This window comes from Eumetopias jubatus, unplaced genomic scaffold, assembly GCF_037043125.1.
Source record: "Eumetopias jubatus isolate StellerSeaLion01/CBP00866 unplaced genomic scaffold, mEumJub1_p1.0 scaffold_17, whole genome shotgun sequence".
Taxonomy (NCBI): domain Eukaryota; kingdom Metazoa; phylum Chordata; class Mammalia; order Carnivora; family Otariidae; genus Eumetopias; species Eumetopias jubatus.
Genome location: NW_028274823.1, coordinates 75657759 through 75728797, shown reverse-complemented (window position 1 = coordinate 75728797; position 71039 = coordinate 75657759). Strand labels below are relative to the sequence as shown.

General features: G+C 45.0%; 2 protein-coding genes and 1 non-coding gene across 4 annotated transcripts in view; all 3 read left to right on the top strand.

Moving 5' to 3' along the window:
- Positions 1–12028, top strand: part of RBM34 (RNA binding motif protein 34) — a 22516-nt gene extending 10488 nt beyond the window's left edge. Inside the window, exons 6-10 of one of the 2 annotated variants that reach the window (XM_088019832.1) lie at positions 5447–5478; positions 5636–5699; positions 7107–7146; positions 7392–7510; positions 11692–12028. In XM_088019832.1, coding sequence (XP_087875958.1) covers positions 5447–5478; positions 5636–5699; positions 7107–7146; positions 7392–7510; positions 11692–11970 — 534 coding nt within the window. In that variant the 3' untranslated portion in view covers positions 11971–12028. Of the gene's footprint in view, positions 1–5394; positions 5479–5635; positions 5700–7106; positions 7147–7391; positions 7511–11691 lie in introns of both variants that reach the window. The other variant, XM_028104623.1, reaches the window with a different exon arrangement.
- Positions 12029–17419: 5391 nt separating this feature from the next.
- TOMM20 (translocase of outer mitochondrial membrane 20) lies at positions 17420–34023 on the top strand. Its single transcript, XM_028104593.2, has 5 exons — positions 17420–17676; positions 23541–23587; positions 25316–25397; positions 29418–29560; positions 32766–34023. Exons 1-5 carry the CDS (start codon positions 17556–17558, stop codon positions 32808–32810), a joined length of 438 nt encoding a protein of 145 aa, XP_027960394.1. The 5' UTR covers positions 17420–17555; the 3' UTR covers positions 32811–34023.
- LOC114210383 (small nucleolar RNA SNORA14) lies at positions 18063–18197 on the top strand. Its single transcript, XR_003609523.1, has one exon. It is a non-coding gene; the product is annotated as a small nucleolar RNA SNORA14 (small nucleolar RNA).
- Positions 34024–71039: the final 37016 nt, after the last annotated feature.

Below are 71039 nucleotides of genomic sequence, written 5' to 3'. Positions count from 1 at the left end.
GTACAACCTTTATTTCTCATTTACTTTCAGTTCTATGCAGGATTTCCTATTAATCTCTAATCTTGGGTTTTTTTTCTAACTAGGACATGAAATAATAGATTTTACAAGCAGAGGTGTATCTATTAGATAGTTATATTAATAGGTACCCAGATTACATTTATATATAGATATAGTTATATTCGATAAAAGATAATAATATACTTTGGGGGCGCCTGGGTGGCTCAGTCAGTTAAGCGTCCAACTCTTGATCTCAGCTCAGGTCTTCATCTCAGGGTTGTGAGTTCAAGCCCTGTGTTGGGCTCTACACTGGGCATGGAGCCTACTTAAAAAAAAAAAAAAAAAAAAAAGTGTATGGAATGGAAAGTTTCTCTCCTAGACCTTTTTCCCTAGTCATCCAATTTCCGGCCCCAGGCAGCTGCTATTTTTACTTTTTTGTATAACCTCCTAGAGACATTTTATGCATTTACAAGTTGATACACAAATACGTACGTTCCCCCCACACATAACTTTCGATGCGGTGGTATTCAATATGTGTACTCCACATTTCCTTTTTTTCCGCTTACTATAAACTGGAGATCTGTTTATCAGTGTAAAAATTGCTTCCCTATTCTTTTGCATCTCAGTATTCTGTAAGGTATACGATAGCTTGTGTCAACAAACTCTCCACTCATGGATATTGAGCTGTTTTTCCAGTCTTGTGGCCATTACAAATAATGCTTGAGTGAATAACCTTGTTCATGTGTAATTTTGTACATGTGAGAATTATCTGTAGGATAAACTTCTAGTAGTGGAATTGTTTGGTCAAAAGGGTATTTGCATTTGTAATTTTGACTGCTATCCCAGAGATGGTAGTCTATATGTATTCCTACACCTTTATAAATGTATGTTTTTGAGCTTTTCAGTGATAGGTGAAAAATGGTATTTGTAATTTCCATTTCTCTTACGAGCGAGCATCTTTTCATATATTCAGGAGTCTTTTGTGCTTCCTTTTATCTGAATTATTACTATCATTTGCCCAGGTTTTTGTTGTTGAATTGTTTCTCATTGATCTGTGGGATGTTAAGGAAATTAGCTCTAGTGATTTGAGTTAGCAAATATTTTTCCTTATCTTCAGTTGCTTTTTTGCTTGGAGGATTTTGCCATGTAAAACTTATTTTGCTTTTTCATATAGTCAATTCTTTTAGCCTTGTTTCTACTTTATTAAGGTATAACTTACCTTCAATAAACTGCATATATTTGAAATGTAAAACTTTATGATTTTAGCATATGTACGTGCTCGTGAACATACTGAATACTGGGGACCTGGGTGGCTCAGTCAGTTGAGTGGCTGCCTTTGGCTTGGGTCATGATCCCAGGGTCCTGGGATTGAGCCCCGCATCAGTTTCCTTGCTTAGTGGGGAGTCTGCTTCTTCCTCTGCCCCTCCCCTCCACTCGTGCTCTCTCTCTCTCTCTCTCTCAAGTAAATAAATAAAATCTTTAAAAAAAAAGATACTGAATACTTCATCGCTCTGAGTATCATCACCCCCACCTGTCCTCAGGCAACCCCTGACCTGCTCCCTTTCTCTGTTGTTAGTGTGCATTTTCTAGAATTTTATGTAAATGGACTCATCATGCAGGAGTTACTCTATTAGCTACTTTTTTTGCTCAGTGTGATGATTTTGAGATTTGCTCATAGTGTTGGCTGTTCAGTGGCTTGTTCTTTTTTTTTTTATTGCCCAGTAGTATTCCATGGTGTGGCTGTACCAAAATGTGTTCATCCATTGACCAGTTTGATGAATATTCAGGTTATTTCTGGGTTGGGGTTATCACAAATAAAGGTTCTAAAAATATTGGTGTACAAATTATTTTTCTTGCTAAAGTATTTGGAGATGTGGGATTGCTGGGTCTTGTGGTGGGTAGATGTCAATTTTCTAAGAAGCTGCCAAATTAATTTCCAAAGTGGTTGCATCATTTTATATTCCACCAGCTGTGTGAGAACTCCAGTTGCTTCACATCCTCATCAACACTTGATATTGTCAGTCACTTAATTTTAGCCATTCAAAAGGTTTGTCATGTGGTTTCAGTTTCTGTTTTGCCGATGAGTGAAGATACCGAGTGTCTTTTCACTTGCTTATTGGCTATTTGTATCTGTTCTTTGGAGAAGTGTCAGGTCAGAAATTTTGCCTATTTTCTGGTGGCTTGTCTTTTTTTTTTTTTTTAGAGAGAGTGGGAAGGGTCAGAGGGAAAGGGACACGGAGAATCTTAAGCGGGCTCCACATATGGAGCCCAATACAGGGCTCAATTTCACAACCCTGAGATCATGACCTGAGCGGAAATCAAGAGTCGATGCTTCTTAACCAACTGAGCCACCCAGGAGCCCTGGCTTATTATTGAGTTGTGTAGAGTTCTTTATTGTGGATGTAAGACCATTTTTCTGATATATATGTTTTGGATTTTTGCCCCAGTCTGTGGCTAACTTATTTAAAGGTGTCTTTTAAAGAGCCAAAAGTTTTAAATTTTACTGAAGATCCAATGTGGAGAGTGCGGTTTTTTTTTTTTTTTTTTTTTTTTTTGGTGGTCTGGCCGAGGGCAGTGGGGTTCTCTGCTGTCCTGGTTCAGCCTCAGATGCGGACAGGCCCTGTCTATCTGTGTATCCATGCACCCAACTGGCCCTCCCTCCCATGGCAGCCACACTCTGCCTTGTGCCTTTGGTGGGTCTTGTGCTGGAGAACATTTCCTACTCCTTGCCCTGTGATAGGAGGCCTCCCTTCCTCTGGCCACAAGGGTATTCCCTGTGCCCTGGGGGTAACAGACTTTGCTGCCTCTGCCCCAGCAGCTTAGCCCTCTCTATAGGGAGAAGAATCCAGGTGGGGTTTTGTGCCCTTCCCACACTAGCCTTGGCCCTTCTCTTCTCCAGCCCATACCCCCATGGATGCTTTTGGGCTTACGCCTGCCCTCGGTCATTCCCGGGGACACCGGCAGAGGTCAGTGGAGCAGAGCCTGCTAGTGGGCATGCACCCCTGTGTTTGCGGCCTCTATAGAGATTCCCTTTCAGGCCTAGCCCACACTAGGCTTTAGCAATTTTTTAAGTCCTAGCTGAAATCGGTCCAGCTGGCTTGTCTGGCACCTGTCCTGTGAGCCAAAGCTGCCTGCTGTCTCCTCCGATGGGGCTGTCTTTGCTTAGCTTTCAGGCTGCTTGGTTTCCCTTCATCTTCAGCTCTGGTGGCTTCGGCGAAAGTTACCGTGTTGTAGGCTGTCCGGCTTAAAACTGTTTAGGGTGGGAATGATGCTATTCCTGGCTTTCTACCTTCTAGGTAGAAGTAGAACTCTAGATGCCATTAGTGTTTTTAAATCATCCATCAAGCTTGATACAAAACATGTTCTTGCCACAAGAAAGGAGCAGCACTGCATTCTTGACCTCTTCATTCCCTGTGCTCAGCGCGGGGCTTTGATCGTCAAGTAACAGTACAATTAAGAGTTTTTTAAAGTCACTTTCCATTCAGTTTGTCTTGGGGTTTGTCATAGTCCATGGCGGGCTGCTATAACAAAGTGCCACAGCCTGGATGGCTTTTACAAACAATAGAAATTTCTCAGTTTCAGAGGCTGGGGAGGCAGAGAATAGGATCCAGCCTGGCTGCCCTCCTGTGAGGGTCAGCTTCCTGACTCCTAGCCAGGGCCTTGTCACGGTGCCCTCGCGTTTTGTAGGTTAAACAGTAAGATCAACAGGGGCTAGGAGCTCTGTGGGGTCTCTCTTTTTGTTTAAGAGCCCTGTTCCTGTTCATGAGGACTCCACCCTCATGACCTCAGCGACGCCCAAAGGCCTCACCTTCTATTACCATCACGTTGGACATTAAATGGATTTCAACATATGAGTTTGGGGGGGATGCAAACATTACAACACTAGGCTTGCCCTAGGACGTGCTGATGAGGATGTTGTCAGCAGCTCTGTGTTGCAGGACCCGAGGAGGGGCTCTCTCGAGTCAGCTAGGCTTGGTTTAAGTCGTAGGCTGGCCACTCCTTGCCTTGTGATCATGGCACTTCTCTGAGTCTCAGCTTCCTTATCCATAAAATCAGAAAAGTAACACCCATGTCAGAGATGTGAGATTAAATAAAATACATAAAATGTCTAACATGGTGCCAGTATTATATTAGGCATTCAATAAACCATAGCTGGTTTTATCAATATAAAACTATCAGATAGTGTAGCATATAATTATAGAACCGCCATGAGAAATGCTCTGACGTTTCCTAGTATGTTTTTGGATGGTACTCATTTGTTTATTAGCATTTTTGCTACTTCAAAGACAATAGGTTCATGTCTTCAGAGAAGAATCTGTGGTCATTACTAGGCCCTTTTTGCTGATTGTTCACATCTAAATTACATGACCATTTTGCAAACCTAGTGAATTAGTGGGTGTAGGCATTGAGCAGCAATAGCTGCAGTCATTAAAAAAGAGTGAAAACCAGTCATAGCATGCTTCCTATTGAAAACACAGCCCTACCTCCAGTCCTGACAAAGGGGTCCAGTCTGAGTCCGATCACACCTCTGGATCTGGCTGCCAATTTGCCAAGAAATAGGGAGGACAGAGGTACATGTTGAACCATACTGTGGGCTTTCACTCCACAAAGTCCAGGCTTTGGAATATTTGATAGGTTGAACAGTAAGGTAGAGAGAGAAAAGGAGAATCCTGCAGGGGTGCCTAGGTGGCTCAGTCGGTTGAGTGTCTGACTCTTGGTTTTGGCTCAGGTCATGATCTCTGAGCCCTGGGATCGAGCCCCATGTCAGGCTCCCCACTCAGTAGGGAGTCTGCTTCTCACCCTCTGCCCCTCCTCCTGCTCCTCTCTCTCTCAAATAAATAAAAATAAAGTAAAAAGGAATACACATTTGAATGATAAAACTGTATAGACACTCAAGGAAATTTCTGTACAAGTGGGGGTGGTAGTTACCTTTGGAGGAGGGGAGGCACAGACAGAGGCTTTGGGATGGGCAGTGGCCGCAAGGGTACTGGTCTTTAATACTTCTCTAAGCTGTACAGGTTTGTGTAGCTTTTATTTTACAGTAAAAAGGACAAATCAAGTTGGCTGTCACGTCTATCTATCTATCTATCTATCTATCTATCTATCTATCTATCTATACACACACACAGAGCTACAGCTAAGATTCTCGTTTCTAGCCTTGTAGCATGGCACGGAGGTCCTGCTTGCTCTCTCGTAGTGATGACTAATAAGGCACAGGTGACATGTAAAAAGTTGTTATTTTTTGAGTTGTTACCGAAGGTTTATTAAGAGAGATAAAGCTTCCCCCAGGAATTCTTGTCATATGTGTTGATTGAGAGTGAGTAGGGAACAAGCTGTATTGTTTCAGTGACTTTGAGATTAACAGATTTTATATTGTCTTTTTTTGTTGTTGTATAGACGTAAAATTCATCCTGATCAGAAAAATATTAATGCTTATGTTGTGTTTAAGGATGAGAGCGCTGCTACAAAAGCATTGAAAAGGTAATTTTACTTATTTGAGATTTGAACAGAATGATTGCATTTAAGTATGTATGAGTACATGCTTTATTCTTTGGTTTGACTTTAGAGTGAGTATTTACAGTTAATATTTGGTGCTCATTTTTAACAGCCATCTTCCCCCTTCATATTTATAATACAGAAATGGTGCCCAAATTGCAGATGGATTTCGTATTAGAGTTGATCTTGCATCTGAGACTTCATCTGTAAGTAGTACTTGAGTTGTTTAAAGAACTTGACTACAGTCTGAGAGAGAGAAGCGTTTTCTTCTGAGCTTTTGCTAGGAGAGGAGTGGAATCAGCAGTGAATGTGAGGGAAGCGGAGAAGGAGACACTTTTGCCCTGTGTGGTCACAGTGTTGGTGCCCAGCGCGGTACAAGGACCTTAGTCAACAGCTTCTGAGAACACGGTTCTCCCACCCCCACCCCTAGATCAAGTAATCAGAGAGAGGTAGCCTGCAAGGGATGTTGGAGATCATCAGGGCCAATACCTTATTTCATATACTGAGATTGAGAAAGTTCAGTTGCTCTTTAAACAGTTTTTGAGTCCCTACCCTGTGTCAGGCATGCAGTGCGGAGATGTGTGTGTGTGTGTGTGTGTGTGTGTGTGTGTGTATCTATGGTGTCTCAGTTCTCTAGAGGTTCACGGTACAAAGGTGAAGACAGATGGGCTGGTTGTGACACTATTTTATGACAAATACACGGGATGCTTTGTCAGCTTAGGAATGGGACACTTGGGGACGTGCCAGCAAGCAGGGACTTCTTGGGAGGGCTTTCAGGAGAACAGGTGCTCTGTCAGACTTGAAAGATGAGTCAGTGTTACCTAGGCCCAAGAAATTTTAAACAGTATATGTGGTGGGGGCCAAAAACTTAATTTGCTTAGGGAACAGCAAGAGCTTGATACAGTTATGAGCAGGTGGAGTGTGAGGAGGAGCGGCAGTTAAGAGTTGCTGTTGGAGAACTAAGAGAGGCCAAATCATGAAGACTGGGCTGCCATGTTGAGGAGGGTGGATTTTGTCCAGGAGCAATCCCACAGGTTTAAATGCAGATTTGCAGTTTACAAAGGTCTCTCACAGTGCATAAAGGCTGCGTTGTAAGAGTTCACCACAGAATCAGAGAGTTGGGTCTCAGAGTGACCTAGTTGAGAAATGACCAAGGCCTGGTAAACCTCTCTGGCTTTGATCGTTGACCCATCCTGAGGGCCAGATCCATCTGCTGCCTGTGTTATTTAAATAAAGTCTTATTAGCACACAGCCATACCCATTAGGTTAGGTATTAATGTGCCATGACGGGCACAGGGGGGTAGTTAGAACATGGCCGGCAAAGGCTAACATACTTGCTGTCTGGCCCAGTACAGAGAGAGTTTGCCCATCTAGCATGCCCTTCTTGAGCACGGCCATGTGTTAAGAGCTAGCTGTGAACAAAAAACTACTTCCTCTGGTGCTCACTCACTTTCAGGGAGGAAGACGGAAGAAACAATCAGACAGGGGACTGGTGTGTAGTCAGATCAGGAGATGGAGACCCGTCAGATATGTGGGGTAAGGGAAAGAGTGGATTTTAGGATGACTTCCATTTTCTGCTCCAGTGATTTTTATTAACCCTCTTTGTGTTTCAGAGGGACAAGAGATCAGTATTTGTGGGGAATCTCCCGTACAGTAAGTTTGTTTAAACGAATAAAGTACCCATTTATCATTAAAATAACAGGAAAATAACAACTGAGTAATAACTTAATGTTTTGCTTTAAGATTAACATGAAAAAGCATAGAATATTAACTTGACTAATTTTCATGGGGCTTGCTCTATTAACTATATTATATTAACTTGCTATATTACTTAACATCTCCAGCTTTTTCTAAGGCGATCTTGTCCTTACTTGCACTTTGGTTGAATTTGTTTTTAGAAGTTGAAGAATCTGTGGTTGAGGAGCACTTTTTGGACTGTGGGAGTATTGTAGCAGTAAGGATTGTGAGAGACCGAGCTACTGGAATCGGCAGAGGGTTTGGCTATGTGCTCTTTGAGGTATGGGAGACTGGTGCGTTGTCACTGTCCTCTGAATGCGCTGGACAGGCTGTCACTGCTCTTTCATCACTCACACAGAACTGTCACCGTCACCTTCAAATTCCATCTTCAGAAACCTAAACTCCTACCCTGCCATAATAGAGTATTGCTCCTGTAATTGCACCTCACCAAAAGCCATGCTAGTTCCCTTTTTCTCCATATTAATGTCATTAAATAATGTTTTAGATATTGGACATTTAAGGTATTAAATCTCTGAATTTCCACCTTCCATGAAATGGAGAAAAGAATTGACTGTTCATGCAGGTAGAAGTAAAATTTTAGTGTTTGTACAAAATTGGTTACATTTGTCTATTACCCAATGTTTCATGCCTATTCCTTTAGAACATACATACTATTAGAATATACATAGTACCTGATGGCACTTAAGTTTTTCTTCCCTCTACAAGCACCCATTAAAACATTTCCTTTCAGTTTTTTCTGTGTCTTTTATATAGCTGAACTTTTATCTGTGAACATATAAACATACTTTGCAACCTGCTTTGTGTTGTTTTCTATCGTGTAAGTATGTTCCATCAAGCGATGTAAAATAATTTATACTGTCTTTTCCCTAATGTTTCCCAACTGTTGGAAATTTGCAGTGTTCTCTTTTTTTCCCTGAATAATGAAACTGAAGTAGTTGTTGTTTTTTTCTTCAAATAGTTGCCTGCAGTTTTTGATTACTTCTTTAGGATAGATTCCCAACAGGCTATTACTAACTAGGTTGAGATGATGAGGGAGCAGAAGGCAAGCTGAGGACAAAGCACAAACACCCTGCAAACCCAGCCCCCCACCTCGGCTGACTCTCAGGTGGTGGCCCACCAGGATATGTCAGAGTTTCTGGGTGTCAAAGCGACCAGAGGCGTCCCTCAAATGAAAATCGCTATTGATCACCATCCTGCCTTGTCATGAAGGCAGGCCGGCCGTAAAAGGCCCCATAGGAGATACTGGCGTTCCCCTTGCCTCCCCACGGCATCCTAGGCTATAGGTGGACGCCTAGTGTATGGACTGAGTTTGCCTCGCTGTGAAGGCCATGAGGAACTCACCATTTTTAATCCATGGAAAACACTAGAAAACCAATTTTACAAGGGGAAATTGCCCAATTTTGTGATTTAAGTAGTTAGTAGAGGACATTGACAGAAAACAGTAAAGATTGAAATCCATCATGATCTAAGTGACATTCCAACACATGTAGTCTTTACAGCCAACTTCTCTAGGAAACCCGTCCCCAGTTGGGTTTTAATTCAGTCGGGTACTGGTTTCGGCCGGCTCCCAGTGGAGGTCTTCTTGCCTGAAGTTAGCTAGACCAGAGATGTGGAGGGGTTCACATTAGACCAATGAGGAGGAAACCTCACACTGGGAGTCTTAAGATTGGCAGCTGTGCTAGTCACTTAGGTGGCTGTCCCGTGCCCAAAACAGAGGACTTTGTATGAGGACAGGAATGAAGAGAAGGCATCAGGTTTCTGGGTCTTCTTAACATTCCAGCCAGGGTACTAACTTCTGGTCAAAAGGCAGGCTTTCTCCTCCAGGTAGAGTAGCCCTGGACTAGAGGATTGCAGCCTGAGCAATCAGCATGAGAGTATTCCAGTAAGACCGTACTCCTTTAAAACCCCTGAAACGAGAGTAAAGGAAGAGAAGAGAAAGTACTCACCAAGTTTGCTCTGAAGCTCGGGAGTCCAGATGAAAAAACTGAGCCCCACGTTGGCAGCCAAATGACATAGTTTTTGGAGTGTTGGTGTTGGGGTCCGGAGCCGATGACCAAGAAAGAATTCTTGAGATGTCTTTGGTGCAGAAAGGTGATTGTATGAAAGCATGGGACAGGAAGGTTGAAAGGGCTGCATTGTTAAGTGTGAGGGGTGGCTGATTATATACTTGAGAGTTTAAGGGAGGTAAGGACAAAGGGAGGTGTCCAAAAGGACACTAAAGACTCCCAGGATCCTGGAGGCCTGGCTATTGTCAAGCTAAGGGAGTTTGTTTTTCCCTCCAGTGAGACATTAACATAAAGATAGTTGAGAGTTCCCTGGAGGAATGTTTTACTTTGCCTATCTCAAGTATTTGTCAATAGGCTGCAGGTTATAAAGAAATTTAATTTTATTTACTTACATTCCCTTTTGCCTCTGTTTCCCACATCACTGTGGAGGGGAGGGTGATGTTAGGGCTCTGGGAAATTGAGCCCATAGGTCTTCTGGAAGTTAGGCTATTGATAAGAATGCTTTTAATCTTGTAAATAACGAAGACATTTGTAAACTGATGGACACTCATGTCCTGCAGGACTGTGATCTCAGTCAGTTAACCATTTGTTTTTCCCTTCCCTTAGTTTTTTTTTTTTAATTTTTTAAAATTGTAATTTTTTTATTATGTTCAGTTAGCCAGTATATAGTAGTACATCATTAGTTTTTGATGTAGTGTTCAACGATTCATTAGTTGCGTATAACACCCAGTGCTCATCACAACATGTGCCCTCCTTAATACCCATCACCCAGTTACCCCATTCCCCCACCCCCCCCCACCCTCTGTAACCCTCACTTTATTTCCTGGAGTCCAGAGTCTCTCATGGTTTGTCTCCCTCTTTGATTTCTTCCCGTTCAGTTTTCCCTCCCTTCCCCTGTGGTCCTCTGTGCTAGAGTGAAACCATATGATAATTATCCTTCTCAGCCTGACTTATTTCACTTAGCATAATTCCCTCCAGTTCCATCCATGTTGATGCAAATGGTGGGTATTCATCCTTTCTGATGGCTGAGTAACATTCCATTGTATATATGAACCACATCTTCTTTATCCATTCGTCTGTTGAAGGGCTTCTCGGCTCCTTCCACAGTTTGGCTACTGTGGACATTGCTGCTATGAACATTGGGGTGCATGTGCCCAGTCTTTTCACTGCATCTGTATCTTTGGGGTAAATACCTAGTAGTGCAATTGCTGGGTCGTAGGGTAGCTCTATTTTTAACATCTTGAGGAACCTCCATACTGTTTTCCAGAGTGGCTGCACCAGCTTCCATTCCCACCAACAATGTAAGAGGGTTCCCCTTTCTCCACATCCTCTCCAACATCTGTCGTTTCCTGTCTTGTTAATTTTAGCCATTCTGACTAATGGCTAAAATTGACTGGTGTGAGGTGGTATCTCATCGTGGTTTGGGTTGTATTTCCGTAATGCCAAGAGATGTTGAGCAACTTTTCATGTGTCTGTTAGCCATTTGTATGTCTTCTTTGGAGAAGTGTCTGTTCATGTCTTCTGCCCATTTTGTGACTGGATTATTTGTTTTTTGGGTGTTGAGTTTGATAAGTTCTTTGTAGATCTTGGATACCAGCCCTTTATCTGAAATGTCATTTGCAAATATCTTCTCTCATTCCGTAGATTGCCCTCCCTTAGTTTAAGGGTAACCAGGAATACCTGAGGAATGTCACACTTATCCCACCTGGGAGTTGGGTTGCAGAGTGTCAGCTTGTGCTTTGTCCTCAGCTTGCCTTCTGTTCCCTCATCAAAGAAATGTGACTATGTTTAATACTCTTGCCATGTTTTATTACCAGATAGCTTTTGTTTCCATCGTGACTGCATTGGAGTTACCTTACTATCTCTCTGCTGTCTACTATTACTTGATAAGTTTGTGAAGCCCCTTAACAAATATCTCATGAATGTTCAGGATTGTTAGCATTTAGTGGTTTTATATTGCAATAAAAGAGTAATAGAATTTGGGATCTAAACGGAGGCCCGCAAGGCATCTAGTTCAACGTCTCAGAGACTGTTCCCTTCTCTCAAGTCAGCTAACACAGTGGGGCTTCTGCAGAAAGAGCCTGGGAGAGGCAAGGTTGATTGGTTTAAAAGATTGCATGTGACTGATGTCATTGGCCAAAACTCTCCTTTTACAGTGAGAAAAATGAAGCTTGTTGGGTTGTGACAGGCAGCTGAATGCTTCCGGCGGGGGCGGGGGCAGGGGGGGACGGATTTCTTGAGGAGCATGATGAGAACAATACTTCAAGCACGGTTGCTGAAACCCGGGGGATCAAATCTCGTGGAGGTGGAAATGGGAGGGGTTTCTGTCTATGGGCAAGCTTGAAAATTGCTCTAACCCATTTAGGTCACAATTTTACTAGTTTCCTTGTAGAGGACTTTCTGGTGGAAATTAATATATTGATTTTTATTGCAGAATACAGATGCTGTTCATCTTGCTCTGAAATTAAATAATTCTGAACTGATGGGAAGAAAACTCAGAGTCATGCGTTCTGTTAATAAAGAAAAATTAAAACCAAACTCAAATCCCAGTTTGAAGAATGTCAGTAAACCTAAGCAGGGACTTAATTGTGCTTCAAAAAATGTAGGACCTTCTAAAAGTTTGTTTATTGGAGAAAAAGCTGTTATCATTAAGAAGAAAAAGAAAGGACAAAAGAAAATTGGACAAGCTAAGAAACAGAAAAAACAGAAGTAACCACCCGAAGATTATTTCGTTCCCACTGAGTACTGGGAATAAAAATATGGTAAACCCACGAATTGAGTTTCAGAGTTTTTTATGGATGGTGCGTGTGAAATGTGGAAACCTGTTCAGTTTATTCACATTGTCATAGCACCTTTGAAGCCTTTGTTTTGAGATGTAGGCAGATGAGTCACCAGTGATTTTGCGTTTCTGCTGATGGACTAGAGCAGTGTTCTCATACTTTTGATTACGATCTGTTGTAGTAGCTTTTTTTTTTTAAATATTTTATTTATTTATTTGACATAGAGACAGAGTGAGCACAAGCAGGGGGAGTGGCAGGCAGAGGCAGAGGGAGAGGGAGAAGCAGGCTCCCCACAGAGAAGGGGGAGCCCGATGCAGGACTCGATCCCAGGACTCCGGGATCATGACCTGAGCCGAAGGCAGTCGCTTAACCAACTGAGCCACCCAGGCACCCTGTTGTAGTAGCTTTAACTTTTAACTTTACTTTGTGACCAGTACAAACATGATATATTTAACTGACGTGTACTGGTCCTTACTACACGTGTTGCTTTCTGATATATGTATAGTTTTATAGATTTTAGACTTAGGGTAAACACTTAGAATTTTAGTGGTTATGTATTAGTGTAAGTTAGTGGTTATATATTAGTGTAAGTTAGAAATATGTAATTAACACTTCACATGGTTATTTCGAGAATTACTTGGGATGAGACTAAAGTGAGTAACTTAAAAATCTATATACACGCACACCTTAATACTGACTGGACCTAGACAGAGTCAAAATACTAATCTAATATGAATCCCAATCCCTAAGAAGAAAGGGTTTTAAGCACTGTTATATAATGGCCTCTAATTTTTTTTCCCTTTCTCTTGAACTTGTGAAAAGTGGAGTTCTGGGTTTTTATTTTCTTTCATCAGCATAGTAATAACCCAAGAATATTATATGAAATGTTGCTTTGATTTCTTAACCAGTAATTAAACTTGTTACTGAAGTCCTTGGCAAACTGTGTCCAAGCAGATTTCTACTTTTATTTCTGTTTTTTAATTTGAAAAAATATTCTCCCAGGAAAACTTGTGATTCTTAAATTAGTGTCATGCAATAGAATGAAACAGTCCTTCAAAAAATCCCATTTAAAGGATATTTTCTGATAAAATATGGTAATTAAGTCACAAAGTATAAAGTTCAACAAGGGGAGAGAATATCAGTGCATTCCCCTGGGGTTCAAGTTCATACTATGGCTGTTGCCCATCTCACAAATCTTACCAAGCTGCATCTGTGCCTAGGAGGGAGGGGGTGGGAGAAATCCATGGGTGCTGATCTGAGGCAGGCAGAATCTATGATACCATGTGTATCAGGTGAATAAGGGGATTGAGTGAGTTATTACTGATTATTTAAAAAAATCTTTCTTTTGGGCATAGCACCAGGAAAACCTAATGGTTCTTTAAAATGTAAATTGTTGAAATCAGAGCTCTATTTTCCTATATCCAGAGACTGGATATTTCATGTTTAGCATCTCCTATGGTGCTTAGAATCTAGTTTTTCATAAGTATAGTTTAGTAAATACTTATTCCTTGATAATCTTGAGCATTTTTGCATGTATTCCCAGTTAAACTTAACATAAAGATGCTTTGCCTATATAGACTGTCACTGTAGATGGAGACTATATATGGTGTAGAATTTTCTTGTGTATATTAGTGTCCATTATATTGTGTATAATTTACAGTATATATATAAATTTGTATAACTTTAGTCTTTAACATAGAGTGCTCCTTTTGGTCTCCAGGTTTTTGTGTAAAGAGCCCTGGACTAGAGTGTAGGGGCATCTTGTTCTTGACCCAGCTCTGGCTGTGTGTGTGCATGACGTTGGACAAGCCTCTCAACCTCTTTATCTAAGTATCTTGATTGGTGAAGTAAGGGACATGGACTAGAGCAGTGTTCTCATACTTTTTTATTACGATCTGTTGTAGTAGCTTTAACTTTACTTTGGAACCAGTACAAACATGGATATATTTAACTGACGTGTACTGGTCCTTACTACACATGTTGCTTTCTGGTATATTTTTAAAGATTTATTTATTTGAGAGAGAGCACGTGTGAGTGCGTGAGCAGGGGGAGGGACAGAGGGAGAGGGAGAGAGAATCTCAAGCACTCTCCCTGTTGAGTGGGGAGCCTGATGCGGGGCTTGATCCCAGGACCCTGAGATTGTGACCTGAGCTGAAACCAAGAGCCAGATGCCCTGCTTTCTGATATTTTAAATTCTATTTTATTAAAAACACTGGTTATGATCCACTAAGGGTATTCCACAGCTCACTAATGATTTGACTCACAAACAAGTGTGGGGATTCCAGGCTGTTTCTATTTCAGGATTCTATGCTTATGTTTTACAACAGGTGTTTTAAAATGTAGAGTGGTTAAGGGATAAAAAGACACAAATGTTGCTGTAACTGGGCTTTCTATAAACGTGTTGCCTGGTATATTGTACCTCATAGGAGTGACCTGAACATTTACCTCATGTTTACTGTGCACAACACAGGGATAGTTCTTTGTTCATTCAGAGGTTGAAATCTATTTTTTTTTCTTAAGATTTTATTTATCTGGGGGTGAGAGAGAGAGGGAGAGAAAGAATGAGCAGGGGGAGGCACAGAGGGAGAAGCAGGCTCCTTGAACAGGGAGCCTGATGCTGGGCTTGATCCCAGGATCCCGAGATCATGACCCATGCCGAAGGCAGATGCTTAACCAACTGAGCCACCCAGGTGCCCCTAGGAGTCTTAATCTAATGGCCATGTAGTCTGTTCAAGTTTTCAAGAGAGTGGAGTGCTAGGCCTCATGTCATCTGTGTGGCCTTGGACAAGTCTCTTTTGTTCCAACACACCTGCGGCTCAGGATATACTTCTAACAGCTGAGGTTCACTGGCAACGTTTTAGAACTAGAAGAATGAGAATTTGCAGTGCATAAGGAGAAGCTTTCTGTGTTATTCTGTGTAAATCTCAATTATTTGCTTTGGTACATAATGCATCTCCACACTCCTCTCCCTCCTCCACCCCCAGTCCAGGCAAAAGCATACATACCTTTGGTCCAATTTCCAGTCTTCCAAAGGGTCTCAAGTTCATCATCACTTAAGCAGAAGGGCTTTCCCGGACTCCTGGACTAGTTAGAGCCTCCAGCTAAAGGTTTCCGCAAGTACCCTTGTAATAACCTCTGACACCAGCTACCCAGAGTTAGGCCAGACTTCACAGGTTAAGAGCACAGAGAGAGCACAGCTTCCTACAAGACTGCCTTCAGACCCCAGATAAAAATTTGGGGGGGGGGTGTCTCCAGGTCACTCATAACCAGCTGGCCACTAGTTTGGGGGTTCCCACTACAGGTTCAATAATTTATAAAAGACAATTCAAGAGCATGTTACACTTTTTTTTTTTAAAGTGCTTTTATTTATTTGAGAGAGCACAGGCAGTGGTGTGGGGGGGGGGGGCGGGAAGGGCAGAGGGAGAGGGAGAAGCAGACTCCCCCACTGAGCAGGGAGCCTGACACGGGGCTTGATCCCAGGACCCTGAGATGGTGACCGGAACTGAAGGCAGACGCTTAACTGAGCCACATAGACGCCCCTACACTTACTTGTCTTTTTAAGTTTTATTTAAGTAATCTCTATATCCAACATGGGACTGGAACTCACCACTGGGAGATCAAGTCGCATGTTCCTCTGATTGAGCCAGTCAGGTGCCCCAGGAACATGTTACACTTAGGATTACAATTTTATTACAGCAAAAAATAAAAACCAAACCAGCCATAGGGAAAGACACATAGGGAGAGGTCTGGGAGAGTCCCACACTTGAAGCTTCTGTTGTCCTCTCCCAGTGGAATCAGAACACCTCCCCCTCCTAGCACATGGCACATTGGTATAGACACTACACAGAGTATTGCCAACCTGGGAGGCTCACCCACTTCTGCGTCCTGAGTTTTTATTTGGGTTTCATTATGTAGGCCATGAATCTCCAGCTCTCCTCCCCTCTAATTCCTTTCCTCCCCAGGGATATCACCTAGATCAAAGTCCCAACCCTCTAACCACAATGTTGGTCTTTCTGGCCTGGCCAGCCCCCGTCACCAGGGGACTGCTTAGCATAATCTGTCAGGACTCACCATGAGTAAGAGCCATGGCTGTCATGACAAGGGTTAGCGTCGAGGGTTAAAGAGGATCCCTCCCTGGGGCGCCTGGGGTGGCTCAGTCGTTAAGCGTCTGCCTTCATCTCAGGTCCTGATCCCAGAGTCCTGAGATCGAGTCCCGCACCGGGCTCCCTGCTCAGCAGGGAGCCTGCTTCTCCCTCTCCCACTCCCCCTGCTTGTGTTCCCAATCTCGCTCTCTCTCTCTCTGTCAAATAAATAAAATCTTTAAAAATATATATTAAAAAAAAAAAGGATCCCTCCCTAAGACTGGGGACAGAGGCAGCCACTTTTATTACACATCCTTGTAGGTGCCTTCCCTTACCCCTCTCAGTTTGTAGTTATTTTATGTCTCCTTTCTGACCAATTTATTTTTTTTATTTCAGCGAGAGCGAGTGCAAGCATGAGCAGGGGGGAGAAGCAAAGGGAGAAGCAGACTCCCCACTGAGCAGGGAGCCCCATTCTGGTCTCCATCCCCAGGACCCTGGGATCATGACCCCAGCGAAGGCTGACTTGCTTAACCGACTGAGCCACCCACGTGGCTGTCTTTTTTTTTTTTTTTTAAGATTTTTTATTTTTATTTATTTATTCATGAGAGACAGAGAGAGAGAGAGGCAGAGGGAGAAGCAGTCTCCCAAGGAGCAGGGAGCCTGATGCGGGACTCGATCCTAGGACCCTGGGATCATGACCTGAGCTGAAGGCAGACGCTTAGCCATCTGAGCCATCCAGGCGCCCTGTGGCTGTCTTTTAAATTCCAAACTACCATACATTTCCAGTGACCGTGAGACAACTCATGTTTTCCAATCTCTTTTAACCATTTTTTTTTCCAGGATTCGCTCAGCTTAATTTTCTTCCACCCCTCATGAAACTATATTGTAATACTCTCTGATACTGAATCACTAGATTATGGTGCTTGCTGCACAGCAGATTGTGAGCAATCTCAGTTCGATTCAAGCGAGGCACAAGTTGCCTTTATTATACAAGAGTAGGAAGAAGCATTTGTCGTCACCCCCCTCCATATTTGTTTGACACAAAAAAGAATGTCAGCTACCAAGTCTTTAGAGTATGTGCACGACGGCCACACACCACCTTCGCTACGTCACGCTCAGCGGCTTCTGAGGAAGGGCGAGATCCCCCGCAAGTCCTGACACCAACGCACACCCCACCCGGAGGCGCCTGGGCGGCCGCACCTACACCCCTGCGCAGGCGCAGAAGCGGCGCGGGCTCCGCTGCTCAGGCACTGCCGCGGACGTGCCGGAGGACCTCGCGCTGCTGGGGCCGGAAGTGCGTGCGCTCGGCCTTTCCGCCTCCCTCGCGGCGAGCGTCAGGGCGCAGCGGCGTGGTCCGCGCAGAGGGTTCCCGGCCAACTGCTTGTTCGCGGGCCCTGACGCCGCCGCGCTCAGTCCTGCTCCTCGGTCGAGGGAAGATGGTGGGCCGGAACAGCGCCATCGCCGCCGGTGTCTGCGGGGCTCTTTTCATCGGGTACTGCATTTACTTTGACCGCAAGAGACGGAGTGACCCCAACTTCAAGAACAGGCTTCGAGAACGTGAGTGGGTCCCCTCGGCCCCGGGCCCGCAGAGTCCGTCCGCCTGTCCTTCGCCGCCGCGGCCGCCTCCGCCTCCGCGTGCCTGCTCCCCGCTGCCCACTCGCGGGGCCGCGGGGCCGGCCGGAGAAAGCTGGCGGCGCCGGCGCCGGCTGCGCGCTCCCGGCTCTGGTGCCCTGCAGGATTCCCTCCATTTTGGAGGAACGATTTTTCCCATTTTGTCTTCCCCAACCGATTGTCGTCTGAACGCACTCTCGTTTGTATTATAATTTCGGTGGTGGGGGGGGTGCTCTTTTTGCTGTTCACCTTTTTAAACCTTTATTCTTAAACCTTTGTTTTTTACGAGTTGGGGCTTGAAACCAGATCCGTAAATCAACCGTGTATCGTTGCTGCATTCTTAAACCCTCTTGGTAGCTTCCCTGAAAATGCTTCCAAGATATGAGTGAATGCTATAGAAATTGCAGGGGAGTCCAAAGGGCTGCGTTTCTCCTGTGGCTCAGTCTTATTTCATACCTGCGACATCTTTTAAGAGAGGTTCACATGAGGGAAATCATGTCACCAAAACCATTGTGGTTTTTGAATTTCGGAGGCCTTATTCGCAGCAGTGGAAGAGTAAATTTGTTGAGATAAGTGATTTTGTACCTATCTAGGTTGCTCAGTCAAAATAATGTCTGAAATTAAAATTGCGGGGCACCTGGGTGGGTCGTTTGGTTGAGCATCCGACTTGATTTCAGCTCAGGTCATGATGTCAGGGTCGTGAGTTTGAGCCCCGCATGGGGCTCCCTGCTCAGCGGGGAGTCTGCTTCCCCCACCCCGTTTGCCCCTCTCCCCACTAGTGCAATTTCTTTAGAATAAAGGAATCTTTTAAAAATAGCATTAAAATTGATACGTACATTAAAATTGATACGTAAGTTATTAAAGCCGGGACGTCAGGAAGCCGTGATTATTCTAATGCTTACTGTTTAATGAAGCAGTGGTAAATAAGTTTAAGTGTTCAGGAGCCCCATGTGGCTAGTGACCTAGCCTCTTGGGGGTATAGGTATAAGATGACCTTACACGATCTAGAATATCATATCTAATTCTAGTTATCTAATGTTTTAGGAAGGAAGGTATACAGAGAATTTATTTTATTTACAGTTAGATAGACTAATGGAAAGAATGCTATTTTGGATTCAGACACTCAGTTTTCCAGGCCCAGGTGAGTCACAGATTAGCTCCATAATTTTAGACTTTCTGAATCTTAATTTTCATAGCTCGTAAAATCAGGTAGTGTCACCTGCCTCTGGTTGTTTTTGTGAAGACTGAGCTGTTTGAAGTGCCCACCGCCATTCCTGAGAGAGAGCTAGCCCGTCCATAAATGCTGGCTGTAAGCATAGCTAGAAATTGGAGATCATTTTTTGGTAGGTTCAGTAATAGCTGGAGGGCTGGCGGTGGTGGTAATAGCTACAGAGCGCAGCAAAGAATGGAGTGATCCTTTCTTCCTTTGGAAGCACTGCAATGCTATTGTTAGAAATCTTGAGAAAACTAGTTTTTGGTTGAAGAAACCATAGAAGCTGTCATTTTAGATAAATTGAGAGATTATTTTCAAAATCCCTTTTCCGTCATCTTCAATCCATGAATTTTTTTCTAACGTTAGCAGTGGCCTAATGATCTCAGTGGTCAGGCTTGAATGAATAACTGAGTAACCCTGGGTGGGTGACTTAAAGCTTTCATTTTCCTCTTTTTTTTTTTTTTTAAAGATTTTATTTACTTATTTTGACAGAAAGAGAGACAGCGAGAGAGGGAACACAAGCAGGGGGAGTGGGAGAGGGAGAAGCAGGCTTCCCGCCGAGCAGGGAGCCCGGTGCGGGGCTCGATCCCAGGACCCTGGGATCGTGACCTGAGCCAAAGGCAGACGCTTAACAGTTGAGCCACCCAGGCGCCCCTCATTTTCCTCTTTTGTAAAATGTTATAATACATAAGGAGTTTAGTATAAAGTCCCTGACACATGGTAATTGATGGATGCTATAGATTGTTTATGAATATAATTATTTGACGTTTTCTTTAGGAAGTAAAACTTGTATTCAGAGTAATTCTGCAGTCTGTAAGTTCATGTTTTATGTATATTTTTGAAAGTAGGCAAAGTCTGTTTTAACTTGTTAGGTTTACACAGTAGCACTTGGGACTGATTTCTAATAAAAACTGAGTCAGGGTTTAATTTTGCTCATTGAATGTTGTGTAACGCCATGATTTTTCAGTCTGTTACCATCTTTCACTTTATCACAGAGATAGTATAATATACTGATAAGGTAACAAATTGTCTTATGAAACTAAAGCTAGAATTTTAATCTTAATGCTAGAAATTTAAAGCAACTAATCACTCTTAAAATTTGGTCACTCTCCACCCACCACATTAAAAAAAAAAAAAAACACCTCTTAAGATTGGATAGTAACGGAAACTGAGTTTCTCTCTATTGGGTTTCATAATTATTGTCATTTTCCATAGGTCTGGTTTAGCAAACTGTATTTGTTTATTCCACAAACTTGCCGTGTTCATTTCTGAGGTGCCTTTTATTTTTATGGGAATGTCTTCACTTCTGTTAGAAGGTAGCAGAGGGATAGTGAAGTAATTTCCCAAACTGAAAAGGCACTTTGAGTGGTTCTTTTTAAAGCAAGAAAATGAAGCAGGTGACTCCATACAGTTTACAGTTTTACATAGCGTAACTTACTGACGGGGGAGTGGGCAGATGATGATTCAGCTGCACAGATATTCTCCACAAAGTCCAGACCTTGGTCCACAGATTTTCTAGAGTGAGGGCACTAGCAGAAGAGCATTGTTGCAGGATCAAAGGATTTGCACGCACCTAAATGACAGCTAACCTTTTAGATATTGTGGCACTACCTGTGCATCAGGAAGGAGAGAGACTGTTATTTCTCACAGATTCATGGGAGGCCAAAGAAAGCCTACCCCAGTTGTGGCCTTGGGCCTCTCTAAGGTAAGTACAGGAATCTCCAAGGGACCTGGAACATACAGCCCCAAGAGAGGTCATCCAGCACGCAGGAACAAGACGGAAGGCCAAAGACAGAGTCAGTATTGTCCACACTCTTACAGCTTCTCTACAGCGTGCAGTGGCAATACAGAATAATGTTTGAGGACACATGTTCTGAAATTCGGCTGCTTGGCCTCGAATTGTCCCTCTACCACTTAATTAGTTGTGACCTTGGTAAATGTTCTCGTCTGTAAAATGGAGATCATGATAGTACTTGTTTTAGTGTTACTGTGAGGATCAAGTAAGCAAATTAATAACCTTAAGAATAGTGTCTGACCCTGTAGCATCTAAAACTTACTGGGTGCTTAATCTTTTTTTTTTTTTTTTAAAGATTTTATTTATTTATTTGATGGAGAGACAGCGAGAGAGGGAACACAAGCAGGGGGAGTGGGAGGGAGAAGCAGGCTCCCCGCAGAGCAGGGAGCACGATGCGGGGCTCGATCCCAGGACCCTGGGACCATGACCTGAGCCGAAGGTAGACGCTTAGCGACTGAGCCACCCAGGCGCCCCACGGGGTGCTTAATCTTAACGTCTCAGTGTTCCTTTATCTTCATGTCTGCTGCTTCTGTGAAGTCGTCCATGTCCAGAGTTTTAGTAGTCTCCTTCTGGCACTAGTGAAATTCAGTAATTTGTTAACCTAGTATGGTAGCATTCATTATTTTCTGCCTAAGAATGGCCAAATGAAAACCTTAAACAAATTGAGAGTAGAATGTTATGGTTCTGTTTCCCTACAGTTAGTTGCCCGAAGATGAACACCTAGGAAAGGTAGTTTGTTAGAAAAATAGGCAGTCTTCAAATTTATGTATAAGATCAGCTTATTTAACGTATTTTTTTGTGGTTGAAACTGCTAGAATTGTATTTAAGCCTTAGAGTTGTAGCACTTGAGGTGTTTTGGGGGTTGGAGTTGGCAAGAAGTTTGGGTGTGGTTAAACCCAGTTTGTTAGGGTAGATAAGAAGTTTCCTGGACCACAGTACATTAACCCATCTCACTGCAGTTAGGTAAACAGGTCACTGTCTCTAGTCATGCATTGATTGAGACTTGAATTTGTAGAACACTTTAAGGTTTTCAGAGGACATTTGCTTGTTTTATGAAGCTTTTGTTTCTCACAGTGGTAGTTAAACATGCCTTATCTTTAGAGAGCTTAAGAGATTTGTCAGAGATCATCCAGGTAATAAGTATTAGAGCCTTAACCTTTTTAACTATGCCACAGTTTCCGTGTTACGACTTAGGAAACTTTAGATACTTAGCATAGCACAACTCCTTAGCTGAGTTGCTGGTAGTGAACTATCTCAATACCAGGTGCTTGCTGAAGTAGTTCATTACCAGCTCCTCATACGGTACCTTATAAATCAGACACTGTTAAAAAATACTTTACATGCGTTGACTCATTTAATCTTCACAACAACTCTGTGAAGCATGTATCATTCTTCGGCCAGTTTTACATAAGAGGAAAGTGAGGGACAGGTTACTCTTAACTTGCCCAAGGTCACACTGACACTAAGAAGAGCTGGGATATAAAACAAGCTTGTGCTTCCCCTGTGCTAACACCCTTTCACATGGAGTATATCATTAAATAGCAATTTATTTTTTACTTTTTGGAAAGTTTTTAAGGTTTTATTTATTTGAGAAAGAGAACAGCTCAGCCTGTGGGAGGGGGGGAGGAACCGGAGGTGGAGGGAAAGGGACAAGCCGACTGCACTGAGTGCAGAGCCCAAGGCAGGCCATCCAATGACCCTGAGATCATGCCCTGAGCCAAAACCAAGAGTCAGAAGCTTAACTGAGCCACCCATGTGCCCCTATAGCAATTTAAAATATTGTTAGTGTCCTTTATTGATTTGGCTTAAGGGTTTTAAGATTTTAAACATCACTTCTGAGATATGTAATGTTGCTTTTTCGAATCAAAAACAAGACAAACAGAGTGTAAGCAGAGGGTTTTTTCTTTTTTTTAAAGATTTTATTTATTTATTCATGAGAGAGAGAGAGGCAGAGAGAAAAGCAGGCTCCCAAGGAGCAGGGAGCCTGTTGCGGGACTCGATCCCAGGACCCTGGGATCATGACTGGAGCCAAAGGCAGACGCTTAATCATCTGAGCCACCCAGGCGCCGAGCCCCAGAGGGCTTTTTTCTTAACCAGCCAGCAGTAGTTAAGAATTTTGCCGTGCAGTTTTTTAAAAATTTTTGAAGATTTTATTTATTTAGTTGACAGAGACACAACACAGCGAGAGAGGGAACAAAGCAGGGGGAGTGGGGGAGGGAGAAGCAGGCTTCCCGCTGAGCAGGGAGCCCGATGCAGGGCTCAATCCCAGGACACTGGGATCATGACCTGAGCCGAAGGCAGACGCTTAATGACTGCGCCACCCAGGTGCCCCTGCGGTGCATTTCTGAATACTGTCCTCCTACCCCTTTTTTCTCATTTAAGAATATCAGATAGCTTTCAGCTTTCAGTAAAAGATTGAATCTGTTATATTTCGGTAATAAAACTTTCTAACAGCAGTGGTTTAATTCTTGCTTGTGTTTCATGTCCTGTGTAGCTGGGGGCGGAGGGGGGTGTTGCTTGCTGTGCTTATGGCAATTAATCACCTGTTAGAATTGTCTCCATCTTCAGAATTGCTGATCTTGGTGTCCCAGAGGGAAGGAAAAAGCTCTTGCCCAGAAATGTCATATTGTCCATGGCTCATTGACCAGAACTCAGACCCTGACAAATCACAAGGAGATAAGAGAATAGGAGAGCCCTACCCTGGGATGTTTTGCAAATAGAATGAATGACTGCCACAGCAGTTTGACTTCTTTTGATTCCCATTTTAATAATCGTAAAATGAAAATACTCCATTTCTTGCAGGAAGAAAGAAACAAAAGCTTGCCAAGGAGAGAGCTGGACTTTGCAAGGTAATCTGTTTTTTTTGTTTATATTGTATTTATATATGTTATAGAAATAACGATTTTAAAAGCTACTTCAGATGTGTTTTGAGAAAGCTAGTTGATACCAGGCATTGATTTTCTATTTTAAAATATAATTTTTTTTTTTGGAATAGTTAATTCAGTTCAACTGCAGATTGTCTGGTCCATCATTCTTTCCCCCTTGTTGGCCCAAATAGCAGACAGCTTATTACATTGAGCAACATTTAAGGAGAAATAAGCAGTCTCCAGAAGACAGTTCTACCAAACGGTTCAAGCTTTCTCACTCAGCTGCTTCAAAATAATACAATAAAACATTAATTTAATTTTCCTTCTTTCAGCTTCTTTTAAAAGAACCACATGCTGTTTGTTTCCAAAGTTCTACAGGATTATTCATACCCACTGATCCAGAATCCCTACCACATGGCAAATTTTTTACCTTGATGTTATATGTACATGTAGATAAAAATCTTTTTTTTTCTCTTCATCGATCCTGTGTTCATGATTTTTAATGACTACATAGGTTTTTCTGCTTGATAAAAAAAATGTTCTGTGATGTGTGTAAGTAAAGTAAGTAAATGTTAATCATTGCACATATAGCTTTTCTTTTTTATTAAAATTAGTTCCATTGTCTGGATTCCCAGGGCTTGGACTACAGGATCAGTAGTGGTTCTTTTTAAAGCAAGTTGAGGCAAAGAAAAATTAAATCAGAAAATGTTACATTTTGTTGTTTCGAAACAATCAGGTAATTAACACAGCTAAGTGACTGGACACAGTAATAGTTAAGTGAAACTAAGTCAACCACTTTGTTCTCTCATGTCTAAGCTACCTTTCTGAAATACATGTTTGTAGTGTTTCAGTAGCCTTTTCTTTCTAAGGACATGGAAGGTAGATAGAGACATGCATCAGTGTGTATTTTCAGGTTCAAGAATAATCAAATTCTCGCCTGTGCTGAGATAGTTGATGACAGATGCCTCTACTTTCAGAAATTTAAATTTTTGCATCTGTGTTGTTAATGAGAGTGTATATAATATTAATCAGGAACCAAAAACTTCTATTAATAGAAGTCTAGGTTTTTAAAAAGAATAGGATTTTTTAATAGTAGGTTTATGTTTTTGAATAAGTCATACAGCTGATGGCATTATATATTATCATAGTCTGGTAATATGTAACAAACTATGAAACAAAAACAAGAAATGCAAACTTGAATAAAGCTGCTTTGTAATAGCAAAAAAAATTTAGAAGTAGTTCATGTGCAACAAATAGATCATGATTAAGCAATCATTTCTCAATAGAATATTCTATTACCATTTAAAAATAATCTTTTAGATGCAGTAAAATCTATACAAAATACTGGATCAGAAGAAAGTTGATAGTTACATAAAAATATAAAAATGGTAATCAAAATAGTATAAATAGTAAAGTGCATATTTTATGATAGAGAATTGTATTCTTCATTTTTTACTTTAGGTTTGATGTATAGCCTTCTGGGAACTGTTCTGGTATCAGTTTGATCAATAAGTATTTTTTTCTTGTATTCATTTAAATGTAGATACTAAATTCATGCTTGTAAGTATTGAAGAGTAGATTTCTTTTTGTCATTTTTTATAATGAGTTAGTTTTTTGTTGTTTTGTTTTTAGTGGCATGATCTTCTGTGTATTGGTTATGTTCCCAGCATAATTTTGGTATCAATTATTAAATACTGTATTTCCAAACAGTTACCTGACCTTAAAGATGCTGAGGCTGTTCAGAAATTCTTCCTTGAAGAAATACAGCTTGGTGAAGAGTTGCTAGCCCAAGGTAAGTCATTAAAAGATTAGGAAATTAGAATTCTTCACAGTAAACATAAATTTATGGTGATAAGGGGCTTTTTTTGGTGTAGTGTAGCAGCTTTTAAAAACGTTACTCCGTGGGATGCCTGGGTGGCTCAGTCGTTAAGTGTCTGCCTTCGGCTCAGGTCACGATCCCAGGGTCCTGGGATCAAGCCCCACATCGGGCTCCCTGCTCTGTGGGAAGCCTGCTTCTCCCTCTCGCACTCCCGCTGCTTGTGTTCCTGCTCTCACTGTGTCTCTCTCTGTCAAATAAATAAATAAAATCTTTAAAAAAAAAAAAAGTTACTCCAAATATTTCCAGACAAGTCATTTACTAATGGGAAAATTATTTCATTTAAGACTGGCTCTAGGGGCACCTGGGTGGCTCACTTGGTTAAGCGTCTGACTCTTGATTTTGGTTCAGGTCATGACCTTGGGGTCCTGAGGTGGAGCCTTGCCTTGGTCTCTCTCTGCAATTTGTAAATAGTAACTGAAGGAATGTGATCTAGGCATATACTATTTTTTCATCTAATCTTCAGGTCTTTTCTAATATTTATAGGAAGGAATGGCTAATACAAGTCCCAGAGAAGGTTAGTTTACCTGTCAGGGTCACACAGTGAGTTCATGGTGCTTGATTTCAGGACCAGCCAGTGATCTGAATCTGATCTAGACTTTAGGCTTTGTGCTTTACATATTCAATTAAGGATTAAGGTTCTATTTTTAAAACATTACTATTAATGAAGTTAAAATGATCAAACTAACATATTTGAGAACTATAATTCAGTAATGTAGTCTTAAATGTATTTATAAATTTTTAGTGACAAGTTAGCTTTTATTTTTTTTTTTTTTAAAGATTTTTATTTATTTGACAGAGAGAGCACACAAGCAGGGGGGGTGATCAGGGCAGGGGGAGTGATCAGGGCAGAGGGAGAGGGAGAAGCAGACTCCCCGCTGCGCAAGGAGCCTGATGCGGGGCTCAATTCCAGGACCCTGAGATCATGACCTGTGCCATAGGTAGATGTTCAATGGACTGAGCCACCCAGGTGCCCCAGCTTTTATTTATTTTTAAAAGATTTATTTATTGAGACAGTGTGTGTACGCAGGGGACTCTGGGGGTAGGAGAAGGGGCAGAAGGAGAGGGAGAGAAAAAAATCTTAAAGCAGGCTCCATGCCCCAGTGCAGAGCCGTCAGGCTCCATCTCCAGACCCTGAGACCATGACCAGAGCTGAAATCGGGAGTCTGATGCTTAACTGACTGCACCACCCAAATTAGCTTTTATTTCAAAAGTAACTTTGAAGTATTTGCTGTCATTAATAAAAACAATACTAGGTGTCAGATTTTCTTATGCTCATTGCTGTATCATAGATTTAGATAGTATGGAAATACATGATGTAGGTCGTTTGTGGTTTTTTGTTTTTATGGAAAGGATTAAAGGTTTGAGGTGGTGGTGACATGTTACTTTTTGTCATGTCTCCCCCTTCCCAGTAATTTCTTGCTTTGCTTTTTTCTTTAGGAAATAATTATCTTATTTGGATGGCATTGTAGGCTGATAATATTTATAAATAAAAATGGAAATGCCTTACTAGAAAACAATTTTGGCCTTTTTACCCCATAACAATAAGAAACATGAGGTTTAATCATGGGGTAATAGTAAAGCACTTTTAAATCTTCATAGACCTCGTTTGAGAGACTCTGTTACTTTAATATTTGAAAAGAAAGCTGCATATATAGGGATGTCTGTGTCGAAGATACAGGTTGTAGTATTTCATTTCATGCAAACATTCTCAAAATATTTTATGCTCATAAATAAAGAGGTCTATTTGACACTATCAAAATTTTCTTTCAAAATAGAAACACTTTTAATTAATTTATTTGTTTTAAGATTTTATTTATTTGGGAGAGAGGGAGAGCAAGCAGGGCATGGGGAGAGGGAGAAGCAGACTTCTTGCTGAGCAGGGAGCCCGGTGTGGGGCTTGATCCCAGGACCCTGGGATTGTGACCTGAGCCGAAGGCAGATGTTTAACTGACTGAGCCACCCAGGCACCCCAAGAATCACTATTTTAAATTATTTTACTCACAGTCGAACATATTAGAAAAAAGTACACTCATAATAACTTCTGTTTGGATTGTCTTGGAGATCTGTGCATTGTGGCCATCTGTTGACTTGAGCTGTCAGCTCCAGATTGAGAAGGACAATAACTCATGGTGGCTGGGAGGAAGGTCAGGGAAGGACAGACAAGAGTTACTCTTTTTCCCAAGCTCATGTTCCACACTTTAGCTCAGCACTGCCCAGAGGGTTACTTAACTCTGCCAAGCTGCTTTTCTTCTGGTGGAAACTACCAACCGAACCTGAGGTGGTTAGATTTAGGGAAAAAGTCAACATCAGAGTAAGTCATGTGAAAGCGTGAGTGATTTAGGCAGTGAACTTCATTGGTTGGCGGTCTCCTCCATCTGAGGGTCTTCCATAAGCATAATTCTTTTTTTTTTTTTTTTAAGATTATTTATTTATCTGACAGAGACACAGTGAGAGCAGGAACACAAGCAGGGGGAGTGGGAGAGGGAGAAGCAGGCTTCCCGCTGAGCAGGAAGCCCGATGTGGGGCTCGATCCCAGGACCCTGTGATCACGACCTGAGCCAAAGGCAGACACTTAACGACTGAGCCACCCAGAGCCCCATAAGCATAATTCTTTTAACTGAGCCAGATCTCATCTCAGGATGATGTGAACGGGCTCAAGTCTGCATGTGCAGAGCGGAAACTGCAATGAGTTGCTTTGGTGGTTCATTAACTGTTTCCAGTGTATTTAGCAATGTTAGGTGGTGTCTTGGGATCCTGTGTTCTACACATAACAATCCAGAAGCAGCTCTGTTTCCATTTAATCAGAATTAATATCCCTAGGCAACAGTGTTGTAATCGCCTATACTGCCTGTAAATTCAGTGGTATGAGGATTCAGTGGCCAAGTGGCATCTTAATTTCCAAGTCAGTGGAGCCATCGTGTCCCCCCAATGGAGGTCCAAGCCCATGCAGAAGAACTAAGTCTTTTGTATTTTCCATTTTTAATTCCTTGTAGAGTTCTGCTTTCTTCAGTTTGAATACCTCAGTCCTTAGATTTTTGTTACAGCAAGCAATGCCTCTTCTTCATATACCATTCTTCAGTCCCTTATACGGTCACGTTCTTATTCAGGGTTGGAAGACTTGGTGTCCACTGTAGGATAAAATAAAAGAAAATCCTACCACTCATTGATAATCGCTGTTTTGTTAACCTGCTTCTTGCCATTTCATTAGTGTGACTTTTTCCTACTAGCATTGCTTTCTTAAAAAGGTTTTTTTTTTTCTTTTTTGAATTTGCGTGTGATAACATTCAGAATAGTATAAGGGATTAATCTAAAGTGAATTTGGGCCTCCTTTCCACCTTAGTCCCCAGTTTTCCAGTTCTTCTCAGAAAAGTAGTGTTTCATAGTTAGCAATTTTGTTTTTTTTTTTAAGATTTTATATATTTGACACAGAATGAGAGAGTGTACACGAGCAGAAGCAGGGGGAGTGGCAGGCAGAGGGAGAAGCAGGCTCCCCGATGAGCAGAGAGCCCGATGTGGGACTCGAACCAGGACTGTGAGATCATGACCTGAGCTGAAGGCAGACACTTAGTTGACTAAGCCACCCAAGCACCCCATAATTAGCAATTTCTTATATAATCTTTCAGAAATATTCTAAGTTTATAAATAGTAAAATACTTGGACATTTCATTTCTGAAGTCCATACTTGGACTTTAATTTCTCCCTTGTATGTGTTTTGAAGACACTTTCATATCAGTACCTGTGATCTGATTAATTTTTATTAATGCTCTCATAATACTCAGTTTTAGGAATGTACTGTAGATTATTTCCAGGTTTTTACTTGTGTGATGTTTTTGGTCAATATCACTTGGAGATACAGTGAAGGCTTTAGAGTTGAATTTTTGACAAAGGCAAAGGCTTTTCGGGTCACGTGTTATTTTTACGTAAATCTTTCAGGTGAATATGAGAAAGGTGTAGACCATCTGACAAATGCAATTGCTGTGTGTGGACAGCCACAGCAGTTGCTCCAAGTGTTACAGCAAACTCTTCCACCACCCGTGTTCCAGATGCTTCTGACCAAGCTTCCAACAATTAGTCAGGTAAGGATTTGAAATGTTAAAAAAAGTGAGTAGAATCTGAGAATTAAATGTTTTAGGGACATTGACATTTAAAAATTAGTGAATATGTGAATTTCACATTTCACATTAAATTTGACATTTAAAAACTAGTGAATATGATGAAATTATGAAACCCATTCATTCCTTGGAATCAAAGTAGAATTGGAGATAGCAGTGCTTGAAATTTTTCTTTCCTAATAATATTGGAATGAGTGAGCGTAAGATCTAGTCATTGTGGCCTACGTGTGGATCAGGATACGTACGTCTCATAGTATGAAATCTCAGACCTTGGTATTCAAATACCAAAATTCAGGCCACTCTCAGCTACTTTCTGAAACTAGCTTTCTGTCTCTTGTGAGCCCATGCATTCAGTTATGTGGCCTGGCAGAGGGGGCCGAGATGTCATAGCCTGAAATTAGATCATAAAGGATCGTGGATACCCTCTGACCTCACTTGTCTACAGGTCCCAGTGCCTCTGCATCTGCCAAGGTGGGCTTTGAGCTTGGAGTTATTTGACTACATCTCCCATCTATATTGAACACACCATTTGTATAAAAGAATATACATAACTTAAGAATTGATTAAAGTGCATTCTGTTCATTTTTAGTTTTTTCCAAAGAACCGAAATGAATCTATTTTTTGTAATAGTTTGTTTATTCGTGTGTTCATTTCCACAGTTGGTGTGATTTAAAATTGGTTACTTTTTTTTTTTTAAGGTTTTTTAAAATTTGTTTATTTGAGAGACAGCATGAGAAGCGGGGGGAGGGTCAGAGGGAGAAGCAGACTACCTGCCGAGTAGGGAGCCCGATGTGGGGCTCGATCCCAGGACTCCAGGATCATGAGCTGAGCTGAAGGCAGTAGCTTAACCAACTGAGCCACCCAGGCGCCCCTGAAATTGGTTAATTCTTCAAAACTGATCTTTACTCAGTTTGGAAAGGGACTGGAGAGAAAATAAAGGCCCCAAAGATTTAAGGGAAAGAGTTGATAAAACCAAAGATTTGGTCTTAATCCTTCTTATTTAGACGAATATGGTTCCTGGTCTATCTATATCAGAATCTTCTGTTTAATATTATATGCTCTTGGAAAGGCAGCATAGCGTAGTGCTTTTGGAAGATGGACCTGAGGGTGTGAGGTCTTTTGAAATGTGGATGAGTTCAGGATGAAACCTGAACTCCTCTTTATAAAAATGGCCTCTTTTACTCATGTTATCTGGAAATATTTTCAAATGCTAATTTTGGAATTACTGTATTCCTTCTTGTATGATGACTGAGCCTTTCCAAACCAGAAAGGGAAATTTTAGGAGCATAGAATGACCAGTAAAGTGTTAATCAGTATTCTTAGTTTATATGGGAGTGAAAAGATACCTTGAATTTTTTTGGTTTTAGTTACATAATTGATTAACATGTAAAACAGTATTGTATCTCTCCTTGGATTTTGAAATGCGACTGACAGTAGTGTAATCATTTTCTTTGATAACAGTGTTTAGAAGTGTTAAATATTGAAATCTCAGAATGGGTAAACTTTAGCAAGATCTGATTCTTTGAATACAAAGGACATTTTTTTCCCTTAAAAATCTTTTTTTAATTGAAGTATGTTGACACAATTTTATATTAGTTTCAGGTGTACAGCTTACTGATTTGACAAGTCTGTACATTATGGTCTGCTCACCACAAGTGTTGATACCATTTGTCTGACCATACAGTGGTATTACATGGTCATTGACTATATTCCTTATGCTGTACTTTTTATCCCCATAACTTTTTATCCTTGCATAACTGGAAGCCTGGACCTCTCACTCCCCTTCACTCGTTTTGCCCCCACCCACTTCCTTCTGGCAACCACCACTTTTGTGGTATGGGTCTCTCTCTTTTTTTTGTTTGTTCATTTGTTGGTTTTTAGATTCCACATATAAGTGAAATCAGATGGTGTTTATCTTAGTGAAATAACACTTAGCATAATATCCTCTGGGTCCATCCATGTTGCAAATAGCAAGATCTCATTCTTTCTGGCTGAATAATAGTCCATTGTATATGTTTACCACTTCTTTATCTGTTCATCCGTTGATGGACACTAATGTTGCTTCCATATCTTGGCTGCAGTAAACCTAGAGGTGCATACATCTTTCTAAATTAGTGTTTTTCTTTTCTTTTCTTTTTTTTTTTTTAAGATTTTATTTATTGGAGAGAGAGAGCACTAGAGGTGGGGAGAGAGAGTGAGCAAGCATGACTGGGGGCAAAGAGAGAGGGAGAAGCACGTTCCCTGCTGAGCAGGGAGTGATACAAACGTGGGACTTGATCCCAGGACCCTGGGATCATGACCTGAGCTGAAGGCAGACGTTTAACCGACTGAGCCACGCAGGCGCCCTGTATTTTCGATTTTCTTTGGGTAAATAACCAGCAGTGGAATTACTGGATCATACGGTATTCCTATTTTTTAATTTTTTGAGGAACCTTCCTGCTGTTTTCCACAGTTGGCTGCACCAGTTTGCATTCCCACCAACAGTGCACGAGTGTTCCTTTTTTGCCACATCCTCGCCAACACTTGTTATTTCTTGTCTTTATGATTCTGGGCATTCTGACATGTGTGAGGCGATATCTCATTGTGGTTTTGATTTGCATTTCCTTGATGATTAATGGTGTTGAGCATCTTTGCATGTGTCTGTTGGGAAAACGTCTGTTTAGGTCCTCTGCCCATTTTTAATTGGATTATTAGTTTTTTTTCCTCATGTTGAGTTGTATGAGTTCTTTTTATATTTTGGATGTTAACCCCTTATTAGATATATCATTTACAGATGTCCTCTAATTCATTAGGTTGCTTTTTTATTTTGTTGGTTTGCTTTGCCCTGTAAAAGCTTTCTATTTTGGTGTAGTCCCAGTAGTTTATTTTTGCTTTTGTTTCCCTTGCCTGAGGAGATGTACCTAGAAAAATGTTGTTAAGGCCAGTGTCTAAGAAGATTACTGCCTGTCTTCTTCTAGGAGTCTTATGGTGTCAGGTCTCACGTTTAGGTCTTTAATCCAGTTTGAGTTTATTTTTGTGCATGGTGTAATGAAGTGGTCCTGTTTCATTCTTTTGCATGTAGTTGTACGGTTTTCCCAACACCATTTATTGAAGAGACTGTCTTTTTCCATTGGATATTCTTGCCTCCTACAAAGGATTTTAAAAATTAAATTTTTTTTTTCTCTTTCAGAGAATTGTAAGTGCTCAGAGCTTGGCTGAAGATGATGTGGAATGAGAAAATGTCAACATAATCTCAATTAAAAATATTTTTAAAATATTAAGTCGGAAGATGAGCAGCTCTGGGGGAAAAAGGGCAAATAGGCTTGTTATGGACTGTCCTACACTGAAATCTACCAAAGTTAATTTTTACTTTGTGTAGATCCATTCGTCTGTTTTATTTATTTTTCCCAGTGAAAAGTGTATTTTGATAGAAAACTTTTCATTTTATAAATACACTATGAGTTACAAAATAATCATGGATTTATTTTATTCCTAAAACGTGCAATTAAAGTGTGTACATATAAAATCACATTACTTAGGTTGAAAATACTCAGTGCTTAGTTTTGAAAGATAGGCAGAAAAAGTATAGGAGAAAGCTGAAGAATGCACGTTTTTTTAAGCTAGTACATTTGCTCTACATAAAAGAATTGGATGGAAACTATCAAAACAGCATTAAAATCTTTGAGAGATTATTTTTTTCCATTTAATCTCTTAAATATGTGAGATGTGCTGCTGTGTTGTATTAATTCACCCCCTCCCTGTGTATTTGTCTTGAAATGTTTAGTTTTAAATCGGTGGGCTTAATGTGTTCTGGATATTTATCTCCTTGTATTTTAGATACATGTAGTTGCAAATAGCACCGGGAATTAGATCTATGTACATCCCTAATCTAGCCATGTGAGCTTCACCAATTATTGTCTGCCCTCTTTTCTCACTTAAAAAATGAGGGAATTGGTCTGTTAATTCAGATAAGTGTCCCTTTCAGCTTTTGGTTCTGTTTAGCATCTTCAAATCCACCTTCTGAGGGATATGTTTGTTTGGACAACCAGGCCTTGCATTTTTTATACTCTGAAGTTTGCATGCTTGCCTGACTTAGTATTTCTGAATTGATCCCCTGCCCTCTCTCTCTCTTTTTTTTTTAAAGATCTAACTTGTGTTGATTTTCACTGAAAGCATATGGTTCTGTCATTACTCTTGTAAATCTGAAACTTAACCTTTGGGGTAACTGGGATGATAAGCTTGTAAAATGTTTGTTCCCTTTTGCTTTTATCTTCAGTGTATCTCCTTAATCCTCTTTCAATCTGATTCATTTATCTTGTTATGGTGAGAATAAGGTGTAACCTTGTGGCTGAAGACTTGCAAAGAATGGAGGTGTTCTCAAAATAGTGACATGTTATCTGCAGTCACAGATTGAACATTAGGTCTGAGAATAAAGATCTTGATACTTACCTGTCATCTGTTAACTGAGTAACAATTTCTCCTTGTACACATTGCCTTTATTCTGTCTCAAAATCTGGAGCGATCCTGAAGACTTCCTGTCTGCTTATGTACTTTACTTAATTTACTTACAAATTTTCCTTAACCTTAATCTTGGGTTTTTGTTGTGGTTGGGATATAGAGGAAAGAGTTTGGAGTATGATTCTAAGTTTTCGCTTCTGGGACAGCTGCATAGCCTTTGGCAGGTTACATTACATCTCTGAACTTACCCCTAGTATTCTCATCTATAAAATTAGAACATCAGACTACGTAACTCAGATACTTAAGGACTCTACCTCGTGTACCTTCCAGGTTTGTGATCCTGCACTCTTAAACAGTATTTTTTTATTTTTATTTTTTTTTGATGGCACCCTGCCTACTCTTCTCTGGGGATAGGGAGGCAACTAGCGCAAACAGCATGTTAGTCATTTTTACTCATAGATCCCCAATCCAAAGCAGTGTAGTGGTCCTTGGTCACACAGTTAGGAAACAGTCTTTTCGTCCGTACTCCCCCTAGTCAGAGCGGGGTATTCAGACCAGGGGCATTCAGAATATAGAGGGGAAAAAACAAGGGGCAGACAGCTTGGCAGAGAAGGAATGGACCCCCCAGAGAACCTAAGGACAGGCTGGAGGAGTGAGCAGTCAACTTAGTTTTGGGAGAGGGTATGAATGCTATAGGCCCTTGAGAATTGTAGTATAGTCCAAGCTTGGTGTCACTGGGTTTTCTGAAAAATAATCAGCTTTGATCTAATTCTTGTTGAAAAGGCTGTGCTATCGTCCCAGTGGAGCTGATAATGTCATTTTCTTACTTAAATGACAGCTTTTGTGCTTTATTTTTTTAAAAAAATATTTGACAGAGAAACACAAGAGAGGGAACACAAGCAGGAGGAGGGGGAGAGGGAGAAGCAGGCTTCCCGCGGAGCAGGGAGCCCGATGCGGGGCTCGATCCCGATCCCAGGACCCCGGGATCATGACCTGAGCCAAAGGCAGACGCTTAACGACTGAGCCACCCAGGCGCCCCAGCTTTTGTGCTTTAAAATTAGGTGCCTATTTTTTGTTTTGGTGGTTTGGTTAAAAAAAAAAAAAGCCCAAACAAGGTTTTCCCCCAGGTGCATAATTGCTCAGCAGGGTTTCCTGTCTAAAGTTTTACATGGTGATGGAACCGGAAGCAGGGATGATGATGGCCAAATGGTGCTCAACCCAAGATTTAATTAGAGTGATGACAGCCTGAATGTGCCCATGTGCTAATGTTGCATGCTTGTATAAAGTCTTTGGAAATGGAAATAGGTATTAGTGCACACTGGTGTGCTTCCCTGGGAAGGAGCTATTTGATTCCACAATTTGTACTTAAGGTGAAAGTGCATTTAAAACGGGCTTACCTGGCAGTGTCCGTGCTGTCCTGTTAATAACTAGAATTTACATTCACATTGAGTTTATGTACATAAAACCTAGTACAGTGGGTATAGTAGGCAGTTAGCAAATGTTTGAGTCCTCTTAACCCTCCATAAGGTTGATATTTTTTACCATCTTTCTGCTTGCTTTTCTGACCTTGTTGAACCAACTTATGGACCAGAGTATTAATGAAATATTACACAAAGCTTTTAGAAAATTAGTATACCATGCAGATGTTATACAAAATTTTCTTTCTCGTAACATAAAGAAAAAATGCAGTTTTATTATTGCTTGTGCCTCCACTTGTTTAAGTAAATATTAAAGGGCTTGGAGAAAATTTTCGTTCGGTGTATATTTGCAGAAGTGAATTCTCAATTTGATTCACAGTGGTGGTACCTGTTTCTTGGTTAATATCTGTTGGAAATGTTGACAGTTGTGCAGCTTCCCCAGGAGAAAGCACATTTGCTTTTGACTTGAGAAGATTCACAGCTCCCAGGTGAAGAACCCGTGCTTTTCCTGTCAGTAGGTGAGGGTTCTGTGTAATAGTGGGTTCCCAACTGGAACAGGTGCCTGGAAGGAGTGTTAACACCGCTGGGCAGTAGACCTGAGCCAGGAGCATATTATCAGTATTTTTTTAAATCAAAATATATTTATTTATTTTAAAGATTTTATTTATTTGACAGAGACACAGCGAGAGCAGTAACACAAGCCGGGGGAGTGGGAGAGGGAGAAGCGGGCTTCCTGCTGAGTAGGGAGCTCGATGTGGGACTCTATCCCAGGACCTTGGGATCCTGACCTGAGCTGAAGGCAGACGCTTAACAACTGAGCCACCCAGGCGACCCTAATCAAAATATATTTTTTTAAAGATTTATTTTTGGAGAGAGAGCGTGAGCCAGGGGAGGGGGCAGAGGCAGAGAATCTCAAGCTGACTCCATGCCCAACACGGGGCTCCGTCTCACGACCCTGAGATCATGACCTGAACCCAAATCCAGAGTCGGATGTTTAGCAAACTAAGCCACCCAGGACCCCCAAATTGTTTTTACTTTCTTTTTTTAAGATTTTATTTATTTGAGAGAGAATGAGATAGCACGAAAGGGAACAGGATCAGAGGGAGAAGCAGACTCCCTGCCGAGCAGGGAGTGGGACTCGATCCCGGGACTCCAGGATCATGACCTGAGCCGAAGGCAGTCGCCTAACCAACTGAGCCACCCAGGCGCCCTGTTTTTACTTTCTTTTAAGTGAACCCTACCCCCCAGTGTGGGGCTCTACCTCAGGACCCCGAGAGCAAGAGTCACATGCTCCACCGACTGAGCCAGCCAGGTGCCTCATGTTAGTGCTTCTAACAAGTCTCCAGGTTTTGGTGGTACCACTGGTGCTGGGGCCCTGCTGTGAATGTGACACAGCAACACTCAGTGGTGGTATGGAAAACATAAACAGGAAATGTTTATTACAGCAGCCATGTTAATGTCACAGGTGATGTACTTTAGCACTCTGTTAAAATGAGATGTGTAGGGGCACCTGGGTGGCTCAGATGGTAAGCGTCTGCCTTCAGCTCAGGTCATGATCTCCAGGTCCTGGGATCGAGCCCTATGGCAGGCTCCCAGGTCTCCCTTTCCCTCTGTCCCTCCCTCTGCTTGTGCTCTTTGTCTCTATCTCTCTCAAATGAATAAATAAAATCTTTAAAAAAAAATTGAGATGTGTAATTTAAAAAGCCAGCTAACCCGTGGTAGAATGTGATTATTAAGAACACCTGGTACTCATTCTAATGCTCTGAAGCGTGAAGACCATCAGTTATCAGACCTTATGTTCAAGATAGGCCAGTCCATTTAAATGTTTTTTTCTGTAAACAGCCCATCAACTAGACACATCAATTAAACAGAAAATACATTCCCTAAGTATTTTAGTTGTGTTTTAAAATTCTTATTTCATATTTGTGTCTTTGGGCGAATCAAATAGATTCAGGGTTTTTTTTAGGTACAGGGTCTCTGGGACATTTTATTAATTTTTTTCCTTCACTTTTTTTTTTTAAGATTTTTTTATTTATTTGACAGACACAGAGAAGGAACACAAGCAGGGGGAGTGGGAGAGGGAGAAGCAGGCTTCCCACGAGCAGGGAGCCCGATGCGGGGCTCGATCCCAGGAACCCAGGATCATGACCTGAGGCGAAGGCAGACGCTTAACGACTGAGCCACCCAGGTGCCCCTTTTTCCTTCACTTTAACGGCTAGATAACAACTGTGTTCTAGAAATAGTCCAGGAGGCATTGCAGAGGTGTTAAATCCTTTCTTAATTTCCACTGCTATTGACAGAGGAGTCAAATACTCTGTAGTCATAGGGGTATAGAAGTTATGGGTGGGGGAATGGCGGGAGAAGAAACGGTTTGAGAGAGGCTGTGGTTAAGCTGGAGCTTGATCTGAAAAAGATGGACCTGGTGTTGAGCAGTACCTCCATGTGGAATGTGCCCGCATGTGATCTGCTTCTTCAGGGAGAACAACCAGATCCCACTGGAACTTCACTGAGATCTTAAATCCACGTAGCCCTGGCTTTCCTTTGTTGCCTAAGGAAGTAGATGAGAATGAACCGAGCTGGCCTTTTTAGTTTGTACCTCGGTAGAGTGGGTAAGTTTGAAGTTCTAAAACCAGAACCTGTCTCCGTTGACCCAGAGTAGCATGCAAGACAAGTCCCTGGACAGGTTAAACAGCTTCATTCAGGGGCGCCTGGGTGGCTCAGTTGGTTAAGCGTCTGCCTTCGGCTCAGGTCATGATCCCAGGGTCCTGGAATAGAGCCCCACGTTGGGAATCCCTGCTCAGCGGGGAGCCTGCTTCTCCCTCTCCCTCTGCTGCTCCCCCTGCTCGTGCTCGCTCTCTGTCAAATAAATAAAATCTTGAAAAAAAAAAAAGCTTCATTCATGACCTCTGGACAGTGTTCACATTGTGCATATACTTGCTCTCCGTACTCAGCACTTGAAGAGGAAAACTTTGTGGTCTTAGAGGACTGTTTTATAAACCAGTTACATCAGTTACCATTTTTATAGAGCCCTATGCTAGTTTTCAAAAGTTTCCTCTAGTTAGGACCCCAGTAGCAAGTATAGAGACCCAACTTGGGTTAGCATTAGTGGCATTTGTTAGCTCCTCAGGAAGGGTAGATCTAGCCTCTCAGGTTAGAATGAGCACCGCCCCCCCCCCAAAACCAGGATGGTTCCCTCTACCTCTGCACGTCATTGTGCTTTTTGATGTTTACTAACACACATAAAGGAGGACAGAAACACTTCTGGTCTCTAGAATGGAGTCAGTTCACTCCTTAAAGACTCTCCTACAGGAGTCGTTCCCCTTTCACAGCTTAAGAAACCTGCTTAGTGTTGCATGGGAAATGGAAGATTCAGGATTTACCCCCCATCTTTATTGAAGTATGATTTATAAATTAAAATTCTGTGTATTTAAGATATCTCGGTGTATGTGGACGTGAAATGAGTGCCACCATCGGGCTAATTAACATCTCTCACCTCACGCAATTCTTCAGGCATGTGATGTAAGAATACTGACGATCTACTCTGCAGATTTCAAGTATGCAATACTGTGGTCCCCATGCTATACATGAGATGTCCAGAACTCATAACTCAAAGTTTGTACCCTTAGTTCAACATCTGCCCAGTTCCCCTGCTCCCTCATCCCTGGCACCCACCATTCTACTCTTCCCATGGGTGATTTGTTTAGATTCCACCTCTAAGCAAGATCATGCAAGATCATGCAGTATTTGTCTTTTCGTTTCTGGCTTATTTGACTTAGCATAATGATATCCTCCAGGTCTAACCATGGCCGAAATGGCAGAATTTCCTTTTTAAGGCTGAATACCGCGTGTACACACACACACACACACACACACACACACACACACACACACACACACACACACACACACACACACACACACACACACCTCGTTTCTGGCTTATTTGACTTAGCATAATGATATCCTCCAGGTCTAACCATGGCCGAAATGGCAGAATTTCCTTTTTAAGGCTGAATACCGCGTGTACACACACACACACACACACACACACACACACACACACACACACACACACACACACACACACACACACACACACACACACACACACACACACACACACCTCGTTTCTGGCTTATTTGACTTAGCATAATGATATCCTCCAGGTCTAACCATGGCCGAAATGGCAGAATTTCCTTTTTAAGGCTGAATACCGCGTGTACACACACACACACACACACACACACACCTCGTTTCTGGCTTATTTGACTTAGCATAATGATATCCTCCAGGTCTAACCATGGCCGAAATGGCAGAATTTCCTTTTTAAGGCTGAATACCGCGTGTACACACACACACACACACACACACACACACACACCTCGTTTCTGGCTTATTTGACTTAGCATAATGATATCCTCCAGGTCTAACCATGGCCGAAATGGCAGAATTTCCTTTTTAAGGCTGAATACCGCGTGTACACACACACACACACACACACACACACACACACACACACACACCTCTGTTATATTTTATGTATCTGTTTATGCACTGACAGACATTTAGCTTATTCTCCTGTTTATGCACTGACAGACATTTAGCTTATTCTCCTGTCTTGCCTCTTGTGAACTCGAGCGTGCTCTTTGAGATTGTGATTTCTGTCCGATATATACCCAGAAGTGGGATTACTGGATCATCTGGTAGTTCTGTTTTTTTAAGTTTTTGAGACCTCTCCATACTGTTTTCCAGAGTGACTATACCACTTTACAGTGGGCTCCCTTTTCTCCACGTCCTTGCCAGCACTTCCCTTTTGAGTTTGGTACTAGCCGATCTGTCAGATGTGAGGTGATACTGTGGTTTTGTGTTAAGTGCTGCCAAAGTGAGCATGATTCCCATTTCCCAGATGGTTAGTGATGTTGAGCACTTGCTGGCCATTTGTATGTCTTTGGAAGAAAATGTCTTTCAGGTCCTTTGCCCATTTTAAGATTAGATTTTTTTTTTTGCTATTGAGTTGTAGGCGTTCCTCATATTTTTTGGATATTAACCCCTTATCAGATAGGTAGTTTGCAAGTATTTTCTTTCATTCCACTGGTTGTCTTTTCACTTTTTTTTTTTTTTTAAGATTTTATTTATTTATTCATGAGAGACAGAGAGAGGCAGAGGCAGAGGCAGGCTCCCTGCCGAGCCAGGGACCCCGATGCAGGACTCGATCCCAGGATCAGGACCTGAGCCGAAGGCAGACGTTTAACCGACGGTGCCACCCAGGCGCCCCGAGTCTTTTCACTTTGTTGATGGTTTCTTTTGCTGTGCAGAAACTTTTTAGTTTGATGTGGTCCCATCTGTTTATATTTTCACTGTAAACATGAAAATGTATAATAACTTGGCTTTCAAAATTCTGAATTTCACCTTTACAGTTTTTCTTACAACATTCTGATACCAGAATTCTTTTTCAAGTCTCAAACATTTTTGTAAATTTCTTTTTGCTTTTTTTATTGAAGCATAATAGACATACAAAGTAGTATTAGTTTCAGGTGTATAACAGTGATTCAACAATGCTACACGTCGTGCAATGCTCACCATAAGTGTAGTTACCATACATTATTACGGTATTGACCATGTTGCCTCTGCTATACTTTTTATCCCCGTGACTTATTTATTTTTTTAAAGATTTTATTTATTTATTTGCTAGAGAGAGAGAGCACAAGCAGGGGGAGCTGCAGGCAGAGGGAGAAGCAGGCTCCCTGCTGAGCAAGGAGCCCGATGCGGGACTCGATCCCAAGACCCTGGGACTCGATCCCAAGACCCTGGGACTATGACCTGAGCCGAAGGCAGACGCTTAACCAACTGAGCCACCCAGGCGTCCTCCCGTGACTTATTTTATAATTGGAAGTTTGTACCTCTTAATCCCCTTCACCTATTTCACCCATCCCCCCACCAGCCTCCCCTCTGGCCACCACCAGTTGTTTGTTCTCTGTATTTGAGTCTGTTTCTGTTTTTCATTTGTTCATTGGTTTTTTAGATTCCATGTATAAGTGAAATCGTGGTATTTGTCTTTGTCTGACTTATTTCACTTAGTGTGATACCCTCTAGGTCCATCTTTGTTGTCACGAATGGCAAGATCTCATTCTTTTTACAGGTAAGTAATCTTTTGTTGTGTATATATACCACTTCTGGTATATATACACAGATGAATACCACAAATGTTATTCATCTATCGATGTACACTTACTTTGCCTCCGTATCTTGGCAAATATCTTGGTAAATACTGCTGCAGTGAACCCAGAGAGATGCATACATCTTGCTGAATTAATAATTTCATTTTCTTTGGGTAAATACTCAATAGTGAAATTACTGGGTCTGACGGTAGTTCTATTTTTAAGTTTTTGAGGAGCCTCTCTCTCTACTGTTTCCCACAGTGGCTGCACCAATTTACATTCCTACCAACAGTGCACAAGGGTTCCCTTTTCCCCACATCCTTGCCAACACTTGTTACTTCTTGTCTCACTGATTCTAGACATTCTGACAGGTGTGAGGTGATCTCATTGTGGTTTTGATTTCATTCCCCAGATGATGAATGATGTTGAGCATTTTTCCATGTGTCTGATGGGAAAATGTCTTATTTGAAAAAATTTCTTCTGTTCAGGTCCTCTGCCCATTTTTAATCAGATTATAAGTTTTAGAGGTGTTGGGTTGTATAAGTCCTTTATATATTTTAGATATTAACCCCTTATCAGATATTTTATATGCACATATCTTCCACTGAATAGGTTGAAATTTTGTTGATGTTTCCTTCACATAAGCTTTTAGTTTGATGTGGTCCCACTTGTTTGTTTTTCCTTTTTGTTACCTGCCTTTTGGTGTCAAATTAAAAAAATCATCACTAAGACTATGTCAAGGACCTTTTCCTCTATGTTTTCTTCTAGGAGTCTTATGGTTTCAGGTCTTATGTTTAAGTCTTTAATCCATTTTGAGTTGTGTTTTGTATATAGTATAAGAGTTCAATTTCATCCTTTTACATGCGGGTATCCAGTTGACCCAACACATTTTTTGGAAGACTGTCTTTCCTCATTGTGTGTTCTTGGCATCTTTGTTGAAGATTAGTTGACTGTAAGATTTAGGGTTTAAATGGAGGGTAACTTCACTGTACTTGGTTATCTATTTGAGAGAGAGGATAAAGGAGTTGGGGTGACTTTTTTTTTTTTTTTAAAGAATGTAGGTACTTTTTCACCAAACATGACGGACATAATGAGCAAACAAAACAAAATGGCCATTGTATAATTCAAGTTGTATATAGAATGGATGCTTATTTCTTTTCTTTTTTTTTTTTAAAGATTTTATTTATTTATTTGCTAGAGAGAGCATAGGTGAGACAGAGTGAGCGAGAGCACAAGTGGGGGAGCTGCAGGCAGAGGGAGAAGCAGGCTCCCTGCTGAGCAGGGAGCCCGATGTGGGACTCGATCCCAGGACCCTGGGACCATGACCTGAGCCGAAGGCAGGCACTTACCTGACTGAGCCACCCAGGCGCCCCTAGATGCTTATTTCTTGAGAGAATACAGAGCCTGAGGAGTTGAAAGCACAAAACATTATTGAAATGATGTCTTACCTCTTTTAAAAATGAGAGTTTTTTTTTTGTTTTCTGCTTTATAACTTTGCATTGTTTAACATCATAATCTCTTTGCCCCTCCCAAGTTACTCAAATATAGTTTATGCTTCAGGAGGGCATGCCATGACTTTCTAAGCTGCTGTCAGAGACTGCCCCAGGTAACAGGGCCAGAGTGTTGGAAGGGCTAGACTGGAGAGCACACTGACTTGGGGGAGTGAACCTGGGCGAGAGTGGTCTAGCGGCTGGGAGCGGGGGCTCTGGGCAGGGAGTAGGACCTCTGCTAGAACTTGTTCTTCTCCTCACTTCTGTTTCGTATAGAACCGCTCCCTAATTTCACCATTCTTTCTGGGTGATTTCATGTTCTCTGGCTCTGACGGCACCTGTTCCTGATGTCCCATCCCGTGCCCCCCCGCCAAGCCCAGCTAGATGTGGGTTCCTGCTTGCTCAGTCTTATGTGGCTGTCTACAGGCACCTCAGGTAACGTGTACAGGATTAAATTTATTCCCTTAAACATGCTCCTTCTGAGCTGTCCTCCACTTGGCTGTTACCTACTCACCACATTCCATCAGTGACCAAACCTTGCCCCTACTGTTCTTAGTAGGTATCTGATCCATTCCACTTCTCTCTGGCCTCACTGCCAGTCTCTTAGGATATTTGTCTCCAGTTATTGTGTAGCCTCATGTCCTCTGATCTGCCCGAGGAATTGCTCTGAGACATGTCCCTCCCTTGTGTGGCATCCACGGCCCCTATAATCAGATTTGACTAATTCTCCAACTTCATTCCTCAGATGTTCTCCTCCCTCTTCAAACACACAGAAGCACACAGGCTTTGATCATACGGAACAAACTTCCGTATGAAAGGCGCTTTCCTCTCTAGCTGTCATTTTGTTGTCTGATATCATGTGCCCTATGCTGTGGGCCAGGCACCATGCTTATTGCTGAAGATCTCTGGATAGACAAAATAGGCCATCTCCTGATTTTAACTTCAGGTTGAAAGATAATTAGTGAAGTCTTACCAGTTGCAGCGCTAGGTGCCCCCCTATTGGGAGATCCTGTAGAACCCTGGGATATTCTTAACCAAGATCTACTGTAATTTTTTTAGTAATGTGTCCCTTTTTCCTACTAGATGACTCCCAAATACATATGTCTTATTGATGATTGGGTTTCCCAGGATAAAACAGTTAAATAAATACTTAATGAATGGAAATCCAGACGGGCAGAAGTTGGCCCAGGAATCTTTAACAATGAAATGAATATAAAAGATTTTTTGACATGACACATGAAGGATAAGTGGAAGGGAAAAAAGCATATGGTTGTGAGGAGTAATAACATCTCTTTTAAAAGCTGCTAAATACTGATGGAGGAAAAGACATTAGGGTTTGAAGCTGATGGCTAAGAAAGAATTCTTGAGACGTCTTTGGTGCAAAAAGGTGGTTTTATTAAAGCATGGGAACAGGACCTATGGGCAGAAAGAGCTGCACTGGGATCATGAAGAGTGGCCCATTATACTTTCAAGTTGTGAGGGGGTTAGTGTAAGTCTCCAAGGAATTTGGAAGCAAGGTTTCCAGGACCTTGAGCAGGACTAGCTATTGTTTGGGAAAAGGTCATTTAATACCGTCTAATAAAAACCTGAGTCATGAGACCCTTCAGATGTATATCGGAGGGTCATATGCTTGGGGGATGATTGCCACCATGTATCTTGGGGGGTAGAGATAAAGGAAGTTTCCAAAAGAATTTTTTTTTTAAAGATTTATTTGAGAGAGCGAGAATGAGAGAGGGAGAGAGCACATGAGAGGGGGGAGGGTCAGAGGGAGAAGCAGACTCCCTGCTGAGCAGCAGGGAGCCCGATGCGGGACTCGATCCCGGGACTCCAGGATCATGACCTGAGCCGAAGGCAGTCGCTCAACCAACTGAGCTACCCAGGCACCCTCCAAAGGAATTTTTGTATGTTAAAGTAGACTTACAGGATCCTGGGGGTCGGGCTAAGATTGCCTTTTGCCCTTAGCAAAGTATGAACATGGAGGCAGTTGAGTCCCTAGAGGAATGTCACTCTGCCTGTTTCAAGGACTTGTCAATGGGCTGTAGATAGTAAGGAAATTTAATAATTTTTCTTCCTTTGTTTCCCATATCAATTACATCACTTTATTATTAGAAAAATACAGAGTTTGAGATTAGAAGGACACATATCTAGTCTTCCTCTTAGATCTCCACAGCCTTGTAGCTGAACAAAATGTCAAACGTTTTTATTTTTATTTTACTTTTTAAAGATTTTATATATTTATTTGACGAGACAGCGAGGATGGGAACACAAGCAGGGGGAGTGGGAGAGGGAGAAGCAGGCTTCCTGCCGAGCAGGGAGCCCGATGCGGGGCTCAATGCGGGGCTCGATCCCAGGACCCCAAGGCAGATGCTTAAGGACTGAGCGCCCCTGTCAAACATTTTTTTAAAAAGTGAACCTGCCAGCCATTGAAGTTACATTTATGAGGATTCTAAACTATTATCCTTTTCGTGAAAGCTTGTCAAATATGGGGCTGAATCGTTGTAGTTCTCATTCAAGGCTGTCCTGCAGATTAGTGTATATGGTCTTTCCCAGTCCCTTTGAAGGGAGTGGCTTGTTTTGTTTTGTACTTTCCCCTTGGGCAAGGGGAACTTAAAACAGTAGTCCAGAGTCGCACCTCATCCAGGACTTTGAAGACTTGAAATTTAATCTGTTTTCACAGGGTACTCATTTTAGAATTCAACTTTATATTCAGAAAAAGATGCTAACTAAAACACTCATGCTCTCACTACATGTCTGATGACAGAAGACAAGACTTTCGAAGTTTTCTTGCACTTCCCAGGTATTCGACATTCAGCAAGCTCAATATAAATAATGTTACTAATTTTTATAATGTAAAGGTGACTGTATCTTAGTAATATTGTGGTCTGAATTCTGGCTCTGTCGCATACTGGCTGTCTGACTTTGGGTAATTGAATTACTTCAGGCCCTCATTACTTAGAAATACCTTGTGAGCTTTTTTTGGTCTTCACCAGTAAAACGGAGAAACAGTGAAATGATGTATTACAATTATTTGCTTATTTGTCTTCTTCCCTGCTAGACCATGAGTTCCTTGACACCGGAGCTAGATCTGCCTTTTCTTTGGCTCCTGACTATCTACTTGGCATGTCAGTAGGCAGGTAGTAAATATTTGTTGAGCTGAAATCAAAGAGGATGGACAGTCTTGTTAATTTGTTCTGAATTAAAATATTCTAGTGCTGGACAAAAAAATTAGAAATGATTTTCCTTTCTGGGCTAGGCCTTAACACAGATTCTTTTAATTAGAAAGGAACAGAAGTTTCTGGATGGGGTGAAAAGTCGGCCAAAAGGTTTTTACTCCCTTGATTTTTTTTTTTACGATTTTATTTATTTATTTTTGCAAGAGCGTGTGCACACACAAATGGGGGGGAGGCGGGGGAAGGGGCAGAGGGAGAAGCAGACTCCCCACTTTGATTCTTATGAAAGACAATACCGTGCAGCATGCAGATACTTCTGTTAATGCTTTCGGCTGTCTGCTAAACTTGAGAGTTCTTCCTAGATGCTTCTGGATCCAGAGCCCTTGATTTTGAGAGGAGACACAGGCATGCCAGACTTCTGTGGAGTGGGGAGGTGGAAGGGGAGAGGTCTTCTGACTCTTAATTTCCATGTGGAGAAATTGTCAGGCCACAGGCTTTTTATTTTATTTGGGTCTGTGAAGGGGGGTATATTTCTGTTGATTCTCTGATAGAAACAGTGGTCAGCCAGCACTCTTTCTATTAAGGAGGGACTTTGAAAAGGGAACTTGCAGAATTCAGATACTCTTCCTTTTGCCCCGTGTAACTACGCTTCTGCAAAAGGGCATACAGATCTTGCTGTACTTGCTTAAGAAAAATAGTATTAATTCCACTTGTTTTCTAAGAAAATTTTCCATTTTCCTTCCATGTGAAGCCTCTAGGTGATGGCATTGTCAGGATGCATGGGGAAGTGCTGGGAGCCAGTGGTCAAGAAAGAACTCTTGAGACATTTTTGGTGCAAAACAGTGTTTTTATTCAAGCGCAGGGACAGGACCCGTGGGCAGGAAGAGCTACAGTTGGGGTCAGGAGGAGTGGCCAATTACATACTTTCAAGTTAGGGGGGAGGGGTGGAGATAAAGGAAGTTTCCAAAAGGATTTTCCTGTGTTCAGACTTCCGGGATCCTAGAGGTCTGGCTGTTCTCAAGCTAAGGTTGCCTTTTGCCTGTTGTAATGCATTCACATTAACTCCATTGTGAACTCCTCGAGGATTGTCCTCCTCTGCCTCTCCCAAGTATTTGTCAATGGGCTGCAAGTTGTAAGGAAATTTAATTTTATCTACATTTCTTTTGCCTTTGTTCTCTTCGTCAGGGGCAAGTGGGGAGGTTAGAAAACACAAACTCATCTCAACACCTGGGAAGGTCACTCAGCTCCAAAGACTCCTTATCTGGGAGGTACTTGTAGGCCTCCAGCCACCTAGATAGCACATCTTCCTTCAGGGTATGTGGGGTGTCCTCTTATCTCTGCATCTCACATTCATCCTGCCTCGTGAGAGAGGTTCTGGAATGTCCCTGTGTTGGGCAGAGTCACCTCAGAGGCCATTGACTTCTTGTGTCACCTTATCCCCGGTGACCTTGAGCTTGGTCACATCCGAGCTGCTTGGTTTTGCAGGGCTGGTTTTCAGTCAGCTTGTCTGGGCCAGCCAATCCTTGATTACCGAAGGATGTGTCTAAAGCTGTTCTTCAAGGGAGGCCGGCTCCTAAGGGGAAGCTTAAAAACTCGGGGATTCCTTTTCAGGGCTGACCACATTCCTCAACTCTGATCCTTTAAGAGATATTTAGAATATTCTGGATTCCTAAGATTGTGCTTCAGAGACATAAGAGCTGAAAGTTAATGATTAGAGTTCTAGCCTAATCTTACAGGTCCTCTGACCCTGTTTTAAAGAGTCATTCGAATCAGTCGGAATCGTGTTCCCTTATCTTATGCCCTCTTTAGTTACTAAGTGTTCTAACGTAAAAATATATAAACCTGGGGCGCCTGGGTGGCTCAGATGGTTAAGCGTCTGCCTTCGGCTCAGGTCATGGTCCCGGGGTCCTGGGATCGAGCCCCGCATCGGGCTCCCTGCTCCTTGGGAGCCTGCTTCTCCCTCTGCCCCTCTCTCTCTCTCTCTCTGTCTCTCATGAATAAATAAATAAAATCTTTAAAACATATATATATATAAACCTGCATTTGTGTAATGTTTTGACAGCTCTAGGTGTTTTATCATTGAATTCTCTATGCTGTGAGGAAGGTAGTATATTAACAGGGGACACAGGGGGGCCTGGAACTGTGAAGTGACTTGTTCAGTGTGGTGTCTCTCCTGATCGGATGGGGGCCCCCAAAACGTGGGGTGACCCAATGGGGTGGAAGTGGTGGTGCAAGAATTCACCTGAGGCAGAACAAAGGAGAAGTTTATTGACTACACCGCCAGGGAGCAGTGGGAAGGACAGCGGAGGAGAGACTTTATCTGCCTGGAGGCAGTGGATGGGGTTTGTACTTAAAGGGGGCTAGGTATGGGAGCGTTTGGAATTTTCCTTTTTAGGTACCTGTGCCTCCTTGTAAGTAGCCCTTTGGTTAGTTAGGGCCTCTGGATGTTTTGAGGCAGGTTGTCTGATGGGCCTCTCTGTATTCAGCCAGGGGGTTACGGTGGGACCTTAGGCCTTAGATTCCATTGCTCGAGCCTGTGGACTAAAAGCAGCCTCTACTTCAGAATCACAGTTAGTGATTAAAATGAGTTCAGGCTTGTCTTCCTGCTTTGTACCTGAGCCGTCTTACCATAGGTCCCGCTCCATCACAGTGCTCTGAGGGCAGCAAGTTTGATAAACGTCCTCCTCTTAAGAGGATCCATGTTTAGAAACATTTGGTCGTTTCCTCTGGAAGGAGGTAAGCTCTAGCCCGGCCGTGCTTTTTTGCCACATTTGTTCAATGCTGCATCCCCAGTGCCTAGCATGGGTTCTGGCACGCACTGGGCACCTCAGTAAAAGCTAACTGAAATTAATTAAAAAGACGTCAATTCCACAAAAAATTTTTTGTGGAGTCTGACAGAAAAGGTTGTTAGTAAAACCTATCAGACTCCCCCTGTCTCAAAAAAGGAAAGAAAGAAATAGGTCCCTCTGTTTACAAAGCGACACAAAATACTTCTCCTAGTGAAGGTTATGTCTCCTCAGTTAACACTCGCCTTTAGCACAGCTATCTTCTTCCAGAGCAGAGATGCACACATTTCTTTTTCAGAGGGACTTAAGGTATGTGACAAAGATGGTTCCAGAAACCTCTGAGCCAGCCTCCCAAACAGCCCTAGAGCAACGGTATGCCTGGAAGACACCCATCCTAAATAATACTTTGACCTGCTTAAAATAGTTAACGAGTTACAAATTTTAGTTCATTCCATGCTGAAAAGCACTTGACAGATACCCTACAGTTGAAGGAACAGGCTCTCATTGAGTCAAGAAAAAACACCTCCCCTAACCAGTTTTCAAAGAGTTCTGGGTCGGGCTAATAATTACAGACGGTATTCTTCATTTGTGGAGCCACCGCACCTGACTTGCGGTCCTGGCCGCACACGCGAGTGTTTCAAGGATGAATTTGTCAGCCACAGACTTCTATTTCAAGCATCTGCAAGCCGTTGTGGTGTGTCACCAGGAAACAAAAGAAGTAACAGGTGAGCCGTGTGTGTGTGTGTGTGTGTGTGTGTGTGTATTCCGCATCGGAAAATGATTTAAAGCTACCAGCTGGGCCACGTGGAAATCCAGTCTCCGTTGCATAGGGCTTGAGGCAACGAAGTTACTGGACACTGGGCCAGGCTTTTTGAGAGGCAAGTATCAGCAAAGTATGTGTCAGGTAATATTTTTTACAAAAACATATTCCTCCCTTCTCCCAGCATCCCATCAAGTTTTGCGCTGCCGTTGGTTGCTGCTGCTGTGTAGGTAGCCAGGTAGCCGAAGATGAAGGTGTGCTTTAAGTCAGGAGGAGGACGGAGAAGACAGCGGGCATGGGACTGTCCCCCTTCTCCGGGTCCAATCTCGGGCGGGGTGGGGGGCGGGGAGCCGTGCCGGGCACGCGCGGGTGGTGAGCTGCATTGGTCTGGGCGGGAGTCCCGGGGAGCATGCGCAGTAGGCCCGAAGCCGGAGCCAAGGAGAGCTCTGGCGCCATCTAGTGGCGGCGTCCCCGCCGACTGCCGGGAAGGAACTGCCCCCACCACGCCCCGCTCCTGGGTGCGATTCGGAGGAACTGAGATTCTGTACAAAGCATGGAGAGGGCCGGTGGCAAAATAAAAACACTTGAACGTTTACATTTTTAGAGGGAAATAAAATTCAGTCTGGAAAATATACCAGGATAACATTTTGTCAAGTTTGGTCTCTGGGCCCCATAAATTGAAATTTTATATGGGAACATGCCAAATGAGAGAATGTAATACAGAAAAATAGTTGGAAGGACTGCTGACTTGTCAAAGAAGAGGCTTCATTCCAGTTTTATCTTCAGAGTGCTTCGGAGCAACCTATGTTTTATGTAAAAGGTGAAGAATAAAATGTGGCAGAGGGTTTAACTCCTTAACTTCCGGTTCTGTGCAAAAATAGAGGGGCGACTATGGTGGAACAGATTTTGGAATCAGAAACTTGGAGCCTGGGTCCCCGATTTGCAACTTCCAAGGAACTTAACTTCTTTGAGACTCAGTTGATTCATTTCCAAAGAGGATGGTAGTATCTCCTCACAAGGAGAATTAATACTCCAACCACACCTAGTGTCTACTGTATCTGTGCCCAGCACCGTTGCCTGGTCCCCCACCAGTCCTGTGGGTGCTCCTCTCTGCCACAGGCCCCCCAGGCCCCATCTGCTTTGGACCACTCGTTGGCCTTGCCCCAGCTGTTCTTCCTGTCTCCTTCATCATTTAGCCCTCTCTACTAGGTATTTCCATTAGCACAGACATGGTCTGATGTCTCCCATTTTAACCAAGCCTCTCGACCCTTTGTCCCCTGCAGCTAGCACCCCATTTCTCCTCACTTTTGTATTCTCGCAAAATGTCTCCAAAGGGCTGTCCCTACCTGCTGTCTCCACTTCTCATGACCCACCCTATCAGACCCATTTTCTCATGACCCACCCTATCAGACTTTTGCCCTGGCCCCTTCACACAGGCTACTTTTGCCAGGGAAACCAGTGACCACCTTGGTGCTGAATTGTGGGGTCAGTTCTCAGGGGTTTGTTTTTGTTTTTGTTTTTGTTTTTTTAGATTTTTATTTTAGAGGGAGTGTGCAAGCAGGGGTGGGGAGAGGGACAAGCAGACCTTGTGCTGAGCATGGCAACCGATGGGGGGGCTCAATCCCAGGACCTGGAGATCATGACCTCAGCCGAAATCAAGAGTTGGACGCTTAACCAACTGAGCCACCCAGGCACCCCCAGTTCTCATCCTTTATCTGTGAAGGCCTATCAGCAGTATTGGACAGTCACTCCCTTCTGGGAACTTTTTGTGCTCTTGGCTTCAGGACACAATGCTCGAGTCTTCTACCGCACTGGCTGCCATTTCCCACTTTCCAGGGCTCAGTCCTTGGATGTCTTTGCCAGTTATGCTCACTCCTTAATAATATCCAGTCTCAGGGTTGAAGATAATCTGTATATGCTGGAGACTCCAGAGTAGTATCTCCAGCCTTGGCATCACCCCTGAACTCCAGACTCAGCTAGCTTCCTGTGTGACCGTCTCAGACTTAGCGTGTCCAAAATGAACCTTTTTTTTTTTTAAAGATTGTATTTATTTATCTGTCAGAGCACACAAGCAGGGGGAGTGGCAGGCAGAGGGAGAAGCAGGCTTCCAGGAAGCCGGATGTGGGACTCGATCCCAGGACCTTGGGATCGTGACCTGAGCCGAAGGCAGACACTTCACTGACTGAGCCACCCAGGCGCCGCCCCCCCCAGTCGAACATTTGATCTTCCCGTCCAGACCTGCTGTCTCTGGGGTCATCTCCATCCTAGTTAATGAATGGTTCCTTCAGGCTTCCGGATGCTCAGGCTAAATGTCCCATCATCCTTGATCCCCCCCTTTTTTTTTTCTCTCACACCTCACACCCAGTCGGTCTGGAAACCCTGTTGGCTCTGCCTTCATGATATATTCAGAATCCAGTCATTTCTCATCACCTCCCTTCTCACTCTTGTCCTGCCCGCACTTTATCTATATAATGCCCATCTCCTCCACAAAAATGTCAGCTCCATGAGGGCTGGGTTCCTGCACACCCCCAGTTTTGTGTGTTGCTATATCCGTGGGGCTTCAAACCGTGGTCTAGTTGGTGCTCAATAAATATTGACCAATGGATGAATGAATGAATGAATGAATGAAGCAATTGGTGAATAGCAGGTATTTAATACATGGCAGCAATTGTTTTACATTATCCTTCTTAGATACCTAATTTGAATAGGAAATTAAAAAATGGCACCGGGAAGGAGCAATCAGATATATCCATTTATAATGTGTCTAGAGTTTGCTTTAAAACACTTCAGCAAGGGGCTCCTGGCCGGCTCAATCTTGATCTCAGGGTCGTGAGTTTAAGCCCCACATTGGGTGTGGAGCCTACTTTAAAATAAAAATAAAATAACACACTTAAGCAAGAAAAGAAATACATGAAGCCAAGCCGGCAAAACGTAAACACGTGTGAAATCGAACCAGTGCGCGCGTGTTTGTTATACTGCACTCTTTCTACTCTTTCTGTATGTTTGAAAACTTTAATAACAGAAAAGAAACAGAAAACATGCTATGCAGCTTTTGTGGGAAACTCGCAGCAGTAGCATTTTTGCAGTGCGGTCGGTTCAAAGCGACCAGCCCCGCCAGGGCTGCCAGAGTAGCCGGAGGCCCGGGGCTCCCCGCCCCCCTTCCCGGGCGCTCAGAGAACCGCCCAGACGTTGGGGGGCGGGGGGCGCGGTGCTGCCTCCACAGGGCTCCCGGCTCCTCGGCTCCCCGAGTGGCCTCTGAAAGGGGACGAGTCGACCTGAATCTGAGACAGGCAGCTCTCAAGCAGCTCAGCTCTTGTAGCCGAAAGGCTTTCGGTGCTGGGCCACATTTACGGCTTTTGAACTTGGGTGAAGAAAATGGTTAAATCTCAAAGGCCTGCTAGAACTACCCTCCGAAGCTAACCCAAATGAAACGGTGACTCTCCCTCTGTGTGGCTAAAGCGGGGTAACTCGAGATGGAATCCGGTTTAGGATGACTGCCCTTTGCGGGTGGTCACCAGTGGTGTTTTTTTTTTCCTGGCTTAAAAGTAAATTCTGGGAACAGTCCATTTTGTCCATTTTACCATTCTCTCTAGGTTACAGGATTCAGGGTGATATTTTTTCTCATAGTTGCCTCTATTTTTCAAAATTTCTTCCTTCGCCCCATATCATTCTCAAAGTAAGAGAAAACGAAGTACTCCTTTTTGGCTCTATCTACTGTGTCAGGTGGGACGCTTTCTGCTGCGACAACATCCAGATCAGACAGAAGCAGATGGGAGATCTGCTGCTTCATAAACAGGGCAGTCGGGTGGGCTTCAGGCACAGCTGGGCTGGGGCTCCAGTGACGCCCCTGGACCTGCTTTCCTCGTCTCTCTTCATCCTGCAGGCCTTGCTCTAGATATAGCTCCGGCAGATGCTTCCCTTGGGGTCCCATCACAGCCGTGAGGGCTTGAGACTTGAATCTTTCCAACTGCAAGTCCAGTGGGAACAATCGGTAGTCCCCCGATTCCTGGCAAAATGCTCTTAGTCTCTCCTTGGCTCCTCTGCCCACCTATAACCCAGGGCTGTGACAAGGGAGATAGAAAATCTGGCTTGTGTCTGGGTTACATGCCTCTCCCCTGAGATGGAGGTGGGACCCCCTTCCCAAAGTGCAGGGACCAGGAATAGGGAAGCCTAGTTTCCTAGAGGGAATTTGGTATCCAGCTAACAAGAGGCAGGGGTGTAGATGGCACATAGCCAGAAAATCACAAAGGCTGTCTTCCCTACTCCAGAAGTGATTTGCAATAACCCCAGCAGGAGAAAACTTAAGCTAAGGGAAGCTACTGTAATTGAGCCCATAATGTATCTCTGAGCTTCCTGGCAGCCAAGGCCAAAGGCAAAGTCTTGTTCACAGACTGCTAGCTCATCAGGATTAAGCAGTAAGGAAGGATCAACAACTGACAAAACGTTCTTAGGATTCCAAGGCTCATTTTATCTATCTATTTATTTATTTTAAAGATTTTATCTATTTGAGAGACAGGGAGAGGATGGGGGTGGTGAGAGGGAGAAGCGGACTCCCCACTGAGCAGGGAGCCTGACTCCGGACTCGATCCAGGGCCCTGGGATCATGACCTGAGCTGAAGGCAGACACTTAATCTGCTGAGCCACCCGTGTGCCCCTCCAAGTCTCATTTTAAATTGGCCTCTCCTTCTGTTTTCTCTGTCCATCTCCAACATTTCTTACCGTTTTATTTTTTGTCTTGGGCAGTCTTCACCTTCTTCTCGTGCACTGAGTGGAGTCTTTGTCCCCTCTCTCTGCCTAGAGCCACCATGTGGCCTGCTGCCCTTTCTTCACAGTTGAATAGGAAACTTCCAGAACATCTGGGGGCTTGGATCAGCACAGCGATCCCATTTCACCCTGTACTCCTGGAAGTGAGGCAGTGAACCTGAACTTGAAAGGCTAAAACTCCACTGCCTTCAGATCAGCAGTCAGCCAGAAACAAAGGGTCGAGGGACTTGGAATTTAGTTCTGTTTCTCTTGGAGTCCTCTACAACCCCTCCCCCCACCCCCGACTCGCCCCCTTTGGAAAAGGAATGAGCTGATCAGACGGTGATGCCAACATTCCTGCCTGCCTGTAGAAAGTGCCTTGCGCAGTGGGAAAGCCGAATTCTCCTCCTCCCCGAAACCCGTGTCACGGTGTCTTTTGCATCAAAAAGGTTTTCTGAGATTTTCCTCCCAGACCACATAGTTTCTCACAGATCCTGAGAGTTTCACACTCAGTTCTTTTTCCTGTGTTGACAAGCAGAGGAAGCACAGCTGTGGAGGCTGGGCGTGGCGCTGGCCCCTTCTTGGCCCTGCTCCCCCCCCCGCCCCCCGCCTTGTCTCTTGATGAAGGGGGAGCCGAGCCAGAGCGGCCAGCAGCTGCAGATGTTGAGGGGAGGGCTGGCCAGAGGGCCGCTCAATGGGGCCCTGCAGGGAGTCTTCCTGACAAATGTCATGGTGGCTTTGGGAAAAGAAAATGTTGACCCGATGACTCCTTCTCCCCACTCCGAGGCTTCAAGTTTACAGAGTAGCTACAGGGAACTGTTTATCCCCCCAAAGTGAGGCAGAGGAGGGCACCTTTTGGCCTTACTACAACTTGGGATATTTTCTTCCTGACATTGGTCCTATTTGCGCCTTTGTAATGGCCAACATCCCCCCCATCCCCACTCTGGAAAAGCCAGATAGAGGCTAATTTGACCGTAGAAAAGAAGTGATTTGTAACATTTCCTGTATGATCTGATCAGTCTCTCTTCTGTGTTATTCTTACGGTCTGGACTTTAGTATTACGACTTGCTGGTAATACTAGAGTGGTATAGTAGTCTGTTCGTGGGCTTTTTGATTCTGGTCCTTTTACTTCGCAGAACATTATGTGAGGGGGGCAGCAACTAGCTGCATCTCCAAGGTGAGGACTATTGCTCAGAATGGGCCTCAGGTATGGCAGCGTGCTGCCGGCGATTAGGATGTGACCTGGTAAGCATATGCCTTAGGTCGCCTGCCATGGCAGAGGGACATCCCCACCGTAAAGAACATTTGTCGGCTGCTTTGTCTCTCCAGGACGCGATGGCTTTCTTCCAACCCAGACACCCCACTAAGGCACGATTTATGTTATATACTTAGAAGCCTTATTTTAAAAATTGGATTGCAAAGTAGAGTCTATCTCATATGATTCAACATGGTTTTTCTTTTTTCCAGTAGTTTGTGTGAGTCTATTACAAATGGACTAATTCTGCTTTTAAACAAAGGTCTTTTATTATGCTAACCGATAGCGCATAAACACAGATGAAATGTATTCTCCCTGAGAATAGTTGTCAGTTTTCAGCGTGAAAGAGTAATGAACATTTTCACTGGTGGCATTTGACTGTTGTCTGGTGAAAGAGAATAATTTAGCAGCATAGCAGGTTTGTGCCTTGCCTTAGCAAGCAGTCACTTACGCAATTGTCCCTTCTGGGTCTACACCCAGGACTCTCCTTCAGTAGAGAAGTTGTAACCATTACACTGAACTCAGGAGACTTCCTTTAAACAAGTAAATGTTTCCAGTTGACAAGGGGAATATACACATGACTCCAATTAGTGAATATAGTAAGAGCTCTTTCCTATTTGTGATTTTAGCTGTGTTAGCTAAGAGAGAAAAATTTCTCCCTTTGTCTTCCCAATTACTCATCGCCAGTGAAATTTCTTATAGTCAATTCACAGGCCTTTAGGGATGATCAGCTCATTTTTAAACGTTGACTAAAAATCTGCAAACAGTGTATTTAAGCCCCGTGGGTTAGGATAATGCCCACAGAAGTTTAGCTTACAACCACTCTCATGGGTTGTGTTCCCTGCGTTGTCTTCTGGGGGTGCACATGGGAAGAACTCAGTGATCAATGTAACCTTTGGATTTCTTTGGGAGGAAACAGATCTTTGTTCTAGCACTTGACACTCATTACAGAACTATTAGGAGAAGACGAGAGAGAGAGGCAGAGAGACAGAGACAGAGAAATGCAGGTGTCTGCACAAGATCATGGCCACTCTGGGCTAAAAGCTTCAAGTGTGTGTGTGGTGATTGAATTTATGTGTCAACCGGAGGGTGTTTTTGGATGAGATTAGCATTTAAACTGGTGAACTTTGAGTAACACAGATTACTCTCCATAATGTGGGTTGGCCTCATCCAGTCAGTTGAAGGCCTGAAGAGAACAAAAAGACCTGCGTCTTTCAGTAAGAGGGATTTCCAGCAGATGGCCTTTGGACTTCATCTGCACCATCAGCTCTCCTGGATCTTGAGCCTGCCAGCCCATGCTGCAGATTTTGGCCTTGCCAGCCTCCATTGATCTATGAACAAATTCCTTATAAGAAATCTCTTTGTATACACATATCCTATTGATTCTGTTTCTCTGGAGAACCCTGATTAGTATAGTGTGTCCTGCTGAGATTGGCTCATTTGTGCAAGACTGCAGACTTTCAGTCAAGGAGACCTTATAGATAAACATCTGTGGTCTTCCTTGAAAACCCTCTACCAAAACCACCCCTCTGGTGTTTCCCAGAAGCACCATCTTGGTGTGTGTGTGGGGGTGCCATCTAGTGCCAGATGTAGGTACTGCAGAGTCTTTGCCTGGCTTCACTGTTAACTTCACCCGCAGGACCCGTTTCTTTCCCTAAGCACATATGAGGAGACATGCATATTTATGTGCATCATTCACTCTTTTATTCACTCAACAAACATTTAATGAGGGCTTGCTTGTGCACAAGGAAGGCATTGCAGCAGATGCAGAGCAAGTGGTCTCTCCCCCTCACTGAGCTCATAGTCTCGCTGGAGACAAGGAACAAAAGCAGGTGATTATAGTCATGGGTGCTCAGGGCCAAGGGAGAAAGGTGAACAAGGAGCTGAGGCATGAGCGATGGGGATTTGAGACCGGGCCACCATTTGATGGAGTGTTTACTCTGTTCCAGGCATGGTGTTGGCTCTGGACATAGAAGGGTCGTGGCCACGTCCCTGCAGCAGCTTTTAGGCGAGTGGGCCCATTCTTCCCTGCATGCTCCCTTCACAGTGGGTCATCCCATAGTGAGCGTAGATGTGTTGGCCAATAGCAGAAACTTAGATTCGAATGACATCATCTCCTTCGATTTCCTGTCTTTATGCTTGAGGAGAGGTAGCCTCAGGGAGGCATACAACACTATAGTGAAGACAATGGGTTTTGAAGGTTGACTGTCCAGGAGCAGATCCAAGCTCTGGAGATCTTCCCTTAATTTCCTTGTGTGTTCAAGACAAATAATAGTATTGCCCTTGTAGAGTTATGTTACGGGAATCAGTGTGATAACATGCATGGCCAGTCTGAGTTTTTTTGTTGCAAGCACCAGAAGTCAAACTTCATTAAGTAGAGAAAGGATTTCTTGGAAAAATATCAGATAGCTCACAGAATTGAGGGGGGGAGGCTGGGAATGTTTCTATTAGTTTCTATTCTCTCTCTCTCTTGCAAAGCTCTTACGTTTGTCCCCTCTCTGCAGAAAGACTTCCCAGTCCTTATGGAGGAAGGCAGGACTGCGTCCAGCTCCCAGACATACACTTGTCAGGTTGGTCCTCTCGGAAGAAACTGAATCTCTCAGCAAACCAGATTCCTGGGCAGGCATCCTGAGCAGCCTGGCTTAGGCCCGGCGGGAGGCAGGACGTGTCCCCCTAGCCGCCTGAAGCTTCCCTGCTGGGGCCGCAGAGGACAGCTCTGCATGGTGGGCTGTGCTGGTGCCAGTGAGGGTCCCATCTGGTCGGCTCTGCGACTCCCGTCCCAGGCAAGGGAGCCGAGTGTCACAGAGGCATCCAGTTTGCTTCCCAGGGGGCACCTGAGTCTTCTTGAAAGCCCCGTGGCTCTCAGCCTCTGTGTCCTCCATTTGCTCATCAGGACGTTTGGCCTGTCTTCTTCCTCAGCCCCTGGCCTCCGACTGCTCTGGTTGCACCGGGAGTCACTCCTAGCCCTCGGCCAGTGGGCTTCCTGCTGACGTGTGCCCAGGACTGGGTACGGGCAGGCCTAGCCTCGGCCCTGTTTGGATGTGACTGCCCACAGACACAGCACAGTCACTGGCCGTCCTCTAGGCACAGAGCACCAGGGATGACTTCCTTGCATCTGCCAGAATGTGGCAGTAGTTCTTGAAAAGTTCTTGAAGGCCCTGCACTCCTAAGCTCCCAGCAGGACCTGTGGAGGCCGCTGCTGAGGGCTGCCTTGCAGGGATGGGGTGAGAATGTCCCCGAAGAAATCGGGCTGAGGTCAGGAGGGGCTGGGCCTGGGGCAAGAGTGATTCCCTCCCTCCTCTCAGTGTCGGCTCTGGGCAGGATTGACTAGAAGGAGAAAGAGGAAGCCGTTCCGATCCGGTGCCTCCCTGCCCTTTACTCAGAACATCAGCATTTCAGCCCTTTTCCTTCACCACCCATCCGTCTGTTGTGGATTCAGATGTCCCTTGAGACTCGGGGGTGCTCCTTCAAGCCACAGATGTTGGTATTGCTGTATTGGAGAAGCCACCTTAAGCTGATAATGCTTACCACTTACCAAGGGCCTGCTGCATGCTGGCACAGAGGGTGGGGGTGTTAAGACCTGACAAGCGCGTGCAGCAGACGAGGTCCACCTGGCCCCTGGGGCTCTGCGGCTAGAAGGATCTCTGCCAAATTTAGGCGCATTGGACAGTCCCCCTAGCAGGAGTGGGTGGGGAAGGCTGGGGCTTCTGAGGCTGTGCTTCCCTCTTTTGAGGTCAGCTCCTCCACCCCCGAGGCAGGCTGGCTTGGCCCTGTCTCCTGCACTGTCCCAGGCCTAACGGCGGGCCTTTGCCCATTCCTTTCTTGTCTGGCCCCATGCTAGATGCTGAGGCTGCCTCCAGGAAGATACTGTTGTGTCCCGCCCTGTGGCCGGGGAAGGCCCACTTGGGGCCCTCTCAGTCAGCCTTGTTGTGGGGACGGGCCCTCCTCTGGCAGGCAGCTCGGGTCTGGGGCCCATGACTGCTGGAAACAAGATTCCTTAGAGCAATGTTCGTCTTTGTTTCACTCATTTGCACGGTACGATGACGTTTAGGTGAATGTGTTGGGAAGGCTGACTTAGGGTCAGCCAGAGGCCTGGAGACTCTGGGAGAGGCCAGTGCTCCAGGGCTCGCCCCAGGTGGCTCTGGGCCTGGGAGAGGCAGCCTCTGTCCTTTATCCAGCAGAGCTGAGCTGTACTGGCACTCAGCTGAGAGCGTTCAGCCTCCCTCCTCTGCAGCCCATCTCCAGGCCATGAGCACTGGAGGGATTCAGTCGCCGCGGTCCCTTCTCTGCGGCAGGTTCGGGGCTGTGGGCACCCCGGTGAGACATCTCCCTTGGGAAGGCCGGGGTGCCTCGGGTGGCCCATGCACCCCAGGTGAGACATCTCCCTTGGGAAGGCCGGGGTGCCTCGGGTGGCCCGTGCTGCTGGCTCCTGGTCAGCGTGTGCGGGCCGCGGCTCCTCCCCTGCTCGGCGGGCAGCGGTGATCACTGAGTGCCGGTGTTCCCGCCCATCGGGGTGCTTCCGGGGCTTGGAGAGGCCAGTTGGTACTGTGCGAGGGAGCTGGGTGCGGCGGACGCAGGCAAGTAAGCGCACATTTGGGAGGCCGGCGATGAGGATCCTGGAGAGGACGCCCGGCGACGCGGAGCCTGCGCCAGTCTCCCTCCCCTTCTGGCCCCAGGCAGAGGTGCTAGGGCATGAGGACAGAGTGACACAGCCTGTCCTGCTTGGGGTGATTCTGGTCCCAGTGTCCTAGTGGGGGGGTGGTTATGGGGGAGATGAGGGGCTTCTTAAAGTCTGTTAATTAATTAATTAATTTAAAAGATTTTATTTATTCATTTGACAGAGAGAGAGAGAGAACAGGAACACAAGCAGGGGGAGAGGGAGAGGGAGAAGCAGGCTTCCCGCAGAGCAGGGAGCCCGATGTGGGGCTCGATCCCAGGACCCTGGGATCATGACTTGAGCCGAAGGCAGACGCTTAACAACTGAGCCACCCAGGTGCCCCAAATTCTGTTAATTTTTTAATGGCAGATAACCGAGCTAAGATGCTCTCCCCCTGAGAGGCTGGGTGGATGGGGGGCGTGGGGTGCCTTGGGGTGGAGGCCTTGGGGCAAGTTCTCAGGGCTCAGCCACTGTGCCTGTCTGAGCAGCGAGTGTGAGAGAGTGTGCATGTGCGAGACACACACAGGCAGAGAGATAGCATGGCTGCATCGGGGCCCCGGGCCTGGGTTCCGTAGCGGCTCCTTTCCAGGGGTTAAGGCTGCGGCAGTGCAATTCCTCTTCTTGACCTGGGAGCTGGCTGTATTCCAGTGACATGACAGAGGGGAAGGGGCCCCAAGGGTCTGTTCCCCGTCCTCCCTGCCGCAGTCATCGGCGTGGGCACCCGGACTGTCTGGGCTGAGGAGGTGCTCAGTGGGGTGAAGTCCCAGTCCCAGCAGGGGTGAAGCTGGCCGCCAGCTCTGGGGCCAGGGTGGGGATGAACTGGGGCTAGGGCAGGGTCCGTGGGAACAGCGAGAATTAAGAAAGGGATCTGAAGGGTAGAGGCTGGCATGGAGCATCCGGATGAGGGGGTGGGGTCAGTTCCAGATCTTTATTCGACACTTAAAGGTCAGGCACTGGGGAAACCTCACTGAGAAGAGACCAGTTCCCTTCCTGTTGGGGCTTAGAGGCTAATAAAGCTGGGCAGTGTGCCTGGAGGGCATGGGGGAAGTGGTGGGGCCTTTGTCAGCAGCGGAGGACAGCCGGACAGCCCTGGCTGAGAGTGCCCACGACCACCTTCCTGGAAGACATTTCCTGCCATCAGCTGAGGCTGTAGAGGGAGCCCCGACTGGCCCTGACGACCTCGGCTCTGTGTTCCTCTGGCTCTCTGGACCTCAGTTTCTCCATCTGTAAAACGGAACTTTGTCATTTGAGGGATTGTTATGAGGTTTAACAGAATATACGGAAGTACTCTAGAGGTCAGAGCACACTGTGGAATTATGAGTTCAGGAGGCTCAACTTCAGCATTCTTATTTTTGAGACTCCCGGAATCTCACCATCCAAGGAGGACGCTGCCGTTACGCGGCCCGGGCCTGGCGTGCACAGACAGGAAGACTGAGGTCAGGGGGCGGCTGTCCTCTCTGTGCCCTGTTTTGTGGGGCACGATGCATCACCAACCACCCAAGTGATAAAGGGTGTGGAGAGGTCAGAGTGTCCCTTCTCCTCTCGAGGGGCTGACATGGATGGTGGAAACTGAATGACAAATCTGGCCTCCAGGGTGGGAAACTTCCCGGTCATGGGGCCTGCTGCTCTTCGCAAGACAGAGCTGCGAGTGTCTTCAGATCCCAATCCCGGGTCTGGGTCGAATGGGGTGACCCCGGCGCTCCTTGCTCCACGACATCCTTGTGCAAATCAGATGCTTCCCCCCTCAGACAGCAGATCCTCAATAAAATCAGTAGCATGTGTCCTAGCTGTCCGCGCCGGGACCGCATTCATCTTTACATTTTTGCCACATCACTGGCTCCCGTGACAGCTCAAGATGGTTTTCTGCTTCTGAGTGTCCCTTTTATTAAAAGACTTCTGAGCCCCACAGCCGTGCTACCAGCGGCCCCTCTGCGCCCCCAAGCCTCTCCATTCTCCCAGCTCAGCCTCTGCCTCTTCGCTTCTCCCACAAGTCTTTCCACATCATTCATTTTGACATTTAAAAGTTTCCAAGCTTGTTCTGAAATGCCACAAAACTGCCTTTGTTATTTGCGGGCTTCGGAATGCTAAGAATCCCAGGACACTGGGCAGGAGGGCCTGCCTGCCCCGGGCAGGGCAGGGTGGGCAGGACGGGCAGGACCAGAGGACCTGAGGCTGCTGGTGCAGGGAGGTGGGCTTCCCAGGCGGAGAGTGGGGCTCCTCCTGTCCCTCCCTCTGCAGGGCCACCCGGCCTCAGACGCCGCCTGTTTCCTGGCCTTCTTATGCCCTTCTTATGCCCATGACACCAGGCCCTAGTTTTGCTCTTCCCGAGGATCACAGAGTCACTCCAAGTATTCCATCTACTCAGGAAGAACACTCTTACTGACCCCCATTGTGAGATTTCTTCACCTTCTACTTGGTTCCCACTCATCACAGATCCTCCAGTGTTTAGGACAGAATGTAGCAAAAACAAACCTGGACATGTTTGGGTCTCCAGTGGTGGAGCCTGTCTTCTTATGTGGGCCTAAGTGCTGGGCCCGTTTTTATAAGATTTCCCATCCAATTGGCTTTGGCCAAAGGTGCCATTTTGCAAGCACTTACAGCAATCTGTTTGTCTGTGGGGGTGCCAGGGGTACAGGTGCAGAGGGAGTAGGCAAGCCCAGGCTGGAGCTGGCTCTGCAGGCAACTGGAATGCCATGTTCTGTCCAGCCTGCTACCTTCCTGGGTCTGTGCCTGAGCAGCACACAGCATTCTTCACAGAGCGCACACCTCTTGGAGTTTGCAAAACTGTGCACGATTACGCAGATGCTGCAACTATGTTTTACTTTGCCTCCTGAACACAACTGCGCTCAAACTCACAATCACTCTTCCTAAAGCAAAGCACATTTTACTGCCAGAAGGAAGGGAACAAAACCAGAGTGAAAGACAGTGCTTACCAAGAAAGGACAAATCTCACATCAACATCTTCACTGCACACTGACAGGAAACTGGGGCGGCGGGTGTCGCTTAGGGGACCAGCTCTTTTGAATCGGACCCCCTCACACTTCTTCAAGTGCTGGCACGAGTCTCTAGGGGTCTTGTTAAAATGCAGATTCTTATTCATCAGGTCTGGGTGGGGGGTTGCTGAGAGTCTCCCTTTAACAAGCTCCCAGGTGAGTCCAGCCCCTAGTTCCACCTTTGAGTGGCGAGAGTGCACCCTGTACTGGGCCAGAAACAATCCTGTGGTTGATTCGTGCCCACGAAATACAAAATTAGGTAAAAGGGTTATTTTGTATCAATTCTCCAACGAGATTCTCCGTTACTGTGTTGTGTGGACAGACGCAGCCATAGCTGTCAGAGACTGCTGCTATCCTGCCAGGGGTTAAAGGCAACCAGGCGCCAGGCCCCTCTGTAGTCCTGCCTGCTTGTCAGACTAATGGCCACGGAACAGTCCCGATCATCCAGGCCCAGCACCCACATGACCAAGAGAGGCCAGGGGTTTCAAGCCCAGCTGCCTGGACTTCGCTGATCCTACCCAGCCACCTGCCCCTAACCCTCCATCCTCCGCTTCCACCTCTGAAGCCAAAACCAAAAATGAAAGCCCAACAGATGTGCGGTGGGAATCGGATGTGGCAGGCCTGGCCCATCGAGGACGTGGCACACTCGGGAGAGGAAGCCACGATCGGGTGGAAATTGCTGCACTCCTGATGGCGGTGTGGCAAGTGGGATGGTGAGGACGAGTCGCTGGGTGCAGGTGTAGCCATGCATGTGTGTGGGGTTGGGCTGAGGAGTGAGGAAGGGGAGGGTGGCACGGCGGGGCTGGGACCCCGACACACCACTGTGAGGCGCACGGTCGGACGTGCATTTGACATCCTCACCCCGCACACACATACCTATATATCTGAAATCAGGGTTTACATAAAAACACGCAGCCTTACTAAGCACGTGACACCCTGTCATTTTTTTTTTTTAATTCTAACCCCCCCCCCCCGCCCCCGCAGACCTGATCCACTAAATTGATTTCAGGGCCCACTCTTGAGTCATGACCCAGATTTTGACAAATAGTCAAGTACCTTGCAAGCCTTTCCTTAAATGGAGACTATGTGATTCTTTAATCTATTGTGGAGTAAGGCACAGGTCTTCTTTAACGTGAGAAGATGTCATTTAAGAAATAAGCCCTTAAAATTGTGAGATCTTAGTGAGGGGATCGATTTCTTTGGTAAACTTGGAGCATCTAAGAAAATGGAAGAATGAATGAACTAGCATATTTGCAGACACTTAAGTCCTTGGATGGAAGATTTCAGGACAAATGTAAAAAAAGTATTATTGATAGGTGAGATCCAAGTAGATACAAATAACATGTTTTTGAAATTAAAATTTAGAGTAACAGGATAAGATGATTGATTTATAAATAAGTTTTGAATACAGAAGTAATAGAAATGACGATAATGTTAATATTTATTGAGTCGTTTTATGCCTACTCTATTAAACATTTAATTCATAAGATACTTCATAAGATAATTCATAAGGACTTGGTCTATTTAGGAACTTCCCTTTATTTTCCAAAACATATGAATGTGGCTCTGGGGAGATGTGGTGTATTACCTTGGGTTGGTGATCTTGTTTCTTAGAGCTGGGAAGAAGTCTTTTTGGTTTTTTTAAAGATTTCTTTATTTGAGAGTGAGAGGGCAAGCACGGGGAAAGGCGCAGAGGGAGAGGGAGAGAGAACCTCAGGCGGACTCCCCGCTGAGTGTGGAGCCAGACTCGGGGCTTGAGCTCATGACTCAGATCAGATCATGACCTGAGCTGAAACCAAGAATTGGATGGATGCTCAACCGACTGAGCCACCCAGGCCCCCCCCGCCGGAAGCAGTTTTTAGATGGTCTTGTTCAGAGCTTTTAAAGTTTTTAACAGGGGCAATATATTGTAGGGGAACATGGTGAGGGTGCAGTAGGGAGCAGAAAGAGGGGCTGGCGCTCTGAGCCGCTCTGTCCTGTGATCCAAGATGGCTGCCTCAGCTCCAGCAGAGTCCAAATTTGACCCAGTCGGATCCAGTTTCAGATTCTGGGGAGGGGAATCAGATTGGCTCACCTCGTACAGTCCACTGTTGTCTGGGTCTGGGGTCATGAAGGATAAACACGGTGTTAGGGCTTCAACTCTGCCGGCATGTTGGGTAGTTGAGAGAGTTGTGGTCTGGGCAGATGTCTCAAAAGTGGCTACGATACTGTGGAACCCTTTGTTAAAACAAGATCTTACCTAAGAGCTACACATGTAGGCTGGATAAAGACAGAGCTGTTCTGGTAAAGGGTACGGGGACCCGAGTCCTCCCAAACTGGCACCCCCCTCCCGGGGGGAGGCCTGGGAGCGTAATTTTGAAAACTGTGGCTCTATTTCTACCTCCCATTTTTATAGAAAAATGAGGCTAGAGAGTGGTGTCGCCTCCTCAGAGGTGTCAGGGCTGGTCACTCAGAGGCGACCTCACTGCAGCCGAGCGTCGGCTTGGATCGGCACCGCGGCCCCCGGCTCCTCGTGGAATGTCCGCTCTCCTCCGCGTTCCGTTTCCTCGCTCCCAGTTGCACAAACACACCATTGCTGGGAAAGCCTTTTGTTTCTTTTAAATTCCTCTTTTTAGAAAGGAAACCACTTTTGTCTTTCTAAGGTGAGTCGATTTTGACTTGCAGAGTTCAAAACAAAACACAACGAAACAAAACCCCCCGCACACAATGCAGGTAAGTGGGACGCCAGAGGAAGACTTGTACCCCCGGCCAGGAGTGTGGCTGGGGGGCGCCGACAGGGCCTTCTCACCAGACCAGGTCCTGCCCAGCACCCTTCAATCCTCCTCTCTCCTTTGAACGTACTCAAGGGTGTGGTAGCACAGACAGCCTTGCTCTGGTCACTGACCGTGTCTCAGGTTGGAAATGTGCTGTGGTGCCTCCCAAGGAATGGCGACTTTTGTCCTGGATGCCTCCACGTTTGGGCAGAGAGGCTCAATGAAGTACCTGGCAGGAACACGCTAAACTTGACGGCCCGTTTCCATGAGAGTTACTACATGTACACTTGGGGAGATCGCCTCCTCGCCTCCTGCCAGATTGTTCTAGGGAAGGGTGCTTGGCTGGGCGCTGGTGGGTAGCAGGCAGTCCCATAGCTCCTCTGTCCACCGGGTCAGCTTAGGCTGTCTGGAGGCTCTGCCCTGCGTCTGCACGCAGAGCCACTTGATGGCACTGTTAGAACTGCAGAAAAGAGGCTGCCTCCCTTGAAACAGTCCTCCCCCCCCCCACCACCATTCTAATCCTCTCCAAACTGTCATTTCCACCCACCTCCTTCCAAACAGAGGCAGAATAAAATCATTTCCTAGCCTGTTCCTGCTGGCATATCCCCCACCCCCTGCAATCCATTCCTGGCTGGGTGCGAAGATTTAGTAGCCCCTCTGCCCTCTCTTCCACCCCTGTGCTCCCATCCTTCCAGCCTACTTTCCAGATCTTTATCATTCTCTGTGTCTTGGGGGGCTCTGGCGTTCCAGGCAATCTACCAGAGGAGAAAGGGCCATGAAATGCTTCCAAGAACCTGGGGATCTAAAAGAGAAAGCAGAAGTGCGTGGAATGCTTCTGGCCACAGGACTTGTTTTCTAGAAGAAAGAAGCAGTTAGCCGTAGGGGGAGAGCAGAGGCTGCGTGGAGAGGGGTCACTGGGAGAAGGTGCTCGGGAGGAATGGGAGGAATGTGCAGACAGTGCAGGAAATGGGCTCTCTCGGGCGGAATCTTGGCATTAGGTTGCACGGATTAAAGGCTTTCTGTTCTTGGCTTCCCAGCTGCCACTGTGTCAAAATCCCCCTCGACCCACCAGGTCAAGGGTGAGGGGGAGGCGTGGTCATAGGCGACCCTTGCCTTCATCCCTTGTTTTGGCCTCTGGTTCCCTGTTCTTGCGGCCACTTCCTCTTTCTCAGAGATGTGAGGTGGGGGGCCCATGAGCTAGAAAAGACGGGGAAAACACTGCTGCCCCACCTTGGCACCCCAGACCGCAGGTCCACCTGGCACAGAGCGACCCACCGCTGCCCCAGCCTGCCTTCCCTGGGCTCCCTTCCCCAAAAGGAAGGAGAAAACGCCATTGCTTGGGAGGAATTAGCTGTAAGGAAAGCATTTTCCCCAAACAATTACCAGGAAACCCTGTCTTGACTGATATTCTTGGACATGCGGACATGGGCTACCCTCCTGGCAGAGTTATTTGAAGGCTTGTTAAACCATGTAAATGCTGATGAGACGGTCCCCAAGCTCAGAGTAGCCCACACAGCACAGGCCGCCGAAGCCTCCTGGTTTCCCCTTGGGGGGTGCTGGGTGTGCTCCCCACGTCCCTCCTGCCAGCCAGCGCCGACTTTAGTGGGGACCCAGGCCCGCTCGCCCGCCCAACGACAGGTGGGAGGTCATTCTCTGCTGACTCAGGCCCCGACTGGGGCAGGTGCATGCCTTCAACCCCATGAGTAATACCCGGCTTTTCATCTTCAAAGGGCCTTCCCAAGATTAACCAATTAGTCACCCCCCCGGGAAAGCTACAAAGCAGGCTATTAGTGTCTTCATTAAGCCCGTGGTGGGGGAGGGAGGTGAGTGGAGTCTCCACCCCAGGCCAGTGAGTCTGGGTTTGGGTGCAGGTGAGCAGTCGCTCGGGATGTCCCAGGGTGTCGGAGGATGTGTGGTGATGATGAATCAAGAACATGCTAAAGTGGAGGCTGGAGCTTCTTGCTGGGCAGAAGTCAGGGATGGCTGGGAGGCCACGGTCCGGTGGGGGGGGGATGGGAAGGATCGGAGGGTTTTGGGCTAAAGGAAGGGTGTCTTGCTGAACCCAGGGCGAGTAGATGCAAAGACAGGTTAACACAAGCGTACCTACGGAGGGCTCCACCGTATGTTCTAAGCTTTCAGAAACTGGTGCTGATTCTGCCCCTCTGAGGGGCAGATATTTGTGAAATGAGTCTCGGAACACTTTCCTTTTTGTATCTGCGTGAGGATTGTGAATGACTAAAAATGATCAAGCACATGTCGCTAAAGCACCCGACAGACCAGAAGTGTGATGTGACAGCTTGGAAGGGCCAGAGGTGAGTGTTTGTCCAGGTCACTCCAAGCCATGGGTTTGCCCTCTTTCTGATGCACAAGGCATGCTAGAGTGTCTCAGGAGGTAGGGCTGTGTCCTGGTGACAGAGTGAGAACTGAAGCACCTTCTGGAAGCCAGACAGCAGAGCAATCCTTTCAGTCAACCCTGTCTGCAGCTGCTTTTTATAAACTTGGCATAAATATGTGCTTGGGAACGCCAGGACAGTGTATCTGGAAAATATTTGCTACCCTTCGAAAACACACACACACACACACACACACACACACACACATGCTTGGAAAGGAAAAAAAAAAAGCACAACAGAAATTGTGCATAATACAGAGTGGCTTCACTTGTGGTTTTTTTCCATTACTTCCTCAGTTCATTTTTCTGCTGCCAATTTTAGAAGGCCATAAGTCATAGTTGTTGTTAAACTTTGTCAGTTAAAATGTAACTCTAAGAACAAGTCATATGATATGTTGTAGCCAAATGGCCTTTTGGAGGGAAGTTGTCGTGGAAGGCACAGCTCACAGTGAGTCCCTGTGTCCCCAGGTCTCCTCCGGCGGGTGTTACATACTGTGCCCACCAGCGGTCCTGGCCTTGTTGGACCCAGAGCTTTCATTGTGTTATTAATGCCACAGCTCCAAAGGGCCACCTCTCAGAAGAAAGGTGACATGATGAGTCCAGTTTCCAACATTTACTCCATGTGACCCAGGAACAGAATGTGGTCTCATTAAGGGTGATTTGTTACAAACCCCCCACTTTGCTCTCCTAGAAACGACGGGATCCACTTTCTCATAAACCTTGACCCAGTGGAGTCTGAAATTAAGAGGCCAAAAGGGAGGAATTGGCTCTTGGAGGCTGGGAGCGCCACCTTCTTCACATCTACCCAGAGGAGCAGCAGACCCAGGGTTGGCAGGCAGCCCGGCCCGTGCCTCTGGGCTTCGGGGCCTCACGGTGGATGGGCAGCCTTCTGAGGGCAGGGCCCTGGCTTTGCCCAGCAGTCCTGGTGTTGGAGGCAAGGCTGGGAGCGCAGTCTGCACTTACATATGCTTGTGCTTAAAAACGAGCTCAAAGACAAACACCAGCAAGGCTGTCGGAGCAGAATCGGCCTGCTGTGTGGCAAGGCAGGTGTGTGTGTTGGGGGGGGCGCTCCTCGTTTCAGTCCTGTCTTCTCCCTGTGCTTTCCTCAATCTGACTGTCCACGGAAGCCCCCTTGGGGTCTCAGAAGAGAGGAGGGGAAGCTGGGGTGGGGATTAGGGAGACTTTCTCAGTGGCCAGACTCCTAAACTGTGAGGCAGGGTGTCCTCCTCGTGAGGCCACACCAGAACCGGGACCGTTGTTCTGAAAAACAGATCACTGCTTTCATCCATGAGCCCATCAGGGAAGTTGCGGGAAGGACTGACAGGTCTGATTCCAAACTCTGCCCCTGGCTTGCCACGTGACTTTTGGGGACGAGCAGGGCCCTCACAGTTGCTGAGTGCGCATCTATCAAAAGGGTGCTCTGACCCCATCTGCAGCGTAGGGGGGACACACCATACGTTCCACAAGGTACCTCGATAGGGAATGCGAAGGCCATTTCACTTCCCTTCACTTCACTTCACTTCACTTCACTTCACTTCACTTCACTGAGACTGCCCCGCTTGTCTTCTGGACCTTCTCTCCTCCTTCAGGGCAGGAGCCTTTTGTTCATTTATTCATTCTTTCATTCATCTGACAAATACATACTACAAAGCTCCTGTGCTCGGGGCTCTGCGCTGGCCGCCACATCCATCAGTGAGCAAGGAAAGTCCCTGTCTTCATGGTGTTTTCATCCTAGTCGGGGAGACAGGCAGATGGATGTGGGCCAGCTCATCCCACAAAGAACTTTTGCATAAGATGCTGACTACGGCAATGAAGAGGAGGAACAGATTGCTAAGAGAGCACACAACAGGAAAGATGACTTGTCTGCAAGAGTAGCTGAGGTGCCCTTGGATTTGCTGCTTAACCTCCCAGAGCCTCACCTGTGGAATGGGCACACCGCCATTGGCTTCACGGGGCTGCTGTGAGAAGTGGGGAAACTAATGGATGTGGAAAAGCACTGTGACAAGTGTTGGCGGCTCCCACAACTCTCCTGGGTCCCTAGTAATCCAGCACCAGCTCCATGTTCTGCCTTCTCTTCTGGATAAACCGATTTAACAGTCCAACCTTGCCTGGACAAACAGGGGAAAAACCCATTCCAAAAACAACTGGCCTGAAAACCATTGTCTTGGGAGGGAGGTGGAGAATTGACATGCATCCAGATCCTTTGGCGCGGTCTCGTTGCTGAATACAGCATCCTGCTGCGGCCTGGAAAGAGCACACGTGGGGGACAGGTTCCGATCTCCCTTCCATGTGTGCTGCATACCGAACACCACTCTGCCCTCTGGCCACAGCTTCTCAAATGCTCTGTCTGCGGAGACATATTTAAAAGACTCAGGAAGTGAACTCACATTTTTTTCCCCTTCCCCCTCCTTTTCCAGAACAGTGCAGCCTT

Excerpts from the sequence above, each read along its gene's own strand:
- TOMM20 (XM_028104593.2), top strand. The coding sequence starts at position 17,556 with ATGGTGGGCCGGAACAGCGCCATCGCCGCCGGTGTCTGCGGGGCTCTT. Across the intron at positions 23,588-25,315 it reads AGAGAGCTGGACTTTGCAAG|TTACCTGACCTTAAAGATGC; the intron begins GTAATCTGTTTT and ends ATTTCCAAACAG. Across the intron at positions 25,398-29,417 it reads TGAAGAGTTGCTAGCCCAAG|GTGAATATGAGAAAGGTGTA; the intron begins GTAAGTCATTAA and ends TAAATCTTTCAG.